General features: G+C 42.5%; 33 non-coding genes and 33 pseudogenes across 33 annotated transcripts; 1 reads left to right on the top strand and 65 right to left on the bottom strand.

Moving 5' to 3' along the window:
* The first annotated feature begins 43396 nt into the window (after positions 1 to 43396).
* LOC114773406 (5S ribosomal RNA) lies at positions 43397 to 43515 on the top strand. The gene has a single exon (XR_003744333.1). It is a non-coding gene; the product is annotated as a 5S ribosomal RNA (ribosomal RNA).
* A 5591-nt stretch (positions 43516 to 49106) lies between these two features.
* On the bottom strand, positions 49107 to 49225 carry LOC114773444 (uncharacterized; annotated as a pseudogene).
* Positions 49226 to 49369: 144 nt separating this feature from the next.
* LOC114773409 (5S ribosomal RNA) lies at positions 49370 to 49488 on the bottom strand. Its single transcript, XR_003744336.1, has one exon. It is a non-coding gene; the product is annotated as a 5S ribosomal RNA (ribosomal RNA).
* A 143-nt stretch (positions 49489 to 49631) lies between these two features.
* On the bottom strand, positions 49632 to 49750 carry LOC114773384 (5S ribosomal RNA). Its single transcript, XR_003744324.1, has one exon. It is a non-coding gene; the product is annotated as a 5S ribosomal RNA (ribosomal RNA).
* A 146-nt stretch (positions 49751 to 49896) lies between these two features.
* Positions 49897 to 50015, bottom strand: LOC114773398 (uncharacterized; annotated as a pseudogene).
* A 143-nt stretch (positions 50016 to 50158) lies between these two features.
* Positions 50159 to 50277, bottom strand: LOC114773440 (uncharacterized; annotated as a pseudogene).
* A 144-nt stretch (positions 50278 to 50421) lies between these two features.
* On the bottom strand, positions 50422 to 50541 carry LOC114773436 (uncharacterized; annotated as a pseudogene).
* A 143-nt stretch (positions 50542 to 50684) lies between these two features.
* Positions 50685 to 50803, bottom strand: LOC114773435 (uncharacterized; annotated as a pseudogene).
* A 144-nt stretch (positions 50804 to 50947) lies between these two features.
* Positions 50948 to 51066, bottom strand: LOC114773417 (5S ribosomal RNA). Its single transcript, XR_003744344.1, has one exon. It is a non-coding gene; the product is annotated as a 5S ribosomal RNA (ribosomal RNA).
* A 144-nt stretch (positions 51067 to 51210) lies between these two features.
* On the bottom strand, positions 51211 to 51329 carry LOC114773393 (uncharacterized; annotated as a pseudogene).
* A 144-nt stretch (positions 51330 to 51473) lies between these two features.
* LOC114773413 (5S ribosomal RNA) lies at positions 51474 to 51592 on the bottom strand. Its single transcript, XR_003744340.1, has one exon. It is a non-coding gene; the product is annotated as a 5S ribosomal RNA (ribosomal RNA).
* Positions 51593 to 51735: 143 nt separating this feature from the next.
* On the bottom strand, positions 51736 to 51854 carry LOC114773434 (uncharacterized; annotated as a pseudogene).
* Positions 51855 to 51998: 144 nt separating this feature from the next.
* Positions 51999 to 52117, bottom strand: LOC114773405 (5S ribosomal RNA). The gene has a single exon (XR_003744332.1). It is a non-coding gene; the product is annotated as a 5S ribosomal RNA (ribosomal RNA).
* Positions 52118 to 52261: 144 nt separating this feature from the next.
* LOC114773392 (uncharacterized) lies at positions 52262 to 52380 on the bottom strand (annotated as a pseudogene).
* A 143-nt stretch (positions 52381 to 52523) lies between these two features.
* On the bottom strand, positions 52524 to 52642 carry LOC114773427 (5S ribosomal RNA). The gene has a single exon (XR_003744353.1). It is a non-coding gene; the product is annotated as a 5S ribosomal RNA (ribosomal RNA).
* Positions 52643 to 52786: 144 nt separating this feature from the next.
* On the bottom strand, positions 52787 to 52905 carry LOC114773446 (uncharacterized; annotated as a pseudogene).
* A 144-nt stretch (positions 52906 to 53049) lies between these two features.
* On the bottom strand, positions 53050 to 53168 carry LOC114773408 (5S ribosomal RNA). Its single transcript, XR_003744335.1, has one exon. It is a non-coding gene; the product is annotated as a 5S ribosomal RNA (ribosomal RNA).
* Positions 53169 to 53311: 143 nt separating this feature from the next.
* Positions 53312 to 53430, bottom strand: LOC114773442 (5S ribosomal RNA). The gene has a single exon (XR_003744355.1). It is a non-coding gene; the product is annotated as a 5S ribosomal RNA (ribosomal RNA).
* A 146-nt stretch (positions 53431 to 53576) lies between these two features.
* Positions 53577 to 53695, bottom strand: LOC114773387 (uncharacterized; annotated as a pseudogene).
* A 144-nt stretch (positions 53696 to 53839) lies between these two features.
* Positions 53840 to 53958, bottom strand: LOC114773400 (5S ribosomal RNA). The gene has a single exon (XR_003744327.1). It is a non-coding gene; the product is annotated as a 5S ribosomal RNA (ribosomal RNA).
* A 144-nt stretch (positions 53959 to 54102) lies between these two features.
* LOC114773391 (uncharacterized) lies at positions 54103 to 54221 on the bottom strand (annotated as a pseudogene).
* A 143-nt stretch (positions 54222 to 54364) lies between these two features.
* On the bottom strand, positions 54365 to 54483 carry LOC114773412 (5S ribosomal RNA). The gene has a single exon (XR_003744339.1). It is a non-coding gene; the product is annotated as a 5S ribosomal RNA (ribosomal RNA).
* A 143-nt stretch (positions 54484 to 54626) lies between these two features.
* LOC114773433 (uncharacterized) lies at positions 54627 to 54745 on the bottom strand (annotated as a pseudogene).
* A 144-nt stretch (positions 54746 to 54889) lies between these two features.
* Positions 54890 to 55008, bottom strand: LOC114773418 (5S ribosomal RNA). Its single transcript, XR_003744345.1, has one exon. It is a non-coding gene; the product is annotated as a 5S ribosomal RNA (ribosomal RNA).
* A 143-nt stretch (positions 55009 to 55151) lies between these two features.
* Positions 55152 to 55270, bottom strand: LOC114773390 (uncharacterized; annotated as a pseudogene).
* Positions 55271 to 55413: 143 nt separating this feature from the next.
* LOC114773426 (5S ribosomal RNA) lies at positions 55414 to 55532 on the bottom strand. Its single transcript, XR_003744352.1, has one exon. It is a non-coding gene; the product is annotated as a 5S ribosomal RNA (ribosomal RNA).
* Positions 55533 to 55676: 144 nt separating this feature from the next.
* On the bottom strand, positions 55677 to 55795 carry LOC114773445 (uncharacterized; annotated as a pseudogene).
* Positions 55796 to 55939: 144 nt separating this feature from the next.
* Positions 55940 to 56058, bottom strand: LOC114773441 (uncharacterized; annotated as a pseudogene).
* A 144-nt stretch (positions 56059 to 56202) lies between these two features.
* On the bottom strand, positions 56203 to 56321 carry LOC114773419 (5S ribosomal RNA). The gene has a single exon (XR_003744346.1). It is a non-coding gene; the product is annotated as a 5S ribosomal RNA (ribosomal RNA).
* Positions 56322 to 56465: 144 nt separating this feature from the next.
* On the bottom strand, positions 56466 to 56584 carry LOC114773383 (uncharacterized; annotated as a pseudogene).
* Positions 56585 to 56726: 142 nt separating this feature from the next.
* Positions 56727 to 56845, bottom strand: LOC114773430 (5S ribosomal RNA). The gene has a single exon (XR_003744354.1). It is a non-coding gene; the product is annotated as a 5S ribosomal RNA (ribosomal RNA).
* Positions 56846 to 56989: 144 nt separating this feature from the next.
* On the bottom strand, positions 56990 to 57108 carry LOC114773399 (5S ribosomal RNA). Its single transcript, XR_003744326.1, has one exon. It is a non-coding gene; the product is annotated as a 5S ribosomal RNA (ribosomal RNA).
* Positions 57109 to 57253: 145 nt separating this feature from the next.
* On the bottom strand, positions 57254 to 57372 carry LOC114773438 (uncharacterized; annotated as a pseudogene).
* A 144-nt stretch (positions 57373 to 57516) lies between these two features.
* Positions 57517 to 57635, bottom strand: LOC114773432 (uncharacterized; annotated as a pseudogene).
* A 143-nt stretch (positions 57636 to 57778) lies between these two features.
* On the bottom strand, positions 57779 to 57897 carry LOC114773431 (uncharacterized; annotated as a pseudogene).
* A 144-nt stretch (positions 57898 to 58041) lies between these two features.
* Positions 58042 to 58160, bottom strand: LOC114773394 (uncharacterized; annotated as a pseudogene).
* Positions 58161 to 58304: 144 nt separating this feature from the next.
* LOC114773437 (uncharacterized) lies at positions 58305 to 58423 on the bottom strand (annotated as a pseudogene).
* A 144-nt stretch (positions 58424 to 58567) lies between these two features.
* Positions 58568 to 58686, bottom strand: LOC114773411 (5S ribosomal RNA). The gene has a single exon (XR_003744338.1). It is a non-coding gene; the product is annotated as a 5S ribosomal RNA (ribosomal RNA).
* Positions 58687 to 58829: 143 nt separating this feature from the next.
* On the bottom strand, positions 58830 to 58948 carry LOC114773429 (uncharacterized; annotated as a pseudogene).
* A 144-nt stretch (positions 58949 to 59092) lies between these two features.
* LOC114773415 (5S ribosomal RNA) lies at positions 59093 to 59211 on the bottom strand. Its single transcript, XR_003744342.1, has one exon. It is a non-coding gene; the product is annotated as a 5S ribosomal RNA (ribosomal RNA).
* A 144-nt stretch (positions 59212 to 59355) lies between these two features.
* LOC114773389 (uncharacterized) lies at positions 59356 to 59474 on the bottom strand (annotated as a pseudogene).
* Positions 59475 to 59617: 143 nt separating this feature from the next.
* Positions 59618 to 59736, bottom strand: LOC114773425 (5S ribosomal RNA). Its single transcript, XR_003744351.1, has one exon. It is a non-coding gene; the product is annotated as a 5S ribosomal RNA (ribosomal RNA).
* Positions 59737 to 59880: 144 nt separating this feature from the next.
* LOC114773402 (5S ribosomal RNA) lies at positions 59881 to 59999 on the bottom strand. The gene has a single exon (XR_003744329.1). It is a non-coding gene; the product is annotated as a 5S ribosomal RNA (ribosomal RNA).
* Positions 60000 to 60143: 144 nt separating this feature from the next.
* On the bottom strand, positions 60144 to 60262 carry LOC114773443 (uncharacterized; annotated as a pseudogene).
* A 146-nt stretch (positions 60263 to 60408) lies between these two features.
* Positions 60409 to 60527, bottom strand: LOC114773424 (5S ribosomal RNA). The gene has a single exon (XR_003744350.1). It is a non-coding gene; the product is annotated as a 5S ribosomal RNA (ribosomal RNA).
* Positions 60528 to 60671: 144 nt separating this feature from the next.
* LOC114773407 (5S ribosomal RNA) lies at positions 60672 to 60790 on the bottom strand. Its single transcript, XR_003744334.1, has one exon. It is a non-coding gene; the product is annotated as a 5S ribosomal RNA (ribosomal RNA).
* A 144-nt stretch (positions 60791 to 60934) lies between these two features.
* LOC114773447 (uncharacterized) lies at positions 60935 to 61053 on the bottom strand (annotated as a pseudogene).
* A 145-nt stretch (positions 61054 to 61198) lies between these two features.
* Positions 61199 to 61317, bottom strand: LOC114773401 (5S ribosomal RNA). Its single transcript, XR_003744328.1, has one exon. It is a non-coding gene; the product is annotated as a 5S ribosomal RNA (ribosomal RNA).
* Positions 61318 to 61461: 144 nt separating this feature from the next.
* Positions 61462 to 61580, bottom strand: LOC114773404 (5S ribosomal RNA). The gene has a single exon (XR_003744331.1). It is a non-coding gene; the product is annotated as a 5S ribosomal RNA (ribosomal RNA).
* A 144-nt stretch (positions 61581 to 61724) lies between these two features.
* Positions 61725 to 61843, bottom strand: LOC114773420 (5S ribosomal RNA). The gene has a single exon (XR_003744347.1). It is a non-coding gene; the product is annotated as a 5S ribosomal RNA (ribosomal RNA).
* A 144-nt stretch (positions 61844 to 61987) lies between these two features.
* LOC114773379 (uncharacterized) lies at positions 61988 to 62106 on the bottom strand (annotated as a pseudogene).
* Positions 62107 to 62249: 143 nt separating this feature from the next.
* On the bottom strand, positions 62250 to 62368 carry LOC114773410 (5S ribosomal RNA). Its single transcript, XR_003744337.1, has one exon. It is a non-coding gene; the product is annotated as a 5S ribosomal RNA (ribosomal RNA).
* Positions 62369 to 62512: 144 nt separating this feature from the next.
* Positions 62513 to 62631, bottom strand: LOC114773428 (uncharacterized; annotated as a pseudogene).
* A 144-nt stretch (positions 62632 to 62775) lies between these two features.
* LOC114773414 (5S ribosomal RNA) lies at positions 62776 to 62894 on the bottom strand. Its single transcript, XR_003744341.1, has one exon. It is a non-coding gene; the product is annotated as a 5S ribosomal RNA (ribosomal RNA).
* A 144-nt stretch (positions 62895 to 63038) lies between these two features.
* LOC114773388 (uncharacterized) lies at positions 63039 to 63157 on the bottom strand (annotated as a pseudogene).
* A 143-nt stretch (positions 63158 to 63300) lies between these two features.
* On the bottom strand, positions 63301 to 63419 carry LOC114773421 (5S ribosomal RNA). The gene has a single exon (XR_003744348.1). It is a non-coding gene; the product is annotated as a 5S ribosomal RNA (ribosomal RNA).
* A 144-nt stretch (positions 63420 to 63563) lies between these two features.
* Positions 63564 to 63682, bottom strand: LOC114773395 (5S ribosomal RNA). Its single transcript, XR_003744325.1, has one exon. It is a non-coding gene; the product is annotated as a 5S ribosomal RNA (ribosomal RNA).
* Positions 63683 to 63827: 145 nt separating this feature from the next.
* On the bottom strand, positions 63828 to 63947 carry LOC114773381 (uncharacterized; annotated as a pseudogene).
* A 148-nt stretch (positions 63948 to 64095) lies between these two features.
* On the bottom strand, positions 64096 to 64214 carry LOC114773416 (5S ribosomal RNA). The gene has a single exon (XR_003744343.1). It is a non-coding gene; the product is annotated as a 5S ribosomal RNA (ribosomal RNA).
* Positions 64215 to 64359: 145 nt separating this feature from the next.
* On the bottom strand, positions 64360 to 64478 carry LOC114773377 (5S ribosomal RNA). Its single transcript, XR_003744323.1, has one exon. It is a non-coding gene; the product is annotated as a 5S ribosomal RNA (ribosomal RNA).
* Positions 64479 to 64622: 144 nt separating this feature from the next.
* Positions 64623 to 64740, bottom strand: LOC114773385 (uncharacterized; annotated as a pseudogene).
* Positions 64741 to 64883: 143 nt separating this feature from the next.
* On the bottom strand, positions 64884 to 65002 carry LOC114773422 (5S ribosomal RNA). Its single transcript, XR_003744349.1, has one exon. It is a non-coding gene; the product is annotated as a 5S ribosomal RNA (ribosomal RNA).
* A 144-nt stretch (positions 65003 to 65146) lies between these two features.
* Positions 65147 to 65265, bottom strand: LOC114773386 (uncharacterized; annotated as a pseudogene).
* A 144-nt stretch (positions 65266 to 65409) lies between these two features.
* LOC114773403 (5S ribosomal RNA) lies at positions 65410 to 65528 on the bottom strand. Its single transcript, XR_003744330.1, has one exon. It is a non-coding gene; the product is annotated as a 5S ribosomal RNA (ribosomal RNA).
* Positions 65529 to 65672: 144 nt separating this feature from the next.
* Positions 65673 to 65789, bottom strand: LOC114773382 (uncharacterized; annotated as a pseudogene).
* Positions 65790 to 65931: 142 nt separating this feature from the next.
* LOC114773378 (uncharacterized) lies at positions 65932 to 66050 on the bottom strand (annotated as a pseudogene).
* Between the last annotated feature and the right edge of the window lie 241 nt (positions 66051 to 66291).

Here is a 66291-nt window from a genome sequence, read left to right as displayed (position 1 = left end):
CTTGTGTGTGTGGAGTTTACATGTTCTTCTGTCTCGGTGTGGGTTTCCTCCTGATTCACTGTCCAGAGAGGCACTTTTTTTTTCAGCAAGAACAAGAGCCCAGAATTAATGTGATTGGCTGATATAATTTTTTTCAGCCAATCACAATGTTTCTGAGCTCTTGTTCTGTAGCGTAATCAGCTGAGTGAAACCAGCCAATCACAATGTTCTTAAGATCTTGTTCCTCCATCTGATTGGCTGAAAAAAAAGTGACATCATCAGCTTCGCTCTATTTAAGAGGTGAGCCGTGAAGATCTTAATCATTTCAGATTTACGAGAGTTCAGTATAGAGGTAGAGAAATGAAGGCGTGGAAGAAGTTTGTTAGGTGGACCAAGCGTCGCTTCTTCAAGAAGGACGTTTCCGTTGAGCCCAAAATGACCGATCTGAAATCAGCTCAGATGGGTCAGGTTGAGGTGTTCGGGGAACAGCTCGGCACACTCGAGGCGGTGACGGAGACATTCCTGGAAAGGGATCCCGGTCATCGTAAAGAAGTGGAGGAGATGTTCATGGCCTCTAATAATAATCTGGAGATGGCTATTCGTGACACGACACAGAACAGCCTGGCTTGGCGTGAAGAGCTGAGGCAAATTGCCATCCAGGAGGCTGAGAATGAAGTAAAAGAAAGACTGAGAGAAGAACAAGATCTGGAACGGCTGCAATGTGAGGAGCTTGAAGCACAGCTGAACGTGGAGAGACACAACAGAGAAGAAGCAGAAAGGCGTTTCTGTAACGTGAGAGAAACTGGAAAGCAGATGGAGATGGAGACACAGCTCCATACGCAGCTGGGGAGCATGCAGGCTCTTTATGAAGAGACGCTGCAGAACGAGAAGAAGGAGCAGGAAACGCTGAGAAGTCAAATGACAGATGAGCAGAGCAGGAGAGAGAAAGCTGAAAAAGAGCTTGAAGCAAAAAGAGAAAGCAGGAAAGATTCAGAGAGGCTTCTCCTGGAGACAGAGACAAAGTTCCGTCATCAGCTGGAGAGCAAAGACAGCCTCCACGAGGAGACGCTCCAGCAAATGAAAAAGGAACTCGAGATGATGACAGCCGAACGTGACCATGAGCACAGAGCACGAGAAGAACTTGAAAAAGTGCTCCTTGAAGAAACATCTACCAGGAACGAACTGGAAAAACGTTTCCAGGACTTAAACAATACAAGCAAGAGGCAGGAGATTGAGGAAGCCCTGAAGGTCCTCCTCAGAAGGGAGAAGGAACTGTGTGGGCAACTCGAGCAGACAGTGGACATGAGAGCAGCACTGGAGCATCTTCGAGAAGCTTCACAAGGAGACGTGGAGAAAAGAAAACAGTACAAGAACCAGGCTGTCCAGGTTGATCTGGGAGGCTGGTGAACAGGACGCAGCTATGCGGACATCGCAAAGGCGAGCGTAACATGAGCGTTATTACAAAATGCAAATACGCCAAATAAAGAATTTATCTAGAAAAGATGAATGAAATCTCCTTTGACTTTCTTGAGCTTCACACGTCCAAAACACAAGACAAACATTAAAAACCATGTTGTATAGTTCACCATGTACTATATTTCACTTGGATTATATACAACTATATTATTTTACGTGTTCCGTAACAACACATTTACATTCAGTAGTGACGGGGACAGTCCCCCTGGGGACAGAGGGACACGATGGTAGTAAGTGGGGTTTGAACCTGGAACTTGGTGCTCTTCTGGTTAAGACGCGAGTGTGTTGGCCAAGTGTAAAACACACCAATAATAATGATTAAAAAGTGAAAGTGTCAGTAAACAAGAATCTACCTCTATGTACCATCCGACCTCTACAACTCATACAGGACGAAGCAGCACGACTGATGTTCAACCTTCCCAAGTTCTCCACACCGCCCCTCTGCTACGTTCCCTCCACCGGCTCTAAATACTGATGCTGGCCTACAAAGCCAAACATGGAGTAGCACCATCCTACCTCACAGCCCTTATTACACCTCGCACTGCACCTGGTATACTCCGAGCCTCCAGTACTTCTTTAGAGAATATTTAGATGAAATTGTAACCTTCTTCTTGTCAAACTTGTGTACAGAATCTACAACAGAATGAATAAAAAGATTGTATTCATAGTTGGGGTCCTAGTGAACCGGAATTGATCTCTTCATCGATGGTAACTTGAAAGCACGTTGTAAGTCGCTCTGCCAAATGCCGTAATTGTAAATATGACACGGTGTAATAAAGTGCTCATCATCATTTCTAACTGTGTCTTGTATGAAATATCTATTTAGGGCAGCTAGACATGATTCTTCTCATGTCCTGATTGGTCTGTTTAAGTTCTCACCTGCAACATTGAGTTTTTTAGCTGTATTACGATATGGCGACACGGTCCAAGTGTGGCCCCGTAATCGGAAGGTTGCAGGTGTGGATGCCGAACCACCAAGGTCCCCTGGTCCAAAGCACGGTCCCCACAAGCTGCTCCCTGGGCGCCTGTCATGGTGCCCACTGCTCACCAAGGGTGACGGTTAAATACAGAGGACACGTTTCACCGTGTCACTGTGTGCTGTGCTGCGGTGTTTCACAATGACAATCACTTCACTTTCACTTGTAGAACCTGACAGAGTTCTAACCGTGAAGCTGTGTGCCATCACTAAGAGCTGAGTACGTTCCAGAGACAGTTCCAGAACAAATCACAGTCTCGCTTTGTTGGCGCAGGTAAACCGCTTCGGGTCGACCAGAGTTGTGGAAGTGGAGCACGTTGATTAATCGGACTGACCGTTACTGACCTGTTGCCATGGAGACCATTGGTCGAAAAATTTGCATCCACTCATTGGATTCATTATCCAATTTATTCCCTTTAAATTGCATGATATTACACCATTCGACGTGGACGGGAAAAGTCTCTGTATTTTAAGTAGCTTTTAAAAGTAACAAATTGAAAATAGTTTTAAATATGCATCATGGCAAGCCCTATTAGTGACTAATCACTTTTAATCGATTGAGTCCGAACAAAAACATTTATTGACATGTGCAAATTGACGTTTCTGAGACTTTCATTGTTCAATCTAATGCCAGAGAAAATTTAAGTTTAAAGACGTTATTGTCATTGCACAATCATACTTAGTACTACAGCACGACGAAATTGAGGTCTTGTACAGCAGTCCCAGTGCAAGATAAGATAAGATAAACCTTTATTAGTCCCACAAGTGGGAAATTGCACTTGTCACGGCAGAAAGTGACAGAAGCAGAAGGTAATAGCATCACAAAAAAATAACATAAATATGTATCTGTATAAGTAATGATTAAAATATACTTTATGTCAAAAATGATTGATGACATATCAGCATAAGGAAAAAGCGCATGATTTATGACCACCTACCCTTCTACCTTCTCCCCTTCTCCACCGGACACCCAGCGCGTAATTTATGACCTCCTTCCCTCTCCCCTCTCTCACCCTTGGACACCCAGCGCATCCTCTCACAGTCTTAGATGTCATATAATCACTTATACAAGCTTTTAAAAAAACAGATGTCATATCACTAGTTTACAAACTATGGCTGTTGTGGGAGAGGTCATAAACCGGTATACCTCTACTTTTAAAACAGAAACCTTATTTTTAAGTGTATGGTTTTACTCAACCTACTGTTTCAGTGTTTAACACGTTTAAACACAATACTTACACAAACTTATTTTAAAAATACAAACGCATACGCTATTCATATACTGACTGAATATGGTAGAATCCCATTTTGTATGTAGGAAGCATCACAGCACCTTCTCGCCCCACTCTATCGCTCTCTCCCTTGTGTGTAGCGTCTGCGTAGGATCACAGATGGTTGATCTTCAAAGAACCTTTTAACCTGTGACATTTACATACCAATTACAACCCTGGACCCTCACTCTGATCGTCCCGTCTTCCCCCACTGTCACAAATGTAGCGTCTGCGTAGGATCATAGATGGTTGATCTTCAAAGAACCTTTTAACCTTTGACATTTACATACAAATTACAACCTGGACCCTCAGCCTGATTGTCCCGTCTGCCCCCACTGTCACCAAGACGATGCAAAACAGACGGGGTCTGCAAACTGCTCATCGGGGCTCCAAGCTTCAAAGCATTCCAAAGACCTCCTGCCTGGCCCCACCGTCGCAATACACAATCACGCACACACTTAAAACATATTGTCTGTATCTTGTGCTAGGAATATGTGATTATAAGTGGATCCCGTATATGCACGCGTTGTGTGTACGTTCCCTTGTATGAATTATACTAGTTACAACTTTCTATTGTACATTAGGTAAACTTTAATTACCTATAATTAAGTGTATAAGTGTATCTCTACTTTCCTACCTCCTAAAGGTCCCTTTCTTGGTGTCAGAAGGAACTTCTCTTTACTACTGGAACAGTGATGCATACCATGTGATCACAAAATACATCATACAATTTCTATAAGGTAGAAATTGTAACTGCAACAAACTACAGTCTCTCTCTGGACCAGCCATAAACATTCCGGTCAGTCGTAAACCCGGACAAAGGGAACTTCTCCCGCCAAAATGTCACACTTGTGATTGGCTATTCAGGCCACATGATGGGCGTGCCAGAAAACATTCAAAAAGGAGCGTCACACAGGCACGAATGCTCAGATTTTCTCTTCTTCCTTCCGAGACACCTTTTCTTTCAACACTTTGTTACTCTTTGGCAATATTTACCTTCAAGAAGAACCTCCAACGCCAGACCTACGGATCAAGGATCGTGACCCTACAGCATCAGGACTCTTTGCATGAAATAAGGACCAATGCAAGTAACTATGCACGTCTAAACCCCTTTTTAAGGTGAACATAAGAATTCTCTGACGATTCTCATTAGGCTGTGGTTAATTGATGTGTAATACTGCCATTCTCTTTTCATCACTTTCCTTTACCCTGTATGTATATGTTTGTCTAATTGTTGTATGTTAGCTATAGCCGTGTTTATTAAATTCTTTAAATTCACAATCGTTTGTTTCTGTGTGCTGCTCACATCTGGAGTCACTGAACGTTTGACCTTTTAAGCTACATGCTAAGTTACTGCTAGTGGGAAAGCTACCTTTCCTGGCAAGAGGGGGGGTAATCGTTCCCAGAATTGATAAATAATTATATTATCTGCTCCGTGGACGGACAGATCAAGTAATTGTAACATTAATTCTGCTACAGTTTATCCCAAAATCTAATCTAAATGCTTATTGTTAATTATAACCAGTTATAATTAATTATAGATATTTCCTCTTGAGCTAATTCGTTACATTTAATGGTGGAGAATGCGGGCACGTTCAAACTTATTTTGTGAGCAAACTCAGTAACAATCTTTTTGTGTTTTTATGCAAGCTTAAAGTGAGGCAAGACTCACTCTCGTGATTGGTTGGTTCAAGACCACCTCCATATGTGTATTTCAACAGCCATTGTCTGTTAAAGTACACAGCCATTAGTTCATAATATTAAAATTGTGCTGTAAAGACGAAGAAATCTCTTTGCTGTACATTTTAATATTATCAGATCGCCTGTTGGAACGAAGAAATCTTCCTTCATCGCGATAAAGATTGATTTGAGCGACGTTCCTCTTGTCATCTTTTTATAGGCCTTATTCGTAAATGAGAGCCCTAAATGCATATGTGTAGAAACAGCTAAGGAACCCTGTTTTTAATTGTTAGTGTGTAAGAGGCGGCGAAGAAATCCTGCCCACACATTGCTGTGCAACTAACTGCATTTGTGTAAAAACGGCGAAGAAATCCCGTTTTTAATTTTTAGTGTGTAAGAGGCAGCGAAGAAATCCTGCCACACACCCCTTTTGGTGCAGCTAAATTGCATTTGTTTTAAAGCAGCGAAGAATTCCTGTTTTTAATTGTTAGTGTGTGAAAGGCAGCGAAGGAATCCTGCCACACCCTGTCTAACACTCCTAAATTCCAACTCCACCCCCTCTGTTCTAACCCTTGGGGCTCACCCACGCCACCTTGTGGCCAGTCTCAGTAGGTGGGTTTTCTTAGTTGGTTGGCCCAAGCCTGCCAGTTTACCTGAAAGGCTTATTCTGACTCTTTGCCTCTTAACTTGATTCTTGTTATTACTGAGTCAAGCCTCTCTCTCTCCTGTTTAGATTTATTTAAATTTAGTCTAAACAGTGTTCGAATTTAAATTTAGAATCGATTTCTATGTTCTACACCTGTGTGTTTACTTATAGGTAGTGCTCCTACCTCTCCTCTGTGTTTGGCGTATTTGTTTGCTTGTCTTCACCTGGTTTCTGTTTGTTTGCCTAGAGACCAAACCTTTGAGAATCATCAGAGAAGGCTGAGTAATACATTGACAACCCAAGCTGCCAAAGTCTTAAGACTGTCACGCAGTCAAATCTAAGTACTATAGGCGCAGTCATTAACACTGGTAGGACTTGCATTGGTTTTGTTTTGTGCTGTCCCTCTCTCTCGCTCCCTTTCTCTCCCTCTCTCGCCTGACAAGCAAGCCAACATGTCTCGATCATCCAGCCCTGAGGCCCACTGGGATCGTCTAGAAGTCTGGCTGAACGCCCTGACTAGCAATCTTCTTCCTGAACCCACTGGGGACCTGCAGAACCTGAGCCAAGAACAGATTGACGACAACCTGAGCATCTTGATGGCCCGCGATCCGACGCAGGACTACAGCCACAAGGAGCTGGCCAAGATCACCGCGTCACTGGCTCACAACCTCCTCGGCCAGGCAAAGCTGAGCGAAGCAACGATCCACCACCAGGAACGGCAGACTGCAGCACTAAAGCTTCAGGATGAGAGGGCACAGAGGAATCTGACGCTCGTTCGAAGACAACTGGAGCAACTGGAGACTCAGGACAGGACAGCACACAAACAGCACCCAGAGCTACAGGAGGAATTGGAGAGACTCCAGAATGCCTTGACTGATCTCCGTGCAGATACAGCACACCGAGAAGAGCAGGAAAAGGATGCCAGAGAAGAGCTGAGGGAAAATCTCAACGAGGCTAAGACCCTCCTGATGAGAGCAGTGACTGAACTTAAAGAAAGAGAAGCCTGGGCAAGGGCCTGTGAGGGCCACCTGCAAACTGCCCGGGCCGAGGTCAGTACTCTGTCCCAACAAAGAGACTATCTGAAAGATGAACTTGACACAGTTCGCAGAGAGCTCAAACACTCATACAGACTGCAAGGTGACCCTGAAAGAGAGATGCACCCCACAGAGTTTCCCCTAACCAGCAGCAAAAGGGAGGAGAGCCCAGTGCTCAGGACATCACCTGCCAGCATCCCAAACCCCCCGCCAGCAGCAAGGGGGTGGGAACCCTCTCAAAGACTACATTCCAGTCATGGCGTGTCAACCAAAGAACTGGATAAGCTGGCGAGGAACATTCCTACTTTCACTCCCAACCCTGCAGGAGGCCATGATGTCCACTCATACCTCGATGATGTGGACTTCCACTTGCAAACTGTTGCTAACGTTACCACACGCGACAGGCTTTATCTGCTCAGAATCACTGCTAGCCGTGAGGTGCGCAGTTTCCTGGACCGACAGCCAGAGAGCGTCAAAATGGATCATCAGCAACTGCAGCAAGCGCTAATCAGGGAGTTCTCTGACCCAGAGTCAGAGCATGGACTGATCACTGCCATGGACCTTAAACAGGGCAGACAGGAAACCACGCAAGCCTACTACAACAGACTCCGACAGGCCTACTTCGGAGCACGCAACGAGCCAGGAATGGAGGACGATTTCAATTTCAGATCCCTGTTCCTCCGGAACCTGCACCCCACAGTAAGTCACTATCTGGGGGTTCTGGCATGCCCACGGACGATGTCCACCCAACAGCTGAGAGACTTGGCCCACAAGGCCTTCGCCAAACAAAGAGCTGTCTCGGAAAAGACAGCGAAAACCCACACCATCTACCCTGTCTCCACTCAGAGTGCAGAACTCACTCTAGAGGGCGCCGAGCAAAGCCACCATGACAACAGATGGTCACGAACCTTTCCAGCCAACAGGGGGCAGCGTGGACATGACGGGGCCCGACACAAACACCAAACTGGTCATTCCGGAAGATCCTGGGACAGGTCACAACCACCCTCCAACCCAAGGGATGAAGCCACATGGGAAGGAAAGAGACGACCCAGAAGGAGCCAATTTTCAGCAACACAAGCGTCAAGATCAGATTGGCAGCAGCCGAACCCTTCTCAACACTCTCTGGATCAGTCCAGATTTAAATCACCAGCAGGACCAAACTGGGAAGCCACATCTGAAGCAGCAGAGATTATGAGAGTTTTGAAGGAACTCCTCCAGGAAAGGCACTACAGGGGGGACAAAAAGGATGAGTCAGATCAGGCATGACTAAGCGTGCAGTCTGACCCTATCACCCAATCAAAGTCCCCTCAACATAATCCTCCCAACCAACTCAAACATAATCCTCTGCTGACCACAGAACGAGAGGTCCCACCACCAAGTGATATCACGCAACCACAGCAGATTACTATGGAACCATCAGAACCAGCCAACTCCCAGCATCACACCTCAAGCCAGGACCTTGATGTACCTGAGAGTGCTGTCTTGGTGGTCTGTCTGCCGGAAGAGTCACGGGAGACTGGTCCTGACTGCTTACCGATTACCACACAAGCCCCAATACCAAGACTGTTGGGGAACCTAATTGAAAGGGGGGTAGCCAAGAAACTGTACCTGACCACCACTTTGGAGAATGAGGTAAGGCTAGAGGCCCTGGTGGACACGGGAGCAGACCTGACTCTGATGTCAGCCCAGCTTTTCGACAGACTTCAGATTGCTGCCAAGAGACAGAATCGAACTCTCGAATATAAGAACTGTGTGCTGAACGTACAATCATACAGCCAAAATGATGTACAACTAGAACAACTAGCTCCCATTCACCTAACCATCGGCCCTATGACTTTAGTACACCCTGTGTACATCTCTCCATTTGACACATACCCTCTCCTTATTGGAAAAGACCTGCTAGACCGCTTTGAGCCCCTATTGGACTTCAAACAGCTAAAAATTTGGGCTCAAGTGCGAGAACCTCTGCCTCCTCAGTCACCAAGATCACGCCAGACAGACTGCCAGGTCACAAAGGCCACAGAAGGTCTCGCCAACAACTGCGGGAACACACCGACCCAAGAGCAAGGTTCAAGGTCATCACTATGCACTTTCCAGCTGGCTACAGCAGGTGCACTACACGGCGAGTTATGGCATCCACCTTCCCACCCACCCACCCTTAATGTGGCTGCCATAACCCGCAGCAAACAGACTCTGCCCACTTCAATGACCGCCTCACAGCCGCTTACGCTGGCTCCTCAAATCACCACCATGGACATTGCTGACATGCAGGCCTCTGACCCAGCTATACACACTATCCCTCACCACCTCTCTGACCCCTCCAACCGCCCTATCACAGCTGCACAAATGGCCAATACGCCAACCCTCAAAGCACTACTCAACGTGAAACCTATGCTGTGTGTGACGCACAATATTCTTGGGTACTGCCCTGATGACGTCACTGCGCCAAGGCTTGTGGTGCCACAGTGCCTAAGGGGGGTCATGCTAATATATGCTCACGACACACCAAGCGCGAGACACCACGGCACAAGTACCACGTATGAGACACTAGAACAAGCGGCATACCGGCCCAGCATGCAGCAAGATTTGGCAGAGTATGTGAAAGAATTCTTTCCTTGTTACCAATTCCAACCAACAAAAACAAACCACAGAGCCTCACTGCAGCGCAGAGGAGTCACATCTCCTTGGTCAGACCTCCAAAGTGACTGGGTTGGACCCCTGCCTAGGTCAACTAGAGGCTACAAGTATTTCCTCACAGTCGTATTCCAGTTCACAAAGTTCGGGCTGCCACTGAGAGTCAACTCAGACAAGGGCACCAACTTCACAGCTGAGATTATACAGCAAACCTGGAAACTTCTGGGAATACAAGTACACCTGCTATACCAGCCAGGAGACACCAACTACACCACTCACCAGTACCTTGAGGAACCGCACCGGCATTTGAGAACCGCATTTGCTTTTGCCCAACAACGACTCCAAAAGAGTGCAGACGGCCAGAAAGCATATTACAACTGGAAGGCATCACACCAAGAACTGGACGTGGGCGACAAGATCAAGCAAAGCCGTGGACAGAAAGAACCAGCGTTCAAATGGTTCCATCGTAACCAGATCAAGAGACATGTGGCTTCTGGCAGGGAAAGACAAAGGGGGGTGCTGCTGTGGCTGTCCTTGCTATGCCTCCAGCTAACCAGAGGACAACCACAACCTGAGATCACATCCCCAGGTCCAGCATCCGGCATTGCACTGAGGGACCAACATGGACTTCTCATCACCAACGACCGTAACCCACAAGTATACCTGGCGTTGTACCACCTTCCGAGCGATGAGTACCAGTCCGAGGTGGAACTTCCATCTTTTTTTTCAAGGATCACAGTCTCACCCTGGAGCCCGAATTGGAACAGAGCATTGAGGAAGGGGGGGTCTCAGATAATTGATATCACCCCAATCGACACAGCCCTCCAAGCATTGTCTAGGCAACCTGTCCAGACCAACTTTCCTGTTGCCCGATCCTGGACTGCGGCCGACACAGCTCTTTGCCTCGCCACAGCGATCAGTTGCACCCTAACTCTCGGCCTTGCCTCCGTCCTGTTTAACAGAGTAAATTTGGTGCAAAGGTCCATGAACCGGTGCACGGCTGCATTTCCCCGGACCTTTCAAGAAAAACCGCCGTAGGAGAGTACCCCAGGCAGAGGCAGTGCTGAACTTGACCAAGGGAACACCCGGGTGGAAGACCCAAAGGCTTGCTGGTCCACCTGCCATCTGACTTACAGGATCCATCTGTCATCCCACCTTCATGATCCAATGTGTCTGATAAGGTTTCTAGTTGAACACTTTTCAGCCACAAGGGGGGATTTGTAGCGTCTGCGTAGGATCACAGATGGTTGATCTTCAAAGAACCTTTTAACCTGTGACATTTACATACCAATTACAACCCTGGACCCTCACTCTGATCGTCCCGTCTTCCCCCACTGTCACAAATGTAGCGTCTGCGTAGGATCATAGATGGTTGATCTTCAAAGAACCTTTTAACCTTTGACATTTACATACAAATTACAACCTGGACCCTCAGCCTGATTGTCCCGTCTGCCCCCACTGTCACCAAGACGATGCAAAACAGACGGGGTCTGCAAACTGCTCATCGGGGCTCCAAGCTTCAAAGCATTCCAAAGACCTCCTGCCTGGCCCCACCGTCGCAATACACAATCACGCACACACTTAAAACATATTGTCTGTATCTTGTGCTAGGAATATGTGATTATAAGTGGATCCCGTATATGCACGCGTTGTGTGTACGTTCCCTTGTATGAATTATACTAGTTACAACTTTCTATTGTACATTAGGTAAACTTTAATTACCTATAATTAAGTGTATAAGTGTATCTCTACTTTCCTACCTCCTAAAGGTCCCTTTCTTGGTGTCAGAAGGAACTTCTCTTTACTACTGGAACAGTGATGCATACCATGTGATCACAAAATACATCATACAATTTCTATAAGGTAGAAATTGTAACTGCAACAAACTACAGTCTCTCTCTGGACCAGCCATAAACATTCCGGTCAGTCGTAAACCCGGACAAAGGGAACTTCTCCCGCCAAAATGTCACACTTGTGATTGGCTATTCAGGCCACATGATGGGCGTGCCAGAAAACATTCAAAAAGGAGCGTCACACAGGCACGAATGCTCAGATTTTCTCTTCTTCCTTCCGAGACACCTTTTCTTTCAACACTTTGTTACTCTTTGGCAATATTTACCTTCAAGAAGAACCTCCAACGCCAGACCTACGGATCAAGGATCGTGACCCTACAGCATCAGGACTCTTTGCATGAAATAAGGACCAATGCAAGTAACTATGCACGTCTAAACCCCTTTTTAAGGTGAACATAAGAATTCTCTGACGATTCTCATTAGGCTGTGGTTAATTGATGTGTAATACTGCCATTCTCTTTTCATCACTTTCCTTTACCCTGTATGTATATGTTTGTCTAATTGTTGTATGTTAGCTATAGCCGTGTTTATTAAATTCTTTAAATTCACAATCGTTTGTTTCTGTGTGCTGCTCACATCTGGAGTCACTGAACGTTTGACCTTTTAAGCTACATGCTAAGTTACTGCTAGTGGGAAAGCTACCTTTCCTGGCAAGAGGGGGGGTAATCGTTCCCAGAATTGATAAATAATTATATTATCTGCTCCGTGGACGGACAGATCAAGTAATTGTAACATTAATTCTGCTACAGTTTATCCCAAAATCTAATCTAAATGTTTATTGTTAATTATAACCAGTTATAATTAATTATAGATATTTCCTCTTGAGCTAATTCGTTACATGTGTCACATTACAGATGTCATATACACTTAGACTAACTTTTAAAACAGATTTCTTATCACTTGTTTACAACTATGGCCATTGCTAATGGCTTATGACCCCATTTCTCCCAAAGCCATCCCTTTCCCCACTTCCCTTCCCGGTTTCATCTCACATTCTTCCCCGACACCTTGCAGAGTCTCATATTGACACACACACACACACACACACACACACTTTTAAAACCATATTTTAATGATATATGGTTTAAAAGGATTTCTAGTTAAAGAAAAACAAGTTTAAACACAATACTTATTTTAAATATACAACACATTCAGTCGTTTTTCCAAAAGATACATCACACAATGGTATGTAGGAGGCATCACATCACTGGCACGCGCACACACACATTCTTGTACATGCTACATAGTGAGGTCCGAGTAAATCCACTCACAAAGTGAGGACCACCAGTTCTACATGACACAGGGAAACAAAACTAATCATTCTGGACACTAGGTGGCACATTTATTCAATACACCCCTTTAGAACTAATTAAAGCACAATTTTTAGAAAAAGTTTTAAACCAACGATGTGAGGACCGATTTTTATTTATTTATTTATTTTGCCAACAATAATTTAAGCTTGATTTTAGAGTAAAAATATGATGATAAAACACTCTAATGTATTTGCCCACTAAAAATAGTCACTTAAGTAAGCCCATAGTCTATTTAGTACTTAAACAAGAATCCAAAATCCATTATTAAATATGATTTATCATATCTGTAATTACAAAAGCTAGTAGTAGTAATAACCAAATGGGAAATTATCACATTATTATAAACATTAATATTCCACCTGTGCTAAACATGTATTTTTGAGATGTTTCTATTTTAAAGAGTTTAACCCAAGGAAACCTACTTGCTTTGACAACTTTGATATTGATGTAAGGTTGACCCATTCCATCCTTGTGACGTCTTTTGATTTGTGCTCAATGCTTGCCTTCAATTATAGTGATTGTCATTGTGACACACTGCAGCACAACACACGATGACACAACAAGCCATGACTGGTCTGCTTCCTTACCTGCCAGGCCACCACCACAACACATTATACTAATGAAAATGCGACAATTTGTAATATTATGTTCACGCTCATTTTAATAAAACATCTCCCAAACACCAGAACTTACCACCACACTGAACACTTAAACCTTGTCAATAAAAATACATTTTTCAGTGAAGAACAGTCTATACTCTCCAATGGTCACACGTATAAAACAAAGAAACTGAGAAAAACAACAGAAAAGAATGATGGGACGGCTCTCAGAAATTCTGAGCTTAAATGTCAAGATTCTTCTTAGCTCTCAGAATTTCGTTATGAACGAAGTATTTCACGCCTTTCCATGAACGAGCTTTGAGGACTGGAGACTCTTTTTCGATACACGTCTGGCAGTCATTTTTCGCTGGCACCCTCATTAGTCTGATAAATTTGTCCATGTTTCGTCCTCTCCTGGTCAGTCCACACTCTTTTAAATGTTGGAGCACCTATAAATAAGAGAGAAGTTAGAGAACTTTCTTCTATAAAGAGCAGTTAGCAGTAAAGTTATCACTAATGAAAACATTTTTACAGTATTCTATTAGTAGTTGAATAAACTGATTTGGCACTTCATTCACACAGTACAGAATGTTAAGACTGTTCTGGGGTGAAAACTGTCACAGTGATGAGCTTAAAGAAGGACACTGAAGGTGTGATTAATATTATTATTATGCCCCACAAGTTGGGTGTGAGATGGGTGAGCAGTTTGAAAGAGATTGGAGACTAATCTAGTGACAGGGGAGAGTGTTGCAACAGCATAGGATGGTGTTTTGTGGGATGAGTCTGGACATCAAGGAGGATGTGGTCAGTGGACACAGAGCCAAAGATCAGGTGGTGGAGATAAAAGAAGGAAGACTGGGTGGCAGGGAACAGTTACCAGACAGTTGAACAACTACTGCAGAAGTGGTGATGTAGACAGCTAGAGAAGTGCTTGGTGGAACATCTAGACACAAGAAAGGAAACATGGTGGTGGAATGAGTAAAGTGGGTTAGTCAGAGAACTGCAGATAATACACGAGTACAAGGAGATCATGCATAAATACAAATAAAGGCTCAAACAGGAAGTTCCGGTTCAGAGGGAGGTGGCACGCTGGACGGACCAATCGGTGGCCGCTCTTCAGGACGCACTGGATGACGCAGACTGGGACATGTTCCAGAGAAGTTCCGGAAACATCAGTGAGTTTGCGGAAGCGGTTGTGAGTTTCATTGGGAAACTAACGGACGACACCGTTCAGAAAACGATCGTCAGAACGTTTCCCAACCAGAAGCCGTGGGTGGATAAAACCATCCGCGACGCTCTGAAATCTCGCACCGCGGCCTATAACGCTGGAGTCACAACTCGAACAGAGTGACTCTAGGAGCCTGTGGCGGGGACTACGGACAATAACGGACTATAAAGCACCAACATGCGGTACGACGAACGCGGACGTGTCTCTGGCAGACGAGCTAAATACGTTCTATGCTCGCTTCGAGGCTGCAGCTAAAGGCGCTAGCGATGCTACGGCTAGCGGCTCCAGCAGCTGCAGACGGGAGGACACGGCCAGCACCGAGAACGCGTTCGTCATCACCGAGCATGATGTGAGGAGAGCCTTCAAGAGAGTGAACACCAGGAAGGCAGCAGGACCAGACGGCATCTCGGGGAGAATCCTCAGAGCCTGCGCGGACCAGCTAGCACCTGTGTTTACAGAGATATTCAACCTCTCTCTATCTCAGTCGGTGATCCCCACATGCTTCAAGGAGTCCATCATTGTTCCGGTCCCCAAGAAAACCCATCCTGCCTCCCTCAACGACTACCGCCCTGTAGCCCTCACCTCAGTAGTGATGAAGATCTTTGAACGGCTGGTCAGAGACTTCATCATTTCTTCACTACCAGATACACTCGACCCACTACAGTTTGCATACCGTCCCAACCGGTCCACGGATGACGCCATATCACATCTCCTCCATACTGCACTCCCCCACCTGGACACTCGGAAGGGAAATTATGTTAAAATGCTCTTCATTGACTACAGTTCAGCATTTAACACAATAATCCCTTCCACAACCACCACCAAGCTGGAGCACCTGGGACTCAGCTCATCTCTCTGTCAGTGGATCTCCAACTTCTTAACCGGGAGACCACAGGCAGTAAGGATGGGTGGACATGTCTCAACCTCCATCACCCTCAGCACTGGAGCCCCCCAGGGCTGTGTTCTGAGCCCCCTGCTGTACTCCCTGTACACCCATGACTGTACAGCCACTACTAACTCCACCACCATCATCAAGTTTGCTGACGACACTGTCGTGGTACCTGATCTCTGACAACGACGAGACAGCCTACCTGGAGGAGGTTGGAAATCTGTAGAACTGGTGCCAGAGGAACAATCTCCACCTGAACGTCAGCAAGACAAAGGAGTTAATAGTGGACTTCAGTACAAAGCAGGAGAGGACCTGCCAGACCCCTGTCATCAACAGGAGCCCAGTGGAGAGAGTGGACAGCTTCCGTTACCTCGGAGTTAACATCACGCAGGACCTTTCATGGTCCTGTCACATCAACACCGTCGTGAAAAAGGCCCAGCCCGGCAACCTCAGATGCCTGAGAGACTTTAGACTGCCCTCCAAGGTGCTCAGGAACTTCTACTCCTGCACCATAGAGAGCATCCTGACGGGAAATATCTCAATCTGGTTCGGGAACAGCACCATGAAGGACAGGCAAGCCCTACAGAGGGTGGTTCCATCAGCTGAACGCATCATCTGTACCAAGCTCCCTGACCTTCGATCTATCTACAGCAAACCGTGCTGTACCAGGGCCAGGAAGATAGTGAAGGACCTCACCCACCCCAACAATGGACTCTTCTCTCTGCTGCGATCAGGGAAGCGCTTTCGCTCCCTGAAGTCCAACACAGAGAGAATGAGGAGGAGCTTCTTCTCGCAGGCTGTCCGAGCTCTCAACAACAACACTACATAGAACTCCAGCACTTTCACCTCCAATCACTCTGGACACTTTGCACAAATCACTTTACACAAAATCTTTGCGCTTTTTACTTTACTGCTTTTTTTAAACATTGTCTTTCACTCATTTGCACACCTTCACCCTACCAGTTACACATATTTTATGTTAAAGACGTAAAAGTGTAATATTTGGTTTTCATTGTATACTTGCAGTATTTGCAATACTGTGATCTGTAGCAGTCACAAAAAGCATTTCACTGCATATCATACCGTGTATGACTATGTATGTGACAAATAAAATTTGAATTTGGAGATGATCAGTAGGGAAAGGAGAGGTGGGTGAAGGGAAGAGCTCAGACATGCATAACTACAATACATACCCACACTGCATGTTGGAGACAATGGAGGGAGAAAAGGATCTGTAATGTTTGGCTAAGTTGAAAGTGAAGTGATTGTCACATGTGATACACAGCAGCACAGCACACAGTGCACACAGTGAAATTTGTCCTCTACATTTAACCATCACCCTGAGTGAGCAGTGTGAGGGGACGGTGGTTTGCTCAGTGGCACCTCAGTGGCACTTTGGCGGATCAGGATTCGAACTGGCAACCTTCTGATTACGGGGGCGCTTCCTTAACCACTAGGCCACCACTGCCCACAGGAAAAGTAGAGGGCCTAAGATGGGAAATATCTGCAGTAGGTCAGGGTGAGGAGGAGAACTGTGGAAATCTACTCACAAACAGGGAGGGTGTTAAGCAGATGGAAAAATCTCTTGAGGGGCTGATTAATGAAGAAAATGCTAAAGAAAATTTTTTAAAATTCGGCAGATTGTGATCCAGGAGGTGCAGAACATTAGCAAAGAGGAAGGACAGCTATGAGGAAGATGAAGAATAGAGAGAATTGAAAGTGTAGAGATTGTCATTGTGAAACACTGCAGCACAACACACGGTGACATGTTTGCATTTTGATGTATTTACACGAACATTTAAGAAACAATGCATCAATGTGTTCTTAAACCAAGATGGAGGAGAGGGTGATTATAGCAGTGATTGGAAGTTGATAATAGCTGCACCACCGCAAGGAAGGACATGCCTGATGCTGTCGGTCTGCCAGGTATTTTGACCGTGAACGTTGCTTATCGTTGGCTGTGTAGAAATAGCATGTGATGCATATAAATCTACTTTTCAGTTTGTTAATTGAAATACAGTAGTGTTATAAAAAACAATGTATTGGGGTCGTGCACAGTGATGTAAACTCAATGCAAAAAGTACCACCAATATGACCCTAATACATGATGTTTTTATAACACTACTGTATTAAACAATAAGGAGTTTTATAACTAAACATCCTGCAGACTGCCTTCCTCACGGTAAGAAGATTCAGATAAAAACTGGTATAATCAACCTCTCCTCCATCTTTGTTTGAATGCCCGCTTTGGTGTCTAAAGAGGCTTGCGAGGCGAGATTTGCAATGCAACTGTTGCCGCCCCAACAATGGATGCAGTGCCATGCTGTGTTTGGTCTGAACCTAGAGCATGCAGAGATGCAAAGGTGAATCACAAAGAATTCCAGACCTGTCTAGTAGTAACACTTTTATAAGAACCTGCAACCCTCTAATGTAATCACTAGACAATAATGCTTTATCTGCACATTATAATCCACATAGGCAGCGTTCAGGAAAATGGAGCCATTTACCTCTTTTAGTTGTGGTCTTCTTTTGACTCCCAACAGGGAGTTTAGTATTGTCCAGTACAGGCTGTTCCTCTCCATCTAACAAAAGCAGAAATAACTACAGTGGAACCTTAGTCTTGGAACATATGATGTCTTGTTTTTAGATTGCAATTCAAGGTAACATACCTGATGAAAGGTGGTCTTTGTGGGATCTGCTGTGGCTGTCCAGATCGTGAGACAAGTCTGCCACAGCAGACATTAACTGCAGGGCAGATGGAAAATGGAAATATCATTTTTTTTTTATTCACTCAGCAAATAAATTATGTATTTCAGAGTGTTTCATTAACTTTTACATTAAGAGAAAAGTAAAAGCGATCATGCCATTTTATAGTCTGATTAACAACTTTTGAAGGCTATTATAAAAGTCTCAATGAGGAAATATTTACAGAGGATTTAACTATATTAATATACTATATATGTATATGTTTTATATCCCTGTTAATTTGTCTGTGGAGTAACTTTATTGATGTGTGGATAGCCATACAGTCAATTTACATCCAGAATCTAATGTAAAAAAAAAATATGTAAAATAGACTTAAATACAAACACGGTGCACCGTAATTTCTCCATTTTCATCCTAACAACGGGACAGAAATCTCGCTTTTCCACAGAATCAGACTCGGATCTACAAGTACAGCTTTTTAAAAGCCCAGGAATACGCTGGGAAACGAGGGGGTTTAAAATGTAAAACCAAGCATCAATTCTCCTCTCTCTCGCTGTAAATAAAACGAATCACATGACGACGGAATTAAAAGGTCATTAAAATGCAATAAATGTAATTAACAACATGCGAAACACGTTTACCGATCACCAAAACAACATGACGATGCAACACGTGTAGAAGTTAAAATGTCGCGGCCACGTCTTGGAAATCTCTTTATGAATTTAACGGTGAAACCGCGGATGAAACATATAATATATAATATATGACTATATAATATACAGACGGACAGTGAACAGTGTGCAGCATATGCCACATGTTCGGAGATATTTAAAAATGGCACCATGGACATTTCTTTTATTATTAATTATGAAAATGTGACATACCGCGTAATTTGTACTTAAAGGAACAAGTATAAATCATAATCAAATTTTACCTCAAAACAAGTCATTAAAACCAAAGATCTTACCTGGGCTTTTGCATATCCGGCTTTACATTTCTGATGGGGAATCCGTAAAACTTCTTTCCTTCTTTGTAAACCCTTCATTGCTGATGAAAAATATCCACACTTCACCCTCGCGATTTGATTCTTCCACCGGTTCTAATTCCTTAATTGTCGATCAAGGTTGGTGGGGGAGTTGTACTGAGCATGCGCGAACCGTCCTGAGTGTGGGGGAGGGGAGCCAGCTTGAGAGGGAAGCCGGCTCCTGCTGTACTGAGTGTGGGGGAGGTGCGCAGCCTCAGTTGTACTGAGCATGCGCGAACCGTCCTGAGTGTGGGGGAGGGGAGCCAGCTTGAGAGGGAAGCCGGCTCCTGCTGTACTGAGTGTGGGGGAGGGGCGCAGCCTCAGTTGTACTGAGCATGCGCGATTAATCCTGAGTGTGGGGGAGGGGAGCCAGCTTGAGAGGGAAGCCGACTCCTGCTGTACTGAGTGTGGGGGAGGTGCGCAGCCTCAGTTGTACTGAGCATGCGCGAACCGTCCTGAGTGTGGGGGAGGGGAGCCAGCTTGAGAGGGAAGCCGGCTCCTGCTGTACTGAGTGTGGGGGAGGGGAGCCAGCTCAGGAGCCAGCTTGAGAGGGAAGCCGACTCCTGCTGTACTGAGTGTGGGGGAGGGGCGCAGCCTCAGTTGTACTGAGCATGCGCGATTAATCCTGAGTGTGGGGGAGGGGAGCCAGCTTGAGAGGGAAGCCGACTCCTGCTGTACTGAGTGTGGGGGAGGGGAGTCAGCTCAGGCTGGGGCAGTAGATGTGAAATAGACAAATGCCTCTGTCTGAATAAATGCTACCCAAAATGTGATATGGTAGGAAAATGAAAATTCAGAAATGTAAAAGTACTGATTATCCTGAAAAAAAAAAACAATATTTAAACAAATATTTGCTTGAAAATGTTGAGGTAGGTTTACCAAACCTGGACAGTATTCAAAGTGAAGTTTTGCAAGGAAATTATTACATCTTTTGATTTAATCTCTGATGAGAGTGAGACATGGAAGTGTTAAGATCACTCATCTCCTTTTAAACTCCAGGTAAAACGCCACCAGGGATATATATTATTTTTGATTTAATAGTCTCAGAGCCTTGCTAAAGCCACATAGCCCACTCTGTATCCTACTAGCTGATTTACAAAGGTATACTATCTGCTAAGGCATATTATCTGGCTTCTTCAAAAATCTCTGCAGATGTGGTGCCCTCAAACTGGATGTGTGTGAAAATTCTTCAACCTCACTTTTGAGAAAATTTAGCTGTATAAAAAGATCACAAAATCACAAGTTCAAACCCCACTTACTACCATTGTGTCCCCCAGCAAGGCACTTAGCCCCCAGGTGACTGTTTCTAGCTCTCACCCTCCTAAAAGAATGGATGGAAACTGCAAAATGCTTAATTTGATGGTGCCGGGATTTCAGAGAAAACACAGCAATCTGTTTTGTGTTGATCTGAATTGTGCAATTGATATCTACAAATCCCCCGTCCATCTCCATTTTTTGAAATTGTCATATAAAGTCCATGGACACAGCTACAAAGCTTTTCATCGAGACACACGAGACACACCAGAAAACGTCTGTGTCGAGTTTCAAACCTCTAGCTTCTTGTTTTCCTTGTCCATGAAGGCCTGAACCCAGAGAAGCATACAAACTTAATGTCCTGTTTTTCAAACTGGTATAAAAATTCTGCACTTTAATGTACAACTCTATTTTTTATATATGTTGTTAGGGACAGTCAGCTGTTCACATGAGTGAGATTTCAGATTTCTAGCTCCTTCCCTTCCTACTTATTTTTACGACTACCTCAGTTTCTTTAAATAACCATAAAAAGTCAGGATATTGAGGTACAGGTCTGAATTTTAAACTGGTTGTTCCCCTCCCTCCAGCCAACATTCGTGGCAAGTTTCAAGTCTTTAGCCCCTTCCTTTCCCTGCCTAGGGGAGAGCAAAATCATGTGCACCATTCATGGCCTTCCAGACGGTGACCTTTGTGACCTTTGTGCTATAAAAGACCAGGGATTAAAGCTACGGGTCCGGTTTTAAAATCACTGCATCTGGACAGTCCAGTGCACCTGTGTGTGAAGTTTCAAAACTGTAGCTGCTTCCTGCCCCTCCCTGACCCACCCATTCGCTGTTTTTTTGCCTAGGGTTAGGGTTGGGTAAACCGTAGTGCCCAGCATCACCAAACTCAAGCTACATCACCTCCCCTGCTCCCCCAATGTGGCTGTAAGGTTTGGTGGTTCTACAGCTGACTGACACCCTTTAACAGGCCCAAACATTCGGCTGATTTTGTTACGTTTTGGGCTGCCATTCCAGAACTGTAGGGCCTAGGGTTGCCAAAGTTGATGGAGGGGGACCAGGCCATGCACTGATGCTGCACACTGGGTTTCATTACCATACACAAATCGGTTCTAATCTTAGTAACCTGTGAATATCCTCTTAGGTTCCAAGGTGGTCAGAGGACCTTCGGCAGCCGTTTTGAGTGGCCGTTTTGGAACCACAACCTTGACAGTCACAAAACTCAGCAAGCAGCTAGTAGGCCAAACTCCAAGGTGGCATGCTGATTTCAGTGACTGCTGACGTAGCAATTCTGCATTACTAGCTCGTTGAAGTGTCAGATAATGAGGACGAGGGGCAATGGTTAGGAACAGGAAGAGGCTGGGGCTTTCAAACTTCACACACACCCTTGCTGGGTCTTTGGGAAGGTGTGTTGTGTATTTCAGACCCTTTTAGGCCCTCTAGCTTCTTGTTTTCCTTGGCCATGGAGGCCTGAACCCAGACAAGCATGCAAACTTGTTGTCCTGTTTTTCAAACTGGTATAAAAATTCTGCACTTTAATGTACAACTCTATTTTTTATATATGTTGTTAGGTACAGTCAGCTGTGCACATTAGTGAGTTTTCAGATTTCTAGCTCCTTCCCTTCCTACTGATTTTTACGACTACCTCAATTTCTTTAAATAACCATAAAAAGTCAGGATCTTGAGGTACAGGTCAGAATTTGTACCTGTTTGTTCCCCTCCCTCCAGCCAACATTCGTGGCAAGTTTCAAGTCTTTAGCCCCTTCCTTTCCCTGCCTACGGGAGAGCAAAATCATGTGCACCATTCATGGCCTTCCAGACGGTGACCTTTGTGACCTTTGTGCTATAAAAGACCAGGGATTAAAGCTACGGGTCCGGTTTTAAAATCACTGCATCTGGACAGTCCAGTGCACCTGTGTGTGAAGTTTCAAAACTGTAGCTGCTTCCTGTCCTTCCCTGACACACCCATTCGCTGTTTTTTTGCCTAGGGTTAGGGTTGGGTAAACCGTAGTGCCCAGCATCACCAAACTCAAGCTACATCACCTCCCCTGCTCCCCCAATGTGGCTGTAAGGTTTGGTGGTTCTACATCTGACCGACACCCTTTAACAGGCCCAAACATTTGGCTGATTTTGTTACGTTTTCTGCCTAGGGTTGCCAAAGTTGATGGAGGGGGACCAGGCCATGCACTGATGCTGCATGCTGGGTTTCATAACCATACACAAATCTGTTCTAATATTTTGAGTGTTTTGAGTGTGGGGGAGGGGAGACAGCGTAGCACAGGAGCCGGCTTGAGTGTACAGAGTTGGGGGAGGGGAGTCAGCACAGGAGCCGGCTTGAGTGAACAGAGTTGGGGGAGGGGAGTCAGCACAGGAGCCAGCTTGAGTGTACTGGGTGTGGGGGAGAGGAGTCAGCACAGGAGCCAGCTTGAGTGTACTGGGTGTGGGGGAGGGGAGTCAGCACAGGAGCCAGCTTGAGTGTACAGAGTTGGGGGAGGGGAGTCAGCACAGGAGCCAGCTTGAGTGTACTGGGTGTGGGGGAGGGGAGTCAGCACAGGAGCCATCTTGAGTGTACAGAGTTGGGGGAGGGGAGTCAGCACAGGAGCCAGCTTGAGTGTACTGGGTGTGGGGGAGGGGAGTCAGCACAGGAGCCAGCTTGAGTGTACTGGGTGTGGGGGAGGGGAGTCAGTTTAGCACAGGAGCCAGCTTGAGTGTACTGGGTGTGGGGGAGAGGAGTCAGCACAGGAGCCGGCTTGAGTGTACTGGGTGTGGGGGAGGGGAGTCAGCACAGGAGCCAGCTTGAGTGTACTGGGTGTGGGGGAGGGGAGTCAGCACAGGAGCCAGCTTGAGTGTACAGAGTTGGGGGAGGGGAGTCAGCACAGGAGCCAGCTTGAGTGTACTGGGTGTGGGGGAGGGGAGTCAGCACAGGAGCCAGCTTGAGTGTACTGGGTGTGGGGGAGGGGAGTCAGTTTAGCACAGGAGCCAGCTTGAGTGTACTGGGTGTGGGGGAGGGGAGTCAGCACAGGAGCCATCTTGAGTGTACTGGGTGTGGGGGAGAGGAGTCAGTTTAGCACAGGAGCCATCTTGAGTGTACTGGGTGTGGGGGAGAGGAGTCAGCACAGGAGCCATCTTGAGTGTACTGGGTGTGGGGGAGGGGAGTCAGTTTAGCACAGGAGCCAGCTTAATCAGGCCTTCGTGCTAGAGAAAGCTCATCGCATGCTAGCACAAGTAAAGCCTAATCAACACAGAACCGTGATTATATGGTTCTGGAAATTCCAAGATAGAGAGACTGTCTTTCATCGCATCTTTTAAAATCTGGTTTAACAAGGCATCAAGAAGATTTTTTACTTATATGTAGGGGATGACTTGATGTCATATAATCAGTTATGTGCAGATTATGATATTCCAATGAATCATTTTTACAAGTATTTACAATTGAAGCACTATATTTTGTGTCAGCAGAAACATTTATCCTTAACCTCGAAATCCAAGCTCGAGAATTTAATTGTGTCCCTTATGTATAGGAGATGATGATTATCATTATTATATGGCCTGTTATTAAACTGCTTGAAAGAGTCCTCTTCTAAAAATTTGGAGGCATGGAAAGCTGACATAGAAGAAGACATTTGTGAGGCAGATTGGGAAATAGCTCAATCTGTCAATACCAAATTGAAGCTGTTTCAGTATAAATGGTTGATGCGCACCTATTTTACACCAAGCAAATTACACCATATGTATCCCAATATGCCTGATTTATGTGTGAAGTATGGGGAGGAGAAGGATACACTCATACATTATCTGTGGGAGTGTACAAAGAATAAAGAATGTGACTAAATGCATGAGTCTTATTGTAGTTTGGGAAATCCCTCTGCCAGCCAGTCTCTGTATACTTGGAATATATCCTGCGAACCTTGTTGTGCATCAAAAGCAATCATTACTCATTGACTTTGGACTTTTACAAGCCATGAGGACAATTGCCCTACTATGAAAAAGTATGGAAGCACCTTCTGGACAAAGGAGTTGTCAGCTTGTCTCACTCTGGAGAAACTAACTTATATGATTTAAAAGAAAGAAGAAACTCATTCATTTATGGAATCCCTATATTCAGTTTTTAGAATCTTATGTTTCATGAATATGTTTTTTTCATTATCTTTCAATGTCTATGTCAGATACGCTCTGCCCCCCTTTTTAATTTTAATTATTGCACTCTTATTATTTACTATTGTTTAATTTTGCATGTTTATTCTGTTTGTGTTGTTGGGTAGGGTGGGGATATGTTTATTGGTAAAATAATGATAAAACTAAAGATTGAAAGAAAAAAGTATGTCCAAAAGTGAATTAGAATTAGAAAACTGTACTACAAATGCCTGTTCATTCCATTTCTCATGATACCTCTTGTGTAACGATGTAAAAATAATGCAGATCCTGTGCCAGAATATAAGATTTTGTGGGCAGTTAGGATCATTTGGATGCATTGCCAGAATAGTACCTGAATGAGGTTTCATGGCAAATGGGGTGCAGTACCGAATACCAACTGTAGGGGGGTGTCATGAAAATTAGTGCAGTACCTGAATACCAGCTGTAGGGGGGTATCGTGAAAATCAGTGCAGTACCTGAATTCCAGCTGAAGGGGGGTGTCATGATAATTAGAGTGTAGTACCTCAACAATAACTATGGTGGAGGCAGAGAGCAGATGTGTGCGAGAGCTCCGGAGTACAAAATGCATTTTATGCAAAAAGCGAGGACCTTTCTTAAAAAACATAGCATAGCATTTTGACAGGCATAGAAGGCCATTGCAATGAAGACAAAGTGAGGACCGGCCAAAATGTCCTCACTTCCCAAAAATGTCCTCACTATGTTGGTCTAAAACGCACGTCGGTCCTTACTACTATAGAAAAACAAACACACACACACACACACACACACACACACACACACACACACACACAGACTTTTTCTTTTTCTTGCTAAAATAAAACTAATCATAACACTGTTTTATGAACAAACCTTTCTCACAGAAACGTTAACAAACTATAATTTCTATTTAATTGAATCACACACAGACTTCTGTTTATCAAACTGATATATTTATGAACATGAAAAAAAAACTCTCAAATCCTACTTTAAAACGTTTTTAAACCACTATTCTTTTTAATTATGTTTTTTTTTTCCACTTTGGATTATGTAATGATAATATTGAAAAATATACCTACACACTTCTAACCACTTTTTGTAGTTGTTGTAGTTCACATCAGACATATATATATTTTAGACATGATTTTTTTATTATTATTATCAAGTAACTTCAAATAAAAAACAGACTTTTCTTTTCCTTGCTAAAATAAAACTAATCGTCACGCTGTTTTATGAACAAGCCAGAGGTATTTCATTTATGGTTTTCAGATGATATGACACACAAAACGTTAATAAACTCTCATTTTTATTTAGTTGAACCATACACAGACTTTTGTTTATCAAACTGATATATTTATGAACATGAAATTTTTTTTTCAAGATTCTTTTCAGAAAATAAAATCCTACATTTATTAACAATGTTAATTTCCTCTGAAACCATCCCAGCTTGTGACCGCTCCTCATTGGCAGTAACAAGATCTTCACCACCCAGCAGATAACCAACTACTACTTAGTGCTCGCTTGAAACTGATGTTTGCAAAAATGACCATTGTTGGTGGTTTACGAACCCCTCATATCAATGACACAGACCCACAGTTCACACACCCTTAGACTATCTTTTAAAACAGAAACCTTGTTTTTCACTCAAGGATTTACTCAACCTATTGTTTCAGTGTTAAACAAATACTAAACACAATACTAATTTTAATACAACGCAAACACTGTTAATATACTTACTGAATATGGTATCCCATCAGTCATTTTCCAAAAGATACATCACATAATGGTATGTAGGAAGCATCACACCATTGACACAGGACATAACCTGTTCACACACACACACACACACACACACACACACACACACACACACACACACACACACACACAAACAGACTTTTCCATGCCAAAATAAAACTAATCATAATGCTGATTTATGAACAAACCGTTCTCCAAAGGTGTCTCATATTTGGTTTTCAGAAGATATGCCGCACAAATATGGAGCTAATATTATGACAAAACTATTTGAATGTGAATTGTGTAAATTTGAATTATCAAAACTGAAAAAAATGAATTTGAAGTTATTTTACTTGAATATTAGAGCTAATATTATGACAAAACTATTTGAATGTGAATTGTGTACATTTGAATGATCAAAACTGAATTTGAAATTATTTTACTTGAATATTAGAGTTAAAGTTTTCAAGATGAAGAAGAAATTCGGAATATCAAATTCAATTTTCAAAATTCAATTTTCTAAAATTCAATTTTCTAAAATTCATTTTTCTAAAATTCAATTTTCAAAATTCAGTTTTCTAAAATTCAAACCCAGAAATTCAGATCGTACAGAAAGTAGGTCAGAGGTCATCCACAGGATGGCGTAGATGATCTCCGAAGAGTCGAACGAAGCATTTTGGCCAATTACAGAGCTGCTTTTCTGAGTAGTTTTCCCGCGCGAGCCTGCGGTTCAGGAGGTCACCATTCTTCTGCGTGATCATGAATCGCCCAGAGGTAAGTGATTTTTAATCATTTATGGTTTATATTTATATATTCTGTTAGCGTTCCCAGAATGTGAAACATTATCTGAGCGGTCTCTGGTGTTTGTATATTTGATGTAAAAGGGATTAGCATACCACCGTGTCTATATAGACCGCGAACACGCCTTTAAGTGACAAAGCGGCCGTTGTAAAGAGCTTAGAAATAGAACAGGGAATCCGTTTGCTGTTGGGAATTTCGCAGTCAGTGTAGACATTATCCCTGATAATAATCATCAGGTTCTACTGTCTTCTGTCGTGGCGCGTCATACAGCTCGTGTCCAGTCTAGACAAGGTGTAAACGTAATAACTCCAGGTACGGATTAACTAGGACAGAATAGAATACAATAGAATAGAATAGAAAGCCTTTATTGTCATTATACACAGTACAATGAGATTTAGAGCAGCTCCTTAAAAGTGCACACAGCGCAATGTATAAGTGATGTACTAAAAACTATAACTACAGTACACAGACAGACAAATAAATAAGATTAAACATACTTTGGTCCAAAGTGGCGAGCAGCATACAGTATGGTAGAGGTAGTATAGATAGCGCAAAATGAGGGTATAATATAAATGCAATATAATGCAATATAATACAAATAGGTCAGTACAATTGAGTTCAGTATGGAAACAGCTTTGGGGAAAAAACTGGTCTGCATCATGCAATTACTTTAGAGAGGCAAAGAAACGAGATGCAGGTTGTGACAGCACAATTTGAACAAGGAAATAGTGGACGACCAAAAGCAATCATTGGTCATGAGTATCTCATCAATTTGCTTGAAATGAACTTACCAGTCAGGTGTATTGCAAGCCTTTTGAGGGTATCTGAACGCACTGTACACAGACGACTAGCAGAGTTCGATCTATCTGTGAGATCACTGTACAGCTCACTAACAGATGATGAGCTAGACACATTAGTGTCAAACATTAAGTCCCGAATGCCAAATTCTGGATACAGAATGGTAAAAGGAGCTTTAAAAGCTGAAGGCCACAAGGTACAATATGACCGAGTCAGGGCATCGCTGCATCGAGTAGACACACTGGGAGTTTTATCCAGGATGACACAGCTGGGTTGTGTTGTCCGGAGGAGGTATTCTGTCCCAGGGCCCAAATCTCTGATGCACATAGACACCAATCACAAATTGATAAGGTAAGTTTATATATGATTTTTACATATTAATTTTAACAGTATCATCTTAAGATGGAAACTTCTGTCTGATGTAGCAGTTCAAACTCTGGCCCTTGAGGTCTTTTTTTTTAGTTTAGCTCCAACCCTAGTCAAACATACATGGACAAGTTAATCAAGCTCTTCAGGATTACTAGAAAGTACTAGGTAGGTGAGTCAATCAAGATTGGAGCTAAACTCTGTAGGAGAGTGGATCTCAAGGGCCAACATTGAGAACACCAGTCTAATGCCTTTGGTTTCAGGTATAACATTGTCTTGTTTGGAGGGGTGGACGGCTTTTCACGAAAGGTGAATTTGTTTTTGTTGTACAATATAATGCAACATTGGAATTGTTAGTGTACCAGAAAAATAAAACTAACAATGCTATTTCTAATTCTACAGATAATGTACCTCGGCGCTGCCACAAGCAATTCAGCATCGACTGCGCTGTGCTTCTTCCAAGAGTCTGTGGAAAGATATGGTTTCCCTCTTAGGTAAGTTGTGGAATCAAGTGATAAAGATGAAAGTACACATGTTTTTTTTACATTGATTGTTAGGTATTGTGGTAGAACTTTTCCCCCAAAAAGGAACATTTTCATAATATACTTACCCTCATGCTGTTTTTAAACCTGTAAGACCTTTGCTCATCTTCAGAACAAATTTAAATATTTCTGATGACATTTCATAGACAGCAAGGGTACTACTACAGCGAAGGCAAAGAGATGTAGTAAGGTCATCCTTAAAGGGATACTAGGAACTATTCCTTTAAAACATTCCATGGGCTATTTTAACATTGTCCTTACTATATTTTTGTGCCTTGACTGTGGTAGAAACACATGCTGTCTATGAAGGGTCAGAGAGCTCTTATTTTATCAAAAATATTTGTAATTTATGTTCTGAAGATTAAGACGTGACGTGAAGATCCTGCAGGAAGTGGCACAGCATAAAGTAAACTTCTGATAGCGCCTCCTGCAATAATTTGCATAATTATTTAGGTGTTTTGGTTTTCAGTCTTGGTTTCCTCTTTTTTTGGTTTCGGCCAAGAATTTTCATTTCGGTCTTTTTAATTCCTTAATGAATCCAGAAATAATTATCAGAGATTCTAATAAAATATTAAACAGCACAACCATTTCCAAAACTGATAATAACTGATAAGTATCAAATCATTATTTCTGAAGGATCATGTGACACTGAAGTAATGGCTAGAGAAAATTCAGCTTGTATCACAGAAAAAAAATTATATTTTAAAGTGTATTTAAAAACCATGATTTTAAATTGTAATATTTCAATAATTGATCATTTTTTTTTGTAGCCTCCACATTTTTACTAATGTGCTTCACCAGGAATGTTATATTATGCTTTATAAATAAGCATTATGTTAAGTATTAAAACATTGACTTTATGATCATTACAGGGTCAGAGGAGACCATGGAGTCGAGAACGTGGATATTGCACGTTTAATGTTCACAGTTCGTGGCACAGGGAGAAGCAGTTTCATTTCTGGAAAAAGTGTCCACAATCAAAGGTATGTAAAGAAAGTATTATGTAGAGGACATATGTCACCTTGTGCTTTATTCTCCAAATGCTTGTTTGAATGAACTGATTGCTTAGGACTTTTCTCGTAATGCCTTATGTTGTAGAATAGAGCGACTTTGGAGAGATGTGTGGACTGCAGTGACCAGCGTCTACTATGATGTACTACACTATCTCGAGGAAGCCAGCTACCTTCATACTGCAGACCAAACACATCTCTTCTGTTGCCACTACACATTTCTACCACGGCTACAAGATGATCTGAGCATTTTCCGAAATGGTTGGGATAATCACCCTTTGAGAACAGAACACAACATGTCTCCAAACCAGCTCTGGGAATTGGGTCAAATTCATTATCCAGTTGATGATCCCCAAGATGAAGAGGTATTTTGTTAATGCTAATTTAAAGTCATGTTTACACTATTACAGGGGTTGTGAAAATTAAATGTTCCTTCACTGGTGTTTAAACACTTAGTATTTGGAACTATTACAGCTGAGATTATACACGATTTATACAGAAATATGTTGTTCTTTGTTTACACAGGAACTGAACATTGCTGATATTGATTGGGAAAGCAGTGGATTGCCTCCTGGTGAAAGTGTTGGTGTTAATGTTCCTATTGTGGAATGTCCACTTACAGCAGAGCAGCTTTCAGCACTAAAGGACACAGTGGATCCAAGATCACCATCACAATCCCATGGGATAGACATTTACATGGCTGCAGTGCAGTTTTGCCAGTCACTTGAGTAATTTGACACATGGAGTTCTGGAACTGAATTTAAATTTATTTGATAGAAAAACTGTAACATTAAATGTGTATTTTTTTTGGTCCAACTGTTTCATCAAGTACAAGCACTATAAATAGCTAAACTGCATCAAAACTAGAGAAGGTATGCTGTAAGCTATTGCAAGTCTCAAAAAAAAAAAAAAACGGCAATACTACATGAACGTGTGCATAGATGAACTGCATCAAAATTATTGAACAACAAGTCCAAACAATGCAGGACAAACTGTGGGACTAACTTCATTTGTAGACATGGTGTCTGTATTAGACTTCACATAACTATACAAGCCCAAAACCAAACTCAGAAGTGCCAATGGACTTGAGGAGCTCGTCCCTAAAATGGCTGAAATCCATGTAATGACTTGGTAATCGCAAGTGGAGGACTTCGGCATGGCAGCAGTAACAACTTCCACTACCATCTTTTCATCTGGCACTTCCCACCCCAGCCAAAATTTCACCAAGGCCTTAAGGTCGGAGCTGGATGCTAAATAAAGCAAACATATATAAATTTGAATCATGGGCAGTTCAAAGAGAAAAAAAAAAGTTTCCTATTTGAGAAATAAGAGTAGTAGAAGTGTGATTTCAAAACATTACCATCTCCGCTCTAATCACCCTCTCATTCCCATGAGATTTTCCTATAGGCTCTTATAAATTGAAGAAAGTAATTATAAGTAAAATAAAATCTGTATTAAACATAATTTGTCATAACTATTGTCAGGGTACAAAAGCTTTATTTTACTCAATTTATAAAACCATGGGAAAATCTTCAAGGAACCAGCGGTGAAATAGTCTTTCAGTTTCTGATGTCATTCCTACCACCTCTCTTATCTAATCCAGGTCATCAAACATATACCCGGTATAAAATCGAGCAAACTGTATCAGCTACATTACATACAGACCTAAATAAAACAAATGTAAAGATTTATACCAGCTTCAATGAAGCGACGCAAATACCCTGAGACACGACATCTATCTTCTAGTGAACAATCGTCATTGTCATCATCATCATCATCACCCACACTGCTATCAGAGGGCCAGCAGATACAGGGCAGCAGCATCTGGAAACAATAATATATTTCTTTTGCAACAGTACTATATGAACATCACTTCATAACCAATTTAAACTTACCAATGGGGTGAGCGAATTTTCACATTCCCTCAGAAAAATATCCACATCTGTCCTTTCAGTCACCAGTAGCCACACTCTGGTTTCTTTGAGTCCTTTACGTATTTGTTTCAACTGCCGTAATCTCCTTCCAATGACCTTTTGTATCACATTATTAGGTTTCATAAATACAATGAATAGTACAAAATGCTTAAGCTTGAAGGTGAATTAAACAAAAGTAAAAAATTGCTTTAACAAAATAAAACAATACTACCGCATATGATAAAAGGCGCTCAAAAAGCCACTTCCGGTTTTCTTTGGTTGGGCCAGGCAGATCCCAAGCAAGACTCAGGTCAAGGACAGCTTGATATTCACTGCTAGTGAGTTCAGCCTCTCCATCAAGCTTCATGAAGAATAATATTAAATGAAAGTAAAAAATTGGAATGCAATTATGACTAGTTTAAATTAAACTTTAATTATGCAACTAATGTAAATACCAGTTTTATGGTTTCACGAATATCATAGTCAGGACAGTCTTCTATTTGCACTGTAGCAGTCTCAGGTGAACCACCTAGTAGTACATGAACTATTGCTTGGCTGACTCCAGACAGCCGAGGTCCACCATGTAGAAAAGAATGTCCAATCAATCGTCCTGCAACTAGGAAAAGATCACTCTCTACGAGAAATTGTGATGATGATGGAACAAGATGACCTGGTTCACCTTCAAAGAGACAGGTCCTTGCAGTATTTCCTGTTTTAAAATAATGCGCTAAAAGTTACATTTTGGATTCAAAGATTAAACAAAATGCTATTGTCAATGTTCCATAAAATATAGCTGACCTACCCAGGTTAAGACTGAAGCCATGCTGAAGCCTCTGTATAACCGTAGACAACAAATGTCTGGTTACTCCTTCACCAATGGCAGCATCTCCTGAATATAACAGCAATTTACAGCAACAGCAAAAAAAAGACATGGCCATTAAAACCCAGCTAGGAATGCCACTGATTAAATGTATTTATACTTTTTTAATACCACCTTGGAGTCTGCTCTTCACAGGGCTTGCCCATTCTACGCTGTTTTGTTTGTAGAATGCAAAAAGTTCTCTGTCTTGATCTTCCTTGTCCATCCTCAAATCCATGGTCATCAAGAGGGGCTTTCTCATCTCATGTTGGAGAATTATTTCCTTTGTGTATAAGGATGCTGCTTTATTTTTATCTGGTTCAGTTTTCCAATCTGCAAAGAAAAAATAAATAAATAAAAAAAAGCAACATGTTAACAGTTCAGCTGAAGCTAATTGTGTATTCTATTTCAGTTTTACATCTCAGAAATGTATTATGCTTATCAGTTCCAAAAAAAAATTAAAAATGCATACCATAACTCATGCTTGTGGCATCATCTGCATTTAAATGATCACCGGTATGTGTCACAGACACAGAAACTCCAGATGTGGATGGTTCTTCCATAGACACATTAAACTCCAGAGGTTGCATGCTTACACTGTAATATACAAACTTAATTAATGTGCAATAACAGAACAAAATTCCTTTTTGAATAGATATCTTCAAGAGTTCTAAATGAATTGAACATTCATAATTTGAACATAAAACACAATATTCAATTCACAATTGTATAGTGAAGAAGACATGTGGCAATCTTAACAGCACACATAAAGAAAGTACAAAAAACAACAAAACATTTTTTTTTTTATAAGATTTACTGTCACCTGTGCAAAAACTTGCATGAATCTCTATCACATCAAAAGGCATTTTCTTTTGACAGATGGGGCAAGTTTCCTAGAGGGAACAATATAAATAAAAAAAATATATAATGTAAATTATTTTCTTTCATGTTGTTTCAAGCATTTATTACTTTTTTTTAACATGGTTTTAAAATTACACATATACTACAGTTTCCCTTTAACCTTCATATGCAAAGAACAAATATATACAGAAATGCAATGTCCTAATTTTTTAGCTAATTTAGTTTCTTCAAAAGCAGCTCTAAAATATTAAAATATTTATAATACCTTGTTAAACTTCCGAATTATGTATTAAATTTAATGAACTGTTTTAATACTTTTTTACTTGTTTGGTCTGTTCAACTTCATCACTGGTTTCGTCAGCTTCTTCACTGGTTTGTTGAACTTCATCACTGCCCACACATGAATTTATGTGTGCAGTCAGGATAACTAAAGGATACATGATTCCACATTTTTCTTTAGGCATATCATTAAAACTTTCCGATTCAGGTGGCAGAGCAGTGGTATCGAGCTTCATTTGTAGTGGAGTTATGTAAAGAACTCCTTTGAAACCCTGGGTTGCTGCTTTCAAATGTTTGGCACTGTACCCACTCTCATCGGGTGGGATAAGTGTAAGCTTCCGGGAGCCCCATCCACCTTAAGAAAAATTACACAAAATACAGAAAAACACAATGTGTTATTGGATTTCATTCCTTTTATTTTGTTATGCCAGGATTCATGTTTTAAGCCTTACACAAAGGTATTTACTTACATAAAATATGAAATATGTTATTAGTGATAATGTAAACATTCTGAAATGTATTTGATTTTACTTATTTATTTATTTTCATTGCAATGTATCAATATGTTCCTGATGATTACCTGAAGACTTATAGACAAGCCAACCCCCCTTTACATCCTGAAATCAGCTCCTTCAGTTGGGCACATACCTTACAATGTAAATAACACTGTCAGTATAGCAAACCACGTAAAAATTAAATGCCCAACAGTTACCAGTGCAACACTGGTACATAAAGCTTATAGTGTTACATTATAGCAATGTGCTTAAGAACACCTTGGCACCCATGTTCCACATACAGAGTTACTAATGAATTAAGCTCTGTTACATTAGAAAAAGATCATTTTAAAAGATACAGGAGAGACGTCACACATACTTACTTCATCATAAGTTGCATTTTCATCCATTTGCATTGTCCTTCACCCAACCCAGCTTGCATATGTACCAGTTGCTCACTCTCCTGAGGTGTTCGCTCATATTGGTGAGGAAGCAGATAAAAGTTAACAGGCAATATTTTTGCGGGTTTGCTAGGGGGCATTGACAGCATTCGCCTTTTACCCCGTCCTTTGCTGAAAAACCCGGGAAATTATCTGTTGGCAAAACAAATTTCAATTACAAACCAAAATAATAACCATCAAATAATATCATGATTGCTTAGGTCAATATTAAAAAAATGTGGTTGCAAAACCTGGTCATCTCAGTTTGAATGGTGGCCCTCTGCTGAACAGTGTGCTGCCTATGGAGGCTGAATTATGAAATTAATTTAATGAAAGTATTTTAATAAAACTATGTATGCACAAATACATATACATAACAGGGATTTCCTTTACCACACTATCCTTACTATCTATCCTTTCCACAATAATGAATAAAAATACACAAAAAACCTTGCATTATCATGACTGGGACCAGCTGCACTGCCTGAGGTCAGCAAAGACAACAATTTCCTGGCTGATCTGACAACTTCGCTGTCCTGTAAAAACAGTTTAAGCTATATATATATATATATATATATATATATATATGTTTATATTTATTTGTATATATAACTACAAACTAATGATGTGTATCTAAAAACAATATCGTTAGTAGGACATAAATTGTACTTTAATCTCTATGGCATGTTCACAATCAAGTAAAATTATGTCACATTTATCTTTTTATTATTGTATACTGTTTCACACACTATTCTTCAAAAAATAGTAGGCAGTATTTACTGTGCCACTTCGAACACAGCCAGTCTTTATGAATTGGTTACTGAATCATTAAATAAGCCAATGATTCAGTAACCCGTTCATAAAGACTGTCACTTGCCTCATTGCAGTAGTGTTGATATTCGGGGAACGTCGTGAAATGTTGTTTACCTAAATAATATAGTCCAATCATGAGGAATATTGGCCAATTCCCTGGCTCGATCGGTGCACCTCTACTTATAACATTTATATATTTGTTTTATTTGAATGATATAAGCGGAAATGAACGATATAGCTATCTACACATATATCTAAATGATTATTTACAATGTTAAAGTCTTCAACTCAAAACACAGCTTACAATCATCATCGAGTGACCTTATATCCAAGTTGGATCTGATGTGGATTCCAATCACGGAAATAAACGAAGCACTAACGGAGTTATTGTATTAACACGCGCCACGACAGAAGACAGTAGAACCTGATGATTATTATCAGGGATAATGTCTACACTGACTGCGAAATTCCCAACAGCAAACGGATTCCCTGTTCTATTTCTAAGCTCTTTACAACGGCCGCTTTGTCACTTAAAGTTGTTGCGGCGTGTTCGCGTTCTATATAGACACGGTGGTATTGTTACATATGCACATGGGCAGTGTGCGTTTTGTGTGTTCCAGGTTGTGGGTGTTGTTGTAAGGGATTCTGGGTATACGGAAATAAAAGAGAAAAGAAGCAGACCGCGTGTCGAGAGTCCGCGTTGTTATTCGAAAATAGCAAACACAACATTTGGCGACGAGGATGGAGTTTTTTCTACCTCCTCCACCTCCTTTTCTGGCTTTGCCCGGCGAGCCGCCGGTGCCCTGGGACCGCTGGTTTGAATCCTTTTCGACGTATCTCACGGCCGTCGGCCTCGCGGATTCTCCAGACCAGCGTCTGCGAGCCTTGCTGCTCCATAACCTGGGCACGGAAGGGCAGCGGATCTTCAGGACCCTGGGAGCCGGCACAACGTACGCGGACGGCGTCGCAAAATTGGCCGCGCATTTCGCCGCCCCACAGAGCGTTATCCTGCACCAGAGGAGGCAGCAACCGGGCGAGTCGGTTCACCATTACGTGACGGACCTGCGGGGGCTGGCGAGTTTCTGTAAGTTTGGAACAATGGAAGACGAGTTCATTCGGGATCAATTGGCAGAGCATACAAACAATCCCAGAATCCGCGAAAAGTTAATTATGTCCTCGGACGACCTCACGCTCGCCAAAGCTGTGGAACTGGCTTTTCAGATGGAGTCAGCAGCCGAATTAGCATCTCGCCTGGCGCCGGTACCCTCTCTTCAGCCCACAGTGCCCACGCTTAGCGTCCAACCGCCTGCGCTCTCAGACGACACACCTGACCACGGCCTCCCCGTAAACTATGCCGCTCGCCGCGGCGCGTCCACCCGCAGCCCGTGTGGAAACTGCGGATCCTCCACCCATAACACCAGGGCGCCGAACTGTCCGGCTAATGGCCAAACCTGCTCACAATGCGGGAAACGTCACCATTTCGCCCGTGTTTGCCGTTCAGCCGCATCCGGCCGCCCTCAGAGGCCATCTTCTCCAGCGCCTCCTACTACTATTCACTCTGTTACTGCAGCATCTCCCCCATTTAAAACGTGTGTGGTGCGGCTGGACGGTGTTCCACTGCCACTGCTGCTGGATACAGGGGCTTCACGCTCCTTGCTGAACCTGTCCACTGTCAAGCAGTTTTTTTCCCATCATACCCTCCACCCTGACTGTGAGCTCCTGAGTGGGTATGGGAATTCCAAAATAGACATAGTAGGCACAGTTTCCCTACCACTTCAGTATCAGAGTGTAACTTTACCGTCTTTTACTTTTCACGTCTCGCGCCACGGGGCTAACCTAATGGGTCTGGACTTGTTCAGCAGTCTGGGCTTTTCACTGATGGATGTGGATGGTGCCACCATTCTCACGGTGGGCTCACCCTGGCAGCAACGCTGGCCCTCTCTGTTCACTGGCCTGGGCTGCCTCACTGCATTTAACCACCAGCCCTTGCTCAAACCAGACCTGCGACCGGTCATTCAGCCATTGTGCCGCCTTCCTCTGGCTCTTCGTGATGAAGTCACTGCGGAACTCAACAACCTGCTCGAGCTGGGCATAATTGAGCGGATTGATGCTTCACCCTGGGTCTCCAACCTGGTGCTGGCACGGAAGAAGTCCGGGACTCTCCGGCCGTGCGTGGATCTAAGGTCGGTCAACACAGCAGTTGTCCCTGACAAGTACCCGCTGCCTACTGTGGAGGAGCTGGCCGCTAAATTCCATGGTTCTACTGTCTTCTCCAAACTAGACCTTCGACAGGGTTATCTCCAAGTTCCGCTGCATCCCGAGAGCCGCAACCTGACCGCTTTTGTCACACACATGGGCGTCTTCCGCTATACTAGGATGCCTTTTGGTCTCAGCTCTGCCCCTAGCTGCTTCCAGAAAATCATGTCTACCATCTTTGCTGCAGTTTCTGGGGTAGTGATTTATCTGGATGACATTGTGGTGCATGGTCCAACCCTCGCATCACATGATGAGCACCTGGACCGCGTCTTCAAGATCCTGGCAGGTCACAATCTTACGCTGAATGGGGACAAATGTGTCTTCACTGTGCCAGCGGTCGATTTTGTGGGCTTTCGCCTGTCTGGAGAGGGCATCACACCCTTAAATTCTAACGTGGAGGCTGTTCTACGTCTCCCTGAGCCCTCCAGCCCAGCCCAGCTCGCATCCTTTCTTGGAATGACTGCATACTACTTGCGTTTTCTCCCTCAATACTCTGCCACTACAGCCCCTTTGCGTGCGCTTCTGAAAACCGGAGCCCCATGGGCCTGGTCCTCAGCCTGCTCCTCAGCCATCCGTCAGCTAAAGGCCCAGCTTACCTCACCACCGGTGCTTGCTCACTTTGACCTGTCATGCCCCACTTTTCTGACCTGTGATGCGTCTGGTGTAGCGCTAGGTGCCGTCCTTTCTCAGTGCCAACATGGTTCTGAGCGGCCCATTGCTTTTGCCTCCCGGTCTCTGACTCCGGCCGAGCAGAAGTATTCAGTTGGGGAGCGGGAGGCACTGGCCTGTGTCTGGGCGTGTGAGCGGTGGCATATATACTTGTATGGCCGACATTTCACCCTCCGCACGGACCATCAGGCCCTAACGACCCTACTCTCATCTTCAGGCACGGGGCACAGACCGCTTCGGCTCCACCGCTGGTCGGAGAGGCTCCTGCAGTATAATTTCACTCCGCTGTTTACCCCCGGCCGGGACAATGTTGTGGCAGACCTCCTTTCCAGGGCCACTCCAGACACTCCCCCAGGCCCAGCCACGGATACACTGGAGCCAGAGCTTATCCACATGCTTCAATGGCCACTCCGGGAGGTTGTGTCTCTACAGGACCTCCAACTGGCTTCAGCGCAAGACTCAGTGCTATCGCAGCTTTGCACTTGCATTCGAGAGGGGTGGCCACGCACAGTGCCCAAGGATCTGGTGCCATTTCATCGGGTTAAAGATGAGCTGTCCTGTTGGAATGAGGTCTGTGTGGCGCGGGGACTCAGGGCCGTCATCCCTGGCAGCCTACAACCTCGCATCCTGGCCATGGCTCATGAGGGACACCTAGGCATCGTAAAGGTCAAGCAGCACTGCCGTGACAGGGTGTGGTGGCCTGGGATCGACAGGGATATTGAATTTGCGGTGAAGGACTGCTCAGCCTGTCTCGTCAGTGGAAAGACGGGCCCTCCCACACCTCCACCACTGCAACCTGTGCAGTGGCCGGCCGGGCCATGGCAGCACGTTCAGCTGGATATCTGTGGGCCATTTCAGGGGGTCCCATATCATCAGCGTTTTCTAGTGGTTGCCTATGACCTGTACTCAAAATGGCCCGAGATCTCCTCCACAGGCTCGGTCACGTCCCAGGCGGCCATGGAGTTCCTCGACTATCTGTTCTCAAGGTGGGGCCTTCCCAACACCATTACAACAGACAATGGGCCTCAGTTCACCTCCATGGATTTTCAGACATTCCTCGGGGACAGGGGGATTCGACACACACGCACTGCTTTCTACCACCCAGAGGCTAACGGTGGTGTGGAAAGGTTTAACCAGACCTTGAAGAACGGTGTTCGGGCTCACCTGGCCGATGGCTTGGCCTTTTCCTCAGCCCTGCAGCGCACCCTGCTTCATTACAGATCATCTCTCCATTCCACCACTGGCGTCTCCCCAGCTCTCCTCATGGGTAGGGAGCTGCAGCTTCCGTTAGACCGGCTGCGGCCACAGCCTCCTCCGCTTACTGCAGCGGCCCTGCGTCACAGGGTTTCGGCTTCTCAGCGCCGGATGAAGCAGTCCTTTGATCGCCGACGGAAAGTGACACCTTCCTGTCTGGCAGTCCATGATTGGGTCAGGGTTCGTCGGCCTCACCGGGACAACAAGCTCCTTTCCTTTTGGTCTGAACCAGTGCAGATTACGGGGCGGCTGGGCTTGGCCACTTTCCGCCTGGCTGATGGTACGAAGTGGCATGCGAGCCGGCTCAAGAAGGTGTCACCGCTCACCCCCGTAGACCCTTACTCCATGGCTAGTGACTTGGACCTAGTGGAGGACCTACCCGATGATACACGGAACTGTCCAGTGGAGGCTGGAGGCCGGGCGAGCGCAGCTTCACCACGCCCTGTCCGTGTCCGCTGTAGACCGGCTTACCTCAAGGACTATGTGACTGAATAGCACACCACGTAGTTAGGGCATAGCCTGTCACGTGGCAGAATAACCCACATGGCTATGCTGGCGTTCTGGGTAGTCGACCCCGGTCGCCTAGTTATATTGTGTTGTTGCCATTCCTCCTGGGGGGGGGGGGGGGGGAATGTTACATATGCACATGGGCAGTGTGCGTTTTGTGTGTTCCAGGTTGTGGGTGTTGTTGTAAGGGATTCTGGGTATACGGAAATAAAAGAGAAAAGAAGCAGACCGCGTGTCGAGAGTCCGCGTTGTTATTCGAATATAGCAAACACAACAGGTATGCTAATCCCTTTTATCAAATATACAAACACCAGAGACCGCTCAGATAATGTTTCACATGCTGGGAACGCTAACAGAATATATAAATATAAACCATAAATGATTAAAAATCACTTACCTCTGGGCGATTCATGATCACGCAGAAGAATGGTGACCTCCTGAACCGCAGGCTCGCGCGGGAAAACTACTCAGAAAAGCAGCTCTGTAATTGGCCAAAATGCTTCGTTCGACTCTTCGGAGATCATCTACGCCATCCTGTGGATGACCTCTGACCTACTTTCTGTACGATCTGAATTTCTGGGTTTGAATTTTAGAAAACTGAATTTTAGAAAATTGAATTTGATATTTCGAATTTCTTCTTCATCTTGAAAACTTTAACTCTAATATTCAAGTAAAATAATTTCAAATTCAGTTTTGATCATTCAAATGTACACAATTCACATTCAAATAGTTTTGTCATAATATTAGCTCTAATATTCAAGTAAAATAATTTCAAATTCATTTTTTTCAGTTTTGATAATTCAAATGTACACAATTCACATTCAAATAGTTTTGTCATAATATTAGCTCCATACTCAAAAACGTTAACAAACTATAATTTCTATTTAATGAACCTCAAACAGACTTCTGTTTATCAAACTGATATATTTATGAACATTGAAAAAACTTTTCAACATTCTTTTTAATCATGTTTTTCCACTATGGATTATGTAATGATAATATTGAAAATATATACCTACACACTTTCTAACCACTTTTTAATATAGTTCACATCAGACATATATATATTTTAGACATGGTTTTTAATATTATTATCAAGTAACTTCAAATAAATTTCTCATGTTAACAATTTCATATTTTCTGAAATCGTATCAAGGGGTGCGATTTTTAGGGAGGGGGCATGCAACTTTAGGGCTATAATTTAAAGTTTCATTTATTTGTATATTTTTTTCTACAGTATATTTGTATTTTTTTATCCTTCTGATGCTGAAGTGCTTCATTGTTCGCAGATTTTCTATCTGTATGATTGATTCTCGCTGGTCATATTATTAGGTAGACCTCGTTAGTACTCGGGTGGACCACCTTATGCCTTTAGAACCACCTTATTCTTCATGGCATAGCCTCAAAAAGGTGTGAAAATATTCCTCAGATATATTGGTCCATACAGACATGATAGCATCATGTAGCTGCGGCAGATTTGTCTGCTGGTTGTCGATGATATCCGAAGCCAATATCCGAAGGTGTTCTGTTTGGATTGAGACCTGGTGAATGTAGAGTACAGCGAACTCAATGTCATGTTCAAGTAACTAGTCTGAGATAGTTTGAGCTTTGTGACTTGGTGTATTATGCTGTATTTAAGTAGCCATCAAAAAAAAAAGGGGGGGGGGGGTACACTGTGGAAATAAGGGAATGGACATGTCAGCAGCAATACTAATTTATGTGTACATCTATGGTATTTATCAGACAGCCTTATCCAGAGTGACTTACAATCGGTAGTTACATGGACACCCTGAGAGACCAACACCAGCCTGAACCACTAGATCCAGGGTTGGATGCATCCATTTTGACCCTACCAACAGAATGTTAAATTGTTTTGATAATTCTCCAGTCTTCAGTTTTCTAGTTAATAAAGTAGAATAAAAAAAAAATTAAATATAACTTTTTGGCATTTACTGTCAATATTACTCTTCCACAAATAACTTAAAAATACTAAAGATCCTTCAATACAAATTATTTTAGATATTTTAAACTTGATGTGACAATGACAACATATGACAACCACCACATATATTTTTAAACACAAGACAATATATGTTTTAATGCAACCCAGCAACATTACTTCATGGCCATTTACAAGAACCCTCTAAGGTGTCAGTGCTGAACTGTTTGGTTGAAAAACTTAAATCCCCCAAAAAATCCAATAATTGGCTAACAATTGGCATAAACATATGACGTGCTGCTTTTCTAATGCTTGCAAAAAAACAAACACTAAGTTTACTAAATAATGAGGTCTTATCAGGTCTTATCAGTGAACAATACCGAGATAATTATTATAAAAATTATTATAAAAATGCATGAATTAATTATTCCTCGCACTCATACTGTACTTGGAGAAAATGGAATGTTTTGTGGTAACGTTTGGCACTGTTACGCGCACTATTACGCACACTTGTGCTTGCTCTGGAACGGGCAGATGGTCGTCCTGGTGGCAGCGCTGATCAGACAGCCGTGTATACATTTATTTTAGCAAAGTAACTGTATTCTGATTATCACTCATTTAAACGGTACATGCATTCCGTCACTCCCCAACACTGTCCACATACATTGGTTGTTCTGACATTTTGAGTCTGCCCTTTATCCTGTGACATCAACAAGGCTTTTTGTCTACACAACTGTTGCTAACCGGATCTTTTCTCTTTTTCAGACCTGGTAAACCCTACATATGGTTGTGCATGACAGAAGATCACCAGTTTCTAAAAACTCCAACTGTGTCTCGTCCAAAACCACTTAAATATTATTTTACCCCCATTCTAATGACCGGTTTGGACTTCAGAAAATTGTTTTCACCACGTCTAGATGCCTAAATGCAAATCTGATATAATCTGGATCTCGGAAGCTAAGAAGGCTTGGGCCTGGTTAGTACTTGGATGGGAGACCTCCTTGGAATGCCAGGTGCTGTAAGCTTTAACTGTTGAGAAACTTTTTAAAATGAAGTTTTTTTGCATCGCTTTGTTAGTTTTTTTCTAAAGTAAGTTAAGAGGTATTTTCACTCTGTGATATGTTTTCAAGCCTAGGTTTTTTAAAGTCCAAGATTTTCAAGCAGAGATTGCTTACGGCCATACCAGCCCAAGAACGCCCGGTCTCGTCTGATCTCGGAAGCTAAGAAGGCTTGGGCCTGGTTAGTACTTGGATGGGAGACCTCCTCGGAATGCCAGGTGCTGTAAGTTTTAACTGTTGAAAAACTTTTTCCGCATCTTCCTGTAACAGCACAGCCCCAGCTCCAACAGCACTGGCATCCACCTCCAGTTTGAAAGGGCGCTGGAAGTCAGGAGCAGCAAGAACAGGGGTACTGCAAAGAAGGGTTTTCACAGACATAAAAGCATTCTGGCATTCATCGTTCCAACTAAACTGTACTCTGCCTCGCAGCAGTTCAGTCAATGGACACACTACCTCCGAAAAGTTTACAAAAAGCCCGGTAGTATCCAGCCATTCCCAAAAATCGGCGCAGTTCCCTTTTTGATGTGGGAACTGAGAAGGCAAGAATGGCCTGAATCTTAGCCATCACAGGTTTTACCTGGCCTTGACCCACCTCTTTACCTAGGTAAGTCACAGTGGCTTTGCCGAACTCACACTTCGCCAAGTTCAAAGTCAGCGATGCATCCTGCAGCCGCTTGAACACAGCTGTCAGAGTGTGGATATGCTCGGACCAAGTGGACGAATAGACAATAATGTCATCTAAATAAGCGTCGCAGTTTTTAATTCCACAAAGCACTTTAGCCATTAGACGCTGAAAAGTCGCTGGTGCATTACGTAACCCAAAAGGCATAACCGTATATTCTAAGAAATTATCCGGTGTGACGAAAGCAGAAATTTCAGAAGCTCGGGGAGTCAACGGAACTTGCCAGTAACCACGAAGCAAGTCTAATTTACTGACAATACAGGCCGAACCAACCCTATCAACACAATCTTACTTTTCTGTAATCAGTACAGAAACGAACTGTACCATCAGGCTTAGGTACCAACAGACAGGGACTATTCCATGGACTACAGCTTGGCACAGAGAACCCATGTTCCAACAAATAATCAACCTCAGACTGCATTACCGTACGCTTAGTGGGATTTAGTCTGTACGGGTGCTGTCTGATTGGGGCATGTTCACCAACATCAATGTCATGCTTTAATACTGTAGTACATGACGGAACATCACCAAACAATATCTTATATGTCCGAATTAAAATCATAACCTGCTCCCGTTCGTTAAGAGGCAAATGTGACAGATGTGCATCTAAGTTTTGTAAGATCACACTGTTGTGTAATCTGGGCGAAGACACAGGAACATTTCCTAGATGTAACCCATCCTCCTCGGGAGAATATGCATCCAGCAGGGGCATAGAAGCCACGGATAACACAGCTCCTTTTCCCTGTGGATCTACATTGTCCTGTGTTGCATCACTGTCTCTCATAACGTATTTCTTGAGCATGTTCACATGACATACACGCATTTTACGTTTACGGTCAGGAGTGCGAACAACGTAATCAGTGTCACTTAACTGGGACTCAACCACATAAGGACCTGAGAATTTTGCTTGGAGAGCAGACCCCATTAGTGGTAATAAAACCAGAACTCTGTCACCCGGCTGAAAAGATCGAGAGACTGCTTTCTGATCATATCGGGCTTTCATAGACCCTTGTGCATGTTGTAAGGAAGCTCGAGCAGTAGCACAAGCATTATGAAGCCGTTCCCGAAAGGAACTGACATGATCCAGCACATTAGTCTCTGTCAATGGTTCAGCTACCCAGGCTTCTTTAAGAAGCTTGAGTGGACCACGCACGGTGTGACCAAATACAAGGTCAGCAGGACTGAATCACAAAGACTCCTGAACAGTTTCACGAATGGCAAACAACAATAGTGGGAGACCCTCATCCCACTCTTTAGCCGAAGCTAAGCAATAAGTACGGAGCATGGACTTCAGAGTTTGGTGAAAACGTTCCAATGCTCCTTGTGACTGAGGATGGTAAGCACTTGATACCAGATGCTTTATTTGTAATTCCTCCAAAACTCGCTTAAAAAGGCGAGACAGGAAATTCGAACCTTGGTCCATTTGGACCAATTTTGGAAGTCCAAAAGTAGAAAAGAACGTCACTAAGGCTCTCACTATATTCTTAGCCTTTAGTGAGCGTAGCGGAACTGCTTCCGGGAAACGTGTGGCACTACACATTATCGTCAGCAAGTATTTAAAACCTGTTTTGGTACGAGGAAGTGGACCAACACAATCTAAAATTATCTTCGAAAATGGTTCGGTGAGGACAGGCACAGGACAGAGTGGCGCGGGTGGAATTGACTGGTTCGGTTTACCACCCAATTGACAAACGTGACACGATAGACAATATTGAGCAACATCGGATTTCAACCCAGGCCAAAAGAAATGGCGCAAAATCCTGTTATATGTTTTTGTTACTCCTAAGTGTCCAGACATCACGTTGTCATGCCCTAAACACAGTACCTGAGACCGAAATTTAAGAGGAACCACCACTTGATATACTGAATTCCAACCTACGTCATCAGCAGTTGGAGGATTCCACTTCCTCATCAAGATTCCTTTATCCCAGAAAAAGGCTACCGAATTTGCAGTTACGTTGGCTTTGTCAACAACAGCCGAACGACACTGCGTTAAAGTAGAGTCTTTTCGCTGCTCCTGGGATATAAGCGTTTTACTTACAGGCAGCGACATTGTTTCATCACCATGGACATTAACAGCGCGCGTCCGCGGCGCTCCCACCACCACTCCGCCATCTGATGGCGCTGCACGGGAGTCCAGAGGGTCAGCAACAGCCATAAACGTATCACACAGCTCATCCGTACTCTGCCGGCGTGCCTGCGCTCGGGTGACTGCACAAGCAGGGAAAACTGACTCATAACCCGGCACCACTGAAGAGGGTGGAACCGCAGGGTTATCAATGACCTCCGGAAGGGGAAGAACTTTCCCTCCAGCCAAATCGTTCCCAAGAATAAAATCGATTCCCTGCATAGGCAGTTCGGGGCGCACTGCGACTTTGCACGAACCTGAAAATAAAGCACAGTGCAGGTTTAGAACGTGCAGTGGCACTTTAACGATGCCTAATTCAATACCCCGCACCAGTACATAAGAGCCACAGAACGTGTCATCAGAAAAGGGCCAGACATTCGCTAAAACAAAAAACTGCGCAGCACCGGTGTCTCGTAAAATGCCCGCTGGCACTGCACTACTGTTTCCAGCAGCTGCGGAAACTGTACCAGCAAGCACAAAAGGTTCATAGACAGGATCAACAATAGTGGGGACACTCACAGCAGACTGAACAAACCCAACCCCTTTTGGTGAGGATTTAGGAGGTGAACCGTGCTTCTTTAAGAGTTTTGGGCATTTAACGATGAGGTGGCCGGTCTCGTGACAATAAAAACATGCGCGACCATCACTAAAGGAAACGGGCGAAGATCGAAATACGTTCCGATCCCGTCGGAAACTCACATCCCGATCTGGTTTTTGTGAGACTGAATGGAACAAAACTTTATGAGTAAGCACAAATTCATCTGCGCAGACGGCTGCCTGCACCAGCGTCGACACTTTCTGGTCGTTCAGATGAGTAGCAACAGCTTCCGGGACGCAGTTTTTAAATTCCTCCAAAAGGATTAATTCACGAAGCTGTTCCCACGTACTGACCTTACTGGAAACACACCACCGGTTAAACAAAGCTTCTTTCTCTCTGGCAAACTCCACATACGTAATTTTCTCACCCTTCCTAGACTTCCGGAATCTTTGACGGTACGCTTCCGGGACAAGTTCGTACGCGTTCAGAATTGAAGTCTTTACCACATCATAGTCAGAGCTCTGCTGCAAAGAAAGTGAAGAGTAAACTTCCTGAGCCTTGCCCACAAGAACACACTGCAGTAGCAGCGTCCAAACAACTTTAGGCCACTGTAAAGTTGTTGCTACTCGTTCAAAGTGACTAAAATATTTTTCCACCTCGTCCTCAGAAAATGGAGGCACCAGTCTAATATGTCGGCTGACATCAAAAACAGGGGTTTGCGACTCGACAGACAGGACAGACTTGGAAGCTAATTCAAGTTAGAGACGCTTTAATTCTAGGTCTCGTTCTTGACGTTCACGCTCAAACTGGCGTTCGCGATCACGTTCTTCCAACTCCATTTGCTTAAGGTGCAACTGGCGTTCGCGATCATGTTCTTCCAGTTCCAATTGCTTGAGTTGTAGCTGATGCGCTAGCTCCTTTTCACGCAGCCCACGAGCTTCTCGGTCAGCCCGCAGTTTTGCTGCTTCAAGCTGCATCTGCTTCTCTTGCAGTGACATTTCCTTTAACCGAATTTCACTAGAGAAACTCTCGCTGGACTCTTCCAAGCCCTCAGCAGAAAGTGGACTACCAGATTTAACACATGGTACCCCCTTTTCCACCAACCCGACTTTTAACGCTGTTACTAATAAGTCTTTCAACTTTCTATCGGCGCTGGCAATGGGTATGCCATAAAAGTCAGCTACACCCAATAGCTGCTCCTTGGTTAACTCTGCTAACATCTCATCGGAAGGGAACTCAACAAAACCCTCAAAACCTGTTGCCATAGTGACCTTTAATTCTAATCTCACAACAAAATATAAATTGAATTACTTGGTGAACCCACCAAAACAAAGAGAAACTCCACAGACCCAACTACGGCTCACTGGGATGCATACCAGAGTCAGTCTGCTCCTGTGGGATTCTAGGAACTCCAGCTCCTAATCTACCTAACCAGCCAGCTACCTAAGATCTAGCTAGACTTCAGGGAAGTTACCAGTTTTAGGCACCTTTAAACGCAAGCTCGCAACATTTCCAGTCTCTGACTGAGACAGAAATGCTCGACGCGTACCTCCCCCTGGATTTTTCCCCAAAAACAATAAACCAAAACAAACAAACATAACAAACAGCGTCCGTTGGAAGGATCCGCTCAAGGCAGAACCCAGCTGGACAGCTCTACCTATCCAGAGTTCACCAGAAAACCCACATAAACAGAAAAAACTCAAACTCACCCAGATGAGAACAGTTGCCAAGGTCCACAGCCTACACAATATCCTACCTACTCGATAGGAAATCCCGGACGAGCCCCCAAAATTTGTTACGTCCCCGGTCTAGGGTCAGGGACATAACAAATGGGACATATGAGTATAAACTCCAAAACGACGCAACAACACTTAATGCTAATCTTTTATTACAAACAAAGATATTTAAGCAACAACAGAAACACAAAACAGGTCTGGGCTGTCTAAGTCTTATCTTCTCGTACTAATCCTTCACTTCACCAACAACATTCTTCTCTACCAACAACAGTCTATCTTCACCAACAAAGTCCTCTCTTCCGCAAACACTCTCCTCCTCTTTTCACCAACTCTCTTCTTCACCAAAGCAGCCACCATTTTAAATCCTCTTCCTGATTACAGCCCACCAATCACGGCAGGAAGTGGGAAGAGTCCAATCATGGCTGATGAGGAGCCACCCTGCAACATTACAGAGACAGAAAGAGAGAGACTCACACACAAACACAACAGAAAACACCCATAGTCTGCCAAGGGACGTCACAACCAGGCCCAAGCCTTCTTAGCTTCCGAGATCAGACGAGACCGGGCGTTCTTGGGCTGGTATGGCCGTAAGCAATCTCTGCTTGAAAATCTTGGACTTTAAACATCCTAGGCTTGAAAACATATCACAGAGTGAAAATACCTCTTAACTTACTTTACAAAAAAACTAACAAAGTGATGCAAAAAAATTTCATTTTAAAAAGTTTTTCAACAGTTAAAGCTTACAGCACCTGGTATTTCCAGGAGGTCTGCCATCCAAGTACTAACCAGGCCCAAGCCTTCTTAGCTTACGAGATCAGACGAGACTGGGCGTTCTTGGGCTGGTATGGCCGTAAGCAATCTCTGCTTGAAAATCTTGCACTTTAAACAACCTAGGCTTGAAAACATATCACAGAGTGAAAATACCTCTTAACTTACTTTACAAAAAAACTAACAAAGTGATGCAAAAAAATTTCATTTTAAATTTTTTTTCAACAGTTAAAGCTTACAGAACCTGGTATTCCCAGGAGGTCTCCCTTCCAAGTACTAACCAGGCCCAAGCCTTCTTAGCTTCCGAGATCAGACGAGACCGGGCTTTCTTAGGCTGGTATATCCGTAAGCAATCTCTGCTTGAAAATCTTGGACTTTAAACAACCTAGGCTTGAAAACATATCACAGAGTGAAAATACCTCTTAACTTACTTTAGAAAAAAACTAACAAAGCGATGCAAAAAATTTCATTTTAAAAAGTTTTTCAACAGTTAAAGCTTACAGCACCTGGCATTCCCAGGAGGTCTCCCATTCAAGTACTAACCAGGCCCAAGCCTTCTTAGCTTCCGAGATCAGACGAGACCGGGCGTTCTTGGGCTGGTATGGCCGTAAGCAATCTCGGCTTGAAAATCTTGGACTTTAAACAACCTAGGCTTGAAAACATATCACAGAGTAAAAATACCTTTTAATTTACTTTAGAAAAAAAACTAACAAAGCGATGCAAAAAAAATTCATTTTTAAAAAGTTTTTCAACAGTTAAAGCTTACAGCACCTGTTATTTCACAGAGGTCTGCCATCCAAGTACTAACCAGGCCCAAGCCTTCTTAGCTTCCGAGATCAGACAAGACCGGGCGTTCTTGGGCTCGTATATCCGTAAGCAATCTCTGCTTGAAAATCTTGGACTTTAAACAACCTAAGCTTGAAAACATATCACAGAGTGAAAATACCTCTTAACTTACTTTACAAAAAAACTAACAAAGTGATGCAAAAAAATTTCATTTTAAAATTTTTTCAACAGTTAAAGCTTACAGCACGTGGTATTCCCAGGAGGTCTCCCATCCAAGTACTAACCAGGCCCAAGCCTTCTTAGCTTCCGAGATCAGACAAGACCGGGCGTTCTTGGGCTTGTATGGCTGTAAGCAATCTCTGCTTGAAAATCTTGGACTTTAAACAACCTTGGCTTGAAAAAATATCACAGAGTGAAAATACCTCTTAACTTACTTTAGAAAAAAACTAACAAAGCAATGCAAAAAAAATTCATTTTAAAAAGTTTTTCAACAGTTAAAGCTTACAGCACCTGGCATTCCGAGGAGGTCTCCCATCCAAGTACTAACCAGGACCCAAGCCTTCTTAGCTTCCGAGATCAGACGAGACCTGGTGTTCTTGGGCTGGTATGGCCGTAAGCAATCTCTGCTTGAAAATCTTGGACTTTAAACAACCTAGGCTTGAAAACATATCACAGAGTGAAATTACCTCTTAACTTACTTTAGAAAAAAACTAACAAAGCGATGCAAAAAACTTTATTTTAAAAAGTTTTTCAACAGTTAAAGCTTACAGCACCTGGCATTCCCAGGAGGTCTCCCATTCAAGTACAAACCAGGCCCAAGCCTTCTTAGCTTCCAAGATCAGACGAGACCGGGCATTCTTGGGCTGGTATGGCCATAAGCAATCTCTGCTTGAAAATCTTGGATTTTAAACAACCTAGACTTGAAAACATATCACAGAGTGAAAATACCTCTTAACTTACTTTAGAAAAAAACTAACAAAGCGATGCAAAAAAACTTCATTTTAAAAAGTTTTTCAACAGTTAAAGCTTACAGAACCTGGTATTCCCAGGAGGTCTCCCATCAGAGTACTAACCAGGCCCAAGCCTTCTTAGCTTCCGAGATCAGACGAGACCGGGCGTTCTTGGGCTGGTATAGCCGTAAGCAATCTCTGCTTGAAAATCTTGGACTTTAAACAACCTAGGCTTGAAAACATATCACAGAGTGAAAATACCTCTTAACTTATTTTACAAAAAAACTAACAAAGTGATGCCAAAAAATTTCATTTAAAAATTTTTTTCAACAGTTAAAGCTTTCAGCATGTAGTATTCCCAGGAGGTCTCCCATCCAAGTACTAACCAGGCCGAAGCCTTCTTAGCTTCCGAGATCAGACGAGACCGGGCGTTCTTGGGCTGGTATGGCCGTAAGCAATCTCTGCTTGAAAATCTTGGACTTTAAACAACCTAGGCTTGAAAACATAATCACAGAGTGAAAATACCTTTTAACTTACTTTAGAAAAAAACTAACAAAGCGATGCAAAAAAATTTATTTTAAAAAGTTTTTCAACAGTTAAAGCTTACAGCACCTGGCATTCCGAGGAGGTCTCCCATCCAAGTACTAACCAGGCCCAAGCCTTCTTAGCTTCCGAGATCAGACGAGACCTGGTGTTCTTGGGCTGGTATGGCCGTAAGCAATCTCTGCTTGAAAATCTTGGACTTTAAACAACCTAGGCTTGAAAACATATCACAGAGTGAAATTACCTCTTAACTTACTTTAGAAAAAAACTAACAAAGCGATGCAAAAAACTTTATTTTAAAAAGTTTTTCAACAGTTAAAGCTTACAGCACCTGGCATTCCCAGGAGGTCTCCCATTCAAGTACAAACCAGGCCCAAGCCTTCTTAGCTTCCAAGATCAGACGAGACCGGGCATTCTTGGGCTGGTATGGCCATAAGCAATCTCTGCTTGAAAATCTTGGACTTTAAACAACCTAGACTTGAAAACATATCACAGAGTGAAAATACCTCTTAACTTACTTTAGAAAAAAACTAACAAAGCGATGCAAAAAAACTTCATTTTAAAAAGTTTTTCAACAGTTAAAGCTTACAGAACCTGGTATTCCCAGGAGGTCTCCCATCAGAGTACTAACCAGGCCCAAGCCTTCTTAGCTTCCGAGATCAGACGAGACCGGGCGTTCTTGGGCTGGTATGGCCGTAAGCAATCTCTGCTTGAAAATCTTGGACTTTAAACAACCTAGGCTTGAAAACATATCACAGAGTGAAAATACCTCTTAACTTATTTTACAAAAAAACTAACAAAGTGATGCCAAAAAATTTCATTTAAAAATTTTTTTCAACAGTTAAAGCTTTCAGCATGTAGTATTCCCAGGAGGTCTCCCATCCAAGTACTAACCAGGCCGAAGCCTTCTTAGCTTCCGAGATCAGACGAGACCGGGCGTTCTTGGGCTGGTATGGCCGTAAGCAATCTCTGCTTGAAAATCTTGGACTTTAAACAACCTAGGCTTGAAAACATATCACAGAGTGAAAATACCTTTTAACTTACTTTAGAAAAAAACTAACAAAGCGATGCAAAAAAATTTATTTTAAAAAGTTTTTCAACAGTTAAAGCTTACAGCACCTGGCATTCCCAGGAGGTCTCCCATTCAAGTACAAACCAGGCCCAAGCCTTCTTAGCTTCCAAGATCAGACGAGACCGGGCGTTCTTGGGCTGGTATGGCCATAAGCAATCTCTGCTTGAAAATCTTGGACTTTAAACAACCTAGGCTTGAAAACATATCACAGAGTGAAAATACCTCTTAACTTACTTTAGAAAAAAACTAACAAAGCGATGCAAAAAAACTTCATTTTAAAAAGTTTTTCAACAGTTAAAGCTTACAGCACCTGGCATTTCGAGGAGGTCTCCCATCCAAGTACTATCCAGGACCAAGCCTTCTTAGCTTCCGAGACCAGACGAGACCAGGCGTTCTTGGGCTGGTATGGCCGTAAGCAATCTCTGCTTAAAAATCTTGCACTTTAAACAACCTAGGCTTGAAAACATATCACAGAGTGAAAATACCTCTTAACTTACTTTACAAAAAAACTAACAAAGTGATGCAAAAAAATTTCATTTTAAATTTTTTTTCAACAGTTAAAGCTTACAGAACCTGGTATTCCCAGGAGGTCTCCCTTCCAAGTACTAACCAGGCCCAAGCCTTCTTAGCTTCCGAGATCAGACGAGACCGGGCTTTCTTAGGCTGGTATATCCGTAAGCAATCTCTGCTTGAAAATCTTGGACTTTAAACAACCTAGGCTTGAAAACATATCACAGAGTGAAAATACCTCTTAACTTACTTTAGAAAAAAACTAACAAAGCGATGCAAAAAATTTCATTTTAAAAAGTTTTTCAACAGTTAAAGCTTACAGCACCTGGCATTCCCAGGAGGTCTCCCATTCAAGTACTAACCAGGCCCAAGCCTTCTTAGCTTCCGAGATCAGACGAGACCGGGCGTTCTTGGGCTGGTATGGCCGTAAGCAATCTCGGCTTGAAAATCTTGGACTTTAAACAACCTAGGCTTGAAAACATATCACAGAGTAAAAATACCTTTTAATTTACTTTAGAAAAAAAACTAACAAAGCGATGCAAAAAAAATTCATTTTTAAAAAGTTTTTCAACAGTTAAAGCTTACAGCACCTGTTATTTCACAGAGGTCTGCCATCCAAGTACTAACCAGGCCCAAGCCTTCTTAGCTTCCAAGATCAGACGAGACCGGGCATTCTTGGGCTGGTATGGCCATAAGCAATCTCTGCTTGAAAATCTTGGATTTTAAACAACCTAGACTTGAAAACATATCACAGAGTGAAAATACCTCTTAACTTACTTTAGAAAAAAACTAACAAAGCGATGCAAAAAAACTTCATTTTAAAAAGTTTTTCAACAGTTAAAGCTTACAGAACCTGGTATTCCCAGGAGGTCTCCCATCAGAGTACTAACCAGGCCCAAGCCTTCTTAGCTTCCGAGATCAGACGAGACCGGGCGTTCTTGGGCTGGTATATCCGTAAGCAATCTCTGCTTGAAAATCTTGGACTTTAAACAACCTAGGCTTGAAAACATATCACAGAGTGAAAATACCTCTTAACTTATTTTACAAAAAAACTAACAAAGTGATGCCAAAAAATTTCATTTAAAAATTTTTTTCAACAGTTAAAGCTTTCAGCATGTAGTATTCCCAGGAGGTCTCCCATCCAAGTACTAACCAGGCCGAAGCCTTCTTAGCTTCCGAGATCAGACGAGACCGGGCGTTCTTGGGCTGGTATGGCCGTAAGCAATCTCTGCTTGAAAATCTTGGACTTTAAACAACCTAGGCTTGAAAACATATCACAGAGTGAAAATACCTTTTAACTTACTTTAGAAAAAAACTAACAAAGCGATGCAAAAAAATTTATTTTAAAAAGTTTTTCAACAGTTAAAGCTTACAGCACCTGGCATTCCGAGGAGGTCTCCCATCCAAGTACTAACCAGGCCCAAGCCTTCTTAGCTTCCGAGATCAGACGAGACCTGGTGTTCTTGGGCTGGTATGGCCGTAAGCAATCTCTGCTTGAAAATCTTGGACTTTAAACAACCTAGGCTTGAAAACATATCACAGAGTGAAATTACCTCTTAACTTACTTTAGAAAAAAACTAACAAAGCGATGCAAAAAACTTTATTTTAAAAAGTTTTTCAACAGTTAAAGCTTACAGCACCTGGCATTCCCAGGAGGTCTCCCATTCAAGTACAAACCAGGCCCAAGCCTTCTTAGCTTCCAAGATCAGACGAGACCGGGCATTCTTGGGCTGGTATGGCCATAAGCAATCTCTGCTTGAAAATCTTGGACTTTAAACAACCTAGACTTGAAAACATATCACAGAGTGAAAATACCTCTTAACTTACTTTAGAAAAAAACTAACAAAGCGATGCAAAAAAACTTCATTTTAAAAAGTTTTTCAACAGTTAAAGCTTACAGCACCTGGTATTCCCAGGAGGTCTCCCATCAGAGTACTAACCAGGCCCAAGCCTTCTTAGCTTCCGAGATCAGACGAGACCGGGCGTTCTTGGGCTGGTATGGCCGTAAGCAATCTCTGCTTGAAAATCTTGGACTTTAAACAACCTAGGCTTGAAAACATATCACAGAGTGAAAATACCTCTTAACTTATTTTAGAAAAAACTAACAAAGTGATGCCAAAAAATTTCATTTAAAAATTTTTTTCAACAGTTAAAGCTTTCAGCATGTAGTATTCCCAGGAGGTCTCCCATCCAAGTACTAACCAGGCCGAAGCCTTCTTAGCTTCCGAGATCAGACGAGACCGGGCGTTCTTGGGCTGGTATGGCCGTAAGCAATCTCTGCTTGAAAATCTTGGACTTTAAACAACCTAGGCTTGAAAACATATCACAGAGTGAAAATACCTTTTAACTTACTTTAGAAAAAAACTAACAAAGCGATGCAAAAAAATTTATTTTAAAAAGTTTTTCAACAGTTAAAGCTTACAGCACCTGGCATTCCCAGGAGGTCTCCCATTCAAGTACAAACCAGGCCCAAGCCTTCTTAGCTTCCAAGATCAGACGAGACCGGGCGTTCTTGGGCTGGTATGGCCATAAGCAATCTCTGCTTGAAAATCTTGGACTTTAAACAACCTAGGCTTGAAAACATATCACAGAGTGAAAATACCTCTTAACTTACTTTAGAAAAAAACTAACAAAGCGATGCAAAAAAACTTCATTTTAAAAAGTTTTTCAACAGTTAAAGCTTACAGCACCTGGCATTTCGAGGAGGTCTCCCATCCAAGTACTATCCAGGACCAAGCCTTCTTAGCTTCCGAGACCAGACGAGACCAGGCGTTCTTGGGCTGGTATGGCCGTAAGCAATCTCTGCTTAAAAATCTTGGACTTTAAACAACCTAGGCTTGAAAACATATCACAGAGTGAAAATACCTCTTAACTTACTTTAGAAAAAAACTAACAAAGCGATGCAAAAAAACTTCATTTTAAAAAGTTTTTCAACAGTTAAAGCTTACAGAACCTGGTATTCCCAGGAGGTCTCCCTTCCAAGTACTAACCAGGCACAAGCCTTCTTAGCTTCCGAGATCAGACGAGACCGGGCGTTCTTGGGCTGGTATATCCGTATGAAATCTCTGCTTGAAAATCTTGGACTTTAAACAACCTAGGCTTGAAAACATATCACAGAGTGAAAATACCTCTTAACTTACTTTACAAAAAAACTAACAAAGTGATGCAAAAAAATTTCATTTTAAAATTTTTTTCAACAGTTAAAGCTTACAGCACGTAGTATTCCCAGGAGGTCTCCCATCCAAGTACTAACCAGGCCCAAGCCTTCTTAGCTTCCGAGATCAGACGAGACCGGGCGTTCTTGGGCTGGTATGGCCGTAAGCAATCTCTGCTTGAAAATCTTGGACTTTAAACAACCTAGGCTTGAAAACATATCACAGAGTGAAAATACCTCTTAACTTACTTTACAAAAAAACTAACAAAGTGATGCAAAAAAATTTCATTTTAAAAAGTTTTTCAACAGTTAAAGCTTACAGCACCTGGTATTTCCAGGAAGTCTGCCATCCAAGTACTAACCAGGCCCAAGCCTTCTTAGCTTACGAGATCAGACGAGACTGGGCGTTCTTGGGCTGGTATGGCCGTAAGCAAACTCTGCTTAAAAATCTTGCACTTTAAACAACCTAGGCTTGAAAACATATCAGAGTGAAAATACCTCTTAACTTACTTTACAAAAAAACTAACAAAGTGATGCAAAAAAATTTCATTTTAAATTTTTTTTCAACAGTTAAAGCTTACAGAACCTGGTATTCCCAGGAGGTCTCCCTTCCAAGTACTAACCAGGCCCAAGCCTTCTTAGCTTCCGAGATCAGACGAGACCGGGCGTTCTTAGGCTGGTATATCCGTAAGCAATCTCTGCTTGAAAATCTTGGACTTTAAACAACCTAGGCTTGAAAACATATCACAGAGTGAAAATACCTCTTAACTTACTTTACAAAAAAACTAACAAAGTGATGCAAAAAAATTTCATTTTAAATTTTTTTTCAACAGTTAAAGCTTACAGAACCTGGTATTCCCAGGAGGTCTCCCTTCCAAGTACTAACCAGGCCCAAGCCTTTTTAGCTTCCGAGATCAGACGAGACCGGGCGTTCTTAGGCTGGTATATCCGTAAGCAATCTCTGCTTGAAAATCTTGGACTTTAAACAACCTAGGCTTGAAAACATATCACAGAGTGAAAATACCTCTTAACTTACTTTACAAAAAAACTAACAAAGTGATGCAAAAAAATTTTCATTTTAAAATTTTTTTCAACAGTTAAAGCTTACAGCACGTGGTATTCCCAGGAGGTCTCCCATCCAAGTACTAACCAGGCCCAAGCCTTCTTAGCTTCCGAGATCAGACAAGACCGGGCGTTCTTGGGCTTGTATGGCTGTAAGCAATCTCTGCTTGAAAATCTTGGACTTTAAACAACCTTGGCTTGAAAAAATATCACAGAGTGAAAATACCTCTTAACTTACTTTAGAAAAAAACTAACAAAGCAATGCAAAAAAAATTCATTTTAAAAAGTTTTTCAACAGTTAAACCTTACAGCACCTGGCATTCTGAGGAGGTCTCCCATCCAAGTACTAACCAGGCCCAAGCCTTCTTAGCTTCCGAGATCAGACGAGACCTGGTGTTCTTGGGCTGGTATGGCCGTAAGCAATCTCTGCTTGAAAATCTTGGACTTTAAACAACCTAGGCTTGAAAACATATCACAGAGTGAAATTACCTCTTAACTTACTTTAGAAAAAAACTAACAAAGCGATGCAAAAAACTTTATTTTAAAAAGTATTTCAACAGTTAAAGCTTACAGCACCTGGCATTCCCAGGAGGTCTCCCATTCAAGTACAAATCAGGCCCAAGCCTTCTTAGCTTCCAAGATCAGACGAGACCGGGCGTTCTTGGGCTGGTATGGCCATAAGCAATCTCTGCTTGAAAATCTTGGACTTTAAACAACCTAGGCTTGAAAACATATCACAGAGTGAAAATACCTCTTAACTTACTTTACAAAAAAACTAACAAAGTGATGCCAAAAAATTTCATTTAAAAATTTTTTTCAACAGTTAAAGCTTTCAGCATGTAGTATTCCCAGGAGGTCTCCCATCCAAGTACTAACCAGGCCGAAGCCTTCTTAGCTTCCGAGATCAGACGAGACCGGGCGTTCTTAGGCTGGTATATCCGTAAGCAATCTCTGCTTGAAAATCTTGGACTTTAAACAACCTAGGCTTGAAAACATATCACAGAGTGAAAATACCTCTTAACTTACTTTACAAAAAAACTAACAAAGTGATGCAAAAAAATTTCATTTTAAAATTTTTTTCAACAGTTAAAGCTTACAGCACGTGGTATTCCCAGGAGGTCTCCCATCCAAGTACTAACCAGGCCCAAGCCTTCTTAGCTTCCGAGATCAGACAAGACCGGGCGTTCTTGGGCTTGTATGGCTGTAAGCAATCTCTGCTTGAAAATCTTGGACTTTAAACAACCTTGGCTTGAAAAAATATCACAGAGTGAAAATACCTCTTAACTTACTTTAGAAAAAAACTAACAAAGCAATGCAAAAAAAATTCATTTTAAAAAGTTTTTCAACAGTTAAAGCTTACAGCACCTGGCATTCCGAGGAGGTCTCCCATCCAAGTACTAACCAGGCCCAAGCCTTCTTAGCTTCCGAGATCAGACGAGACCTGGTGTTCTTGGGCTGGTATGGCCGTAAGCAATCTCTGCTTGAAAATCTTGGACTTTAAACAACCTAGGCTTGAAAACATATCACAGAGTGAAATTACCTCTTAACTTACTTTAGAAAAAAACTAACAAAGCGATGCAAAAAACTTTATTTTAAAAAGTTTTTCAACAGTTAAAGCTTACAGCACCTGGCATTCCCAGGAGGTCTCCCATTCAAGTACAAATCAGGCCCAAGCCTTCTTAGCTTCCAAGATCAGACGAGACCGGGCGTTCTTGGGCTGGTATGGCCATAAGCAATCTCTGCTTGAAAATCTTGGACTTTAAACAACCTAGACTTGAATACATATCACAGAGTGAAAATACCTCTTAACTTACTTTAGAAAAAAACTAACAAAGCGATGCAAAAAAACTTCATTTTAAAAAGTTTTTCAACAGTTAAAGCTTACAGAACCTGGTATTCCCAGGAGGTCTCCCATCCAAGTACTAACCAGGCCCAAGACTTCTTAGCTTCCGAGATCAGACGAGACCGGGCGTTCTTGGGCTGGTATATCCGTAAGCAATCTCTGCTTGAAAATCTTGGACTTTAAACAACCTAGGCTTGAAAACATATCACAGAGTGAAAATACCTCTTAACTTACTTTACAAAAAAACTAACAAAGTGATGCCAAAAAATTTCATTTAAAAATTTTTTTCAACAGTTAAAGCTTTCAGCATGTAGTATTCCCAGGAGGTCTCCCATCCAAGTACTAACCAGGCCGAAGCCTTCTTAGCTTCCGAGATCAGACGAGACCGGGCGTTCTTGGGCTGGTATGGCCGTAAGCAATCTCTGCTTGAAAATCTTGGACTTTAAACAACCTAGGCTTGAAAACATATCACAGAGTGAAAATACCTTTTAACTTACTTTAGAAAAAAACTAACAAAGCGATGCAAAAAACTTTATTTTAAAAAGTTTTTCAACAGTTAAAGCTTACAGCACCTGGCATTCCCAGGAGGTCTCCCATTCAAGTACAAACCAGGCCCAAGCCTTCTTAGCTTCCAAGATCAGACGAGACCGGGCGTTCTTGGGCTGGTATGGCCATAAGCAATCTCTGCTTGAAAATCTTGGACTTTAAACAACCTAGGCTTGAAAACATATCACAGAGTGAAAATACCTCTTAACTTACTTTAGAAAAAAACTAACAAAGCGATGCAAAAAAACTTCATTTTAAAAAGTTTTTCAACAGTTAAAGCTTACAGAACCTGGTATTCCCAGGAGGTGTCCCTTCCAAGTACTAACCAGGCCCAAGCCTTCTTAGCTTCCGAGATCAGACGAGATCGGGCGTTCTTGGGCTGGTATATCCGTAAGCAATCTCTGCTTGAAAATCTTGGACTTTAAACAACCTAGGCTTGAAAACATATCACAGAGTGAAAATACCTCTTAACTTACTTTACAAAAAAACTAACAAAGTGATGCAAAAAAATTTCATTTTAAAAATGTTTTCAACAGTTAAAGCTTACAGGACCTGGCATTCCGAGGAGGTCCCCCATCCAAGTACCAACCAGGCCCAAGCCTTCTTAGCTTCCGAGATCAGACGAGACCTGGCGTTCTTGGGCTGGTATGGCCGTAAGCAATCTCTGCTTGAAAATCTTGGACTTTAAACAACCTAGGCTTAAAAAAAAATATCACAGAGTGAAATTACCTCTTAACTTACTTTAGAAAAAAACTAACAAAGCGATGCAAAAAAACTTCATTTTAAAAAGTTTTTCAACAGTTAAAGCTTACAGCACCTGGTATTCCCAGGAGGTATCCCATCCAAGTACTTACCAGGCCCAAGCCTTCTTAGCTTGCGAGATCAGACGAGACCGGGCGTTCTTGGGCTGGTATGGCCATAAGCAATCTCTGCTTGAAAATCTTGGACTTTAAACAACCTAGGCTTGAAAACAAATCACAGAGTGAAAATACCTCTTAACTTACTTTAGAAAAAAACTAACAAAGCGATGCAAAAAAACTTCATTTTAAAAAGTTTTTCAACAGTTAAAGCTTACAGCACCTGGTTTTCCCAGGAGGTCTCCCATCCAAGTACTAACCAGGCCCAAGCCTTCTTAGCTTCCGAGATCAGACGAGACCGGGCGTTCTTGGGCTGGTATGGCCGTAAGCAACCTCTGCTTGAAAATCTTGCACTTTAAACAACCTAGGCTTGAAAACATATCACAGAGTGAAAATACCTCTTAACTTACTTTGCAAAAAAACTAACAAAGCGATGCAAAAAAACTTCATTTTAAAAAGTTTTTCAACAGTTAAAGCTTACAGCACCTGGTATTTCCAGGAGGTCTGCCATCCAAGTACTAACCAGGCCCAAGCCTTCTTAGCTTACGAGATCAGACGAGACTGGGCGTTCTTGGGCTGGTATGGCCATAAGCAATCTCTGCTTAAAAATCTTGGACTTTAAACAACCTAGGCTTGAAAACATATCACAGAGTGAAAATACCTCTTAACTTACTTTAGAAAAAAAACTAACAAAGCGATGCAAAAAAACTTCATTTTAAAAAGTTTTTCAACAGTTAAAGCTTACAGAACCTGGTATTCCCAGGAGGTGTCCCTTCCAAGTACTAACCAGGCCCAAGCCTTCTTAGCTTCCGAGATCAGACGAGATCGGGCGTTCTTGGGCTGGTATATCCGTAAGCAATCTCTGCTTGAAAATCTTGGACTTTAAACAACCTAGGCTTGAAAACATATCACAGAGTGAAAATACCTCTTAACTTACTTTACAAAAAAACTAACAAAGCGATGCAAAAAAACTTCATTTTAAAAAGTTTTTTAACAGTTAAAGCTTACAGAACCTGGTATTCCCAGGAGGTCTCCCTTCCAAGTACTAACCAGGCCCAAGCCTTCTTAGCTTCCGAGATCAGACGAGACCGGGCGTTCTTGGGCTGGTATATCCGTAAGCAATCTCTGCTTGAAAATCTTGGACTTTAAACAACCTAGGCTTGAAAACATATCACAGAGTGAAAATACCTCTTAACTTACTTTACAAAAAAACTAAAAAAGCGATGCAAAAAAATTTCATTTAAATTTTTTTTTCAACAGTTAAAGCTTACAGCACGTGGTATTCCCAGGAGGTCTCCCATCCAAGTACTAACCAGGCCCAAGCCTTCTTAGCTTTCGAGATCAGACGAGACCGGGCGTTCTTGGGCTGGTATGGCCGTAAGCAATCTCTGCTTAAAAATCTTGGACTTTAAACAACCTAGGCTTGAAAACATATCACAGAGTGAAAATACCTCTTAACTTACTTAAGAAAAAAACTAACAAAGCAATGCAAAAAAACTTCATTTTACAAAGTTTTTCAACAGTTAAAGCTTACAGCACCTGGCATTCCTTGGAGGTCTCCCGTCCAAGTGCTAACCAGGCCCAAGCCTTCTTAGCTTCCGAGATCAGACGAGACCTGGCGTTCTTGGGCTGGTATGGCCGTAAGCAATCTCTGCTTAAAAATCTTGGACTTTAAACAACCTAGGCTTGAAAACATATCACAGAGTGAAAATACCTCTTAACTTACTTAAGAAAAAACTAACAAAGCAATGCAAAAAAACTTCATTTTACAAAGTTTTTCAACAGTTAAAGCTTACAGCACCTGGCATTCCGAGGAGGTCTCCCATCCAAGTACTAACCAGGCCCAAGCCTTCTTAGCTTCCGAGATCAGACGAGACCTGGTGTTCTTGGGCTGGTATGGCCGTAAGCAATCTCTGCTTGAAAATCTTGGACTTTAAACAACCTAGGCTTGAAAACATATCACAGAGTGAAATTACCTCTTAACTTACTTTAGAAAAAAACTAACAAAGCGATGCAAAAAAACTTTATTTTAAAAAGTTTTTCAACAGTTAAAGCTTACAGCACCTGGCATTCCCAGGAGGTCTCCCATTCAAGTACAAATCAGGCCCAAGCCTTCTTAGCTTCCAAGATCAGACGAGACCGGGCGTTCTTGGGCTGGTATGGCCATAAGCAATCTCTGCTTGAAAATCTTGGACTTTAAACAACCTAGACTTGAATACATATCACAGAGTGAAAATACCTCTTAACTTACTTTAGAAAAAAACTAACAAAGCGATGCAAAAAAACTTCATTTTAAAAAGTTTTTCAACAGTTAAAGCTTACAGAACCTGGTATTCCCAGGAGGTCTCCCATCCAAGTACTAACCAGGCCCAAGACTTCTTAGCTTCCGAGATCAGACGAGACCGGGCGTTCTTGGGCTGGTATATCCGTAAGCAATCTCTGCTTGAAAATCTTGGACTTTAAACAACCTAGGCTTGAAAACATATCACAGAGTGAAAATACCTCTTAACTTACTTTACAAAAAAACTAACAAAGTGATGCCAAAAAATTTCATTTAAAAATTTTTTTCAACAGTTAAAGCTTTCAGCATGTAGTATTCCCAGGAGGTCTCCCATCCAAGTACTAACCAGGCCGAAGCCTTCTTAGCTTCCGAGATCAGACGAGACCGGGCGTTCTTGGGCTGGTATGGCCGTAAGCAATCTCTGCTTGAAAATCTTGGACTTTAAACAACCTAGGCTTGAAAACATATCACAGAGTGAAAATACCTTTTAACTTACTTTAGAAAAAAACTAACAAAGCGATGCAAAAAACTTTATTTTAAAAAGTTTTTCAACAGTTAAAGCTTACAGCACCTGGCATTCCCAGGAGGTCTCCCATCCAAGTACAAACCAGGCCCAAGCCTTCTTAGCTTCCAAGATCAGACGAGACCGGGCGTTCTTGGGCTGGTATGGCCATAAGCAATCTCTGCTTGAAAATCTTGGACTTTAAACAACCTAGGCTTGAAAACATATCACAGAGTGAAAATACCTCTTAACTTACTTTAGAAAAAAACTAACAAAGCGATGCAAAAAAACTTCATTTTAAAAAGTTTTTCAACAGTTAAAGCTTACAGAACCTGGTATTCCCAGGAGGTGTCCCTTCCAAGTACTAACCAGGCCCAAGCCTTCTTAGCTTCCGAGATCAGACGAGATCGGGCGTTCTTGGGCTGGTATGTCCGTAAGCAATCTCTGCTTGAAAATCTTGGACTTTAAACAACCTAGGCTTGAAAACATATCACAGAGTGAAAATACCTCTTAACTTACTTTACAAAAAAACTAACAAAGTGATGCAAAAAAAAATTCATTTTAAAAATGTTTTCAACAGTTAAAGCTTACAGGACCTGGCATTCCGAGGAGGGTCCCCCATCCAAGTACTAACCAGGCCCAAGCCTTCTTAGCTTCCGAGATCAGACGAGACCTGGCGTTCTTGGGCTGGTATGGCCGTAAGCAATCTCTGCTTGAAAATCTTGGACTTTAAACAACCTAGGCTTAAAAAAAAATATCACAGAGTGAAATTACCTCTTAACTTACTTTAGAAAAAAAACTAACAAAGCGATGCAAAAAAAACTTCATTTTAAAAAGTTTTTCAACAGTTAAAGCTTACAGCACCTGGTATTCCCAGGAGGTCTCCCATCCAAGTACTTACCAGGCCCAAGCCTTCTTAGCTTGCGAGATCAGACGAGACCGGGCGTTCTTGGGCTGGTATGGCCATAAGCAATCTCTGCTTGAAAATCTTGGACTTTAAACAACCTAGGCTTGAAAAACAATCACAGAGTGAAAATACCTCTTAACTTACTTTAGAAAAAAACTAACAAAAGCGATGCAAAAAAACTTCATTTTAAAAAGTTTTTCAACAGTTAAAGCTTACAGCACCTGGTTTTCCCAGGAGGTCTCCCATCCAAGTACTAACCAGGCCCAAGCCTTCTTAGCTTCCGAGATCAGACGAGACCGGGCGTTCTTGGGCTGGTATGGCCGTAAGCAACCTCTGCTTGAAAATCTTGCACTTTAAACAACCTAGGCTTGAAAACATATCACAGAGTGAAAATACCTCTTAACTTACTTTGCAAAAAAACTAACAAAGCGATGCAAAAAAACTTCATTTTAAAAAGTTTTTCAACAGTTAAAGCTTACAGCACCTGGTATTCCAGGAGGTCTGCCATCCAAGTACTAACCAGGCCCAAGCCTTCTTAGCTTACGAGATCAGACGAGACTGGGCGTTCTTGGGCTGGTATGGCCGTAAGCAATCTCTGCTTAAAAATCTTGGACTTTAAACAACCTAGGCTTGAAAACATATCACAGAGTGAAAATACCTCTTAACTTACTTTAGAAAAAAACTAACAAAGCGATGCAAAAAACTTCATTTTAAAAAGTTTTACAACAGTTAAAGCTTACAGAACCTGGTATTCCCAGGAGGTCTCCATTCCAAGTACTAACCAGGCCCAAGCCTTCTTAGCTTCCGAGATCAGACGAGATCGGGCGTTCTTGGGCTGGTATATCCGTAAGCAATCTCTGCTTGAAAATCTTGGACTTTAAACAACCTAGGCTTGAAAACATATCACAGAGTGAAAATACCTCTTAACTTACTTTACAAAAAAACTAACAAAGTGATGCAAAAAAATTTCATTTTAAAAATGTTTTCAACAGTTAAAGCTTACAGCACGTGGTATTGCCAGGAGGTCTCCCATCCAAGTACTAACGAGGCCCAAGCCTTCTTAGCTTCCGAGATCAGACGAGACCTGGCGTTCTTGGGCTGGTATGGCCGTAAGCAATCTCTGCTTGAAAATCTTGGACTTTAAACAACCTAGGCTTGAAAACATATCACAGAGTGAAAATACCTCTTAACTTACTTTACAAAAAAACTAACAAAGCGATGCAAAAAAACTTCATTTTAAAAAGTTTTTTAACAGTTAAAGCTTACAGAACCTGGTATTCCCAGGAGGTCTCCCTTCCAAGTACTAACCAGGCCCAAGCCTTCTTAGCTTCCGAGATCAGACGAGACCGGGCGTTCTTGGGCTGGTATATCCGTAAGCAATCTCTGCTTGAAAATCTTGGACTTTAAACAACCTAGGCTTGAAAACATATCACAGAGTGAAAATACCTCTTAACTTACTTTACAAAAAAAACTAAAAAAGCGATGCAAAAAAATTTCATTTAAATTTTTTTTCAACAGTTAAAGCTTACAGCACGTGGTATTCCCAGGAGGTCTCCCATCCAAGTACTAACCAGGCCCAAGCCTTCTAGCTTTCGAGATCAGACGAGACCGGGCGTTCTTGGCTGGTATGGCCGTAAGCAATCTCTGCTTAAAATCTTGGACTTTAAACAACCTAGGCTTGAAAACATATCACAGAGTGAAAATACCTCTTAACTTACTTTAGAAAAAACTAACAAAGCAATGCAAAAAAACTTCATTTTAAAAAGTTTTTCAACAGTTAAAGCTTACAGCACCTGGCATTCCTTGGAGGTCTCCCGTCCAAGTGCTAACCAGGCCCAAGCCTTCTTAGCTTCCGAGATCAGACGAGACCTGGCGTTCTTGGGCTGGTATGGCCGTAAGCAATCTCTGCTTAAAAATCTTGGACTTCAAACAACCTAGGCTTGAAAACATATCACAGAGTGAAAATACCTCTTAACTTACTTAAGAAAAAACTAACAAAGCAATGCAAAAAAACTTCATTTTACAAAGTTTTTCAACAGTTAAAGCTTACAGCACCTGGCATTCCGAGGAGGTCTCCCATCCAAGTACTAACCAGGCCCAAACCTTCTTAGCTTCCGAGGTCAGACGAGACCGGCGTTCTT

Source organism: Denticeps clupeoides, unplaced genomic scaffold (assembly GCF_900700375.1).
Source record: "Denticeps clupeoides unplaced genomic scaffold, fDenClu1.1, whole genome shotgun sequence".
Taxonomy (NCBI): domain Eukaryota; kingdom Metazoa; phylum Chordata; class Actinopteri; order Clupeiformes; family Denticipitidae; genus Denticeps; species Denticeps clupeoides.
Note: the sequence above shows the minus strand (reverse complement) of the source record. Positions and strands in the feature narration are given on the sequence as shown.